Genomic DNA, 72,089 nt, shown 5'->3' on the forward strand with positions numbered 1-72,089 from the left:
TTTTTGCATAACTAAAACACGATATCGGGTTTTAGTGGTCGGGAACGAGTTGTACATCATTGGTTGACAGCTGAATATATATATATATATATATATATATATATTTATATATATATATATATATATATATATCATTGGCAAAAAAATCGGTAACCTATGGAGGTCGGAACAACAAATATATATATATATATATCATTGGCAAAAGAATCGGTAACCTATGGAGGTCGGAACAACAACACCATCACGTGAATCTTGCTTATTATATCGATTTGCATTATTATAAATTTTCAAAATTTTTATATTTGATTTAGACATTTATAACAAATTAGATTATTATTATTTAATTAAATGCTTAAATATAAAAATTATTTATTTTACAATATCTTCATAAATATAATAAATTATATTTTAGTTCTGTATATTTTAATTTTTTTATGAATTAATTATATTAATGTGAATGATAATATTATAATATAGTTAAAAAATAATTTTATTATATATTTATAATTTTTTAATATATATTATTTTTGAATATATAATTTATCAGTTTATATATATATATATATATATATATGTGTGTGTGTGTGTGTGTGTGTATGTTTACATTAAATAATATTTATAATGTTTTCTTACAATGAGTAAAATATTTTTATTATAATAAAAAATTTACATAAACATAAATTTATGTTTATAATTGTAATCAATAAAATAATTTTGAAAAATAAAATATGTATTTATTGGAATTTAACATAAATATTATTTTATTTATTAATTATTAATTTTTTTACTGCATATATGAATCGGATAGCCGATAGGTACATCTATGAGACTGACTCACTAAAGACATACTATTTATTTTATTTAATTAATTAATTAATTAATTAATTAATTAATTATTATTATTATTATTATTATTATTATTATTATTATTATTAGTGATACAACGAACATGGCGAGCCAAATAATTTCTTAAAATGGCATATGTTATAAATTTATTTATTTATCTATTTTTTTTTTTTATAAATTTCATTTGTAATACATATAAAGAAATATATAATAAGCAACGACTGCCGACTGGGTTACAAGTTTTTCAATGTTGATGCAATTGGCTTTTTTTTTTTCATTTTTGTTTCCGCTTTTGGATTTTTTGTATTGAAAAACAGGTGATTTCACGTAACATTAGTCATTAGTTTAATATTTTTGGAAAAATATATAGCTTAAGAAAATGTCTTCAAACCTTGTGAAATATTACCTATAGCAATTGAAAAGACTAATTACTTTTTACATATTATGGGGGAAATTATAATCTTCCAACAACTTCATTCTCTCTCGAAGCTCTGTATTTTCACCCCTATACATCTGCACCTCATCTTGTGCTGCTTCCATGTTCGCTCTCATAGTGGCAGTTGTGGTCCGACTACAACTAGGAGTCCCACGCCGTGTAGTGGCCTCAGGATAAAACCCAGATGCCTGCGTCCCTAATACATATACTTTTACCCCCTTCTTCACACCTTCAACAACATTAAGATACAACTGATTAACCTCCGAATATGTGAGGGGGATGGGCTCCGAGCTACCAGCACCAGATACAGATGACAATATTACACTTAGAGTTTTCCAAATCAGCCTGCATTATATTACACATAAATCAATAAATTTATAATGTTAATGATGATATTTAATTTTAGAAATTTTAATATACACATATATGATTAAAAAATACTTACATTAACAGATCTAGATCGCTCATCAACAAATTTGCCTAATTTATTCGTGTGAGTCTTGTAAAACAGCTCATATGAGTTGGGTTCCGGTCCTACCCAACTCCGACCACTATTGAAAAACCAAAAACATGAATAAGAATATCGTACATCCATTTATATGATAAAAAAACATAACAAAACAAAGCAATACCATTGAATGTGTGTGATCGACAATTGAACGTGAACCTGCGGTATGTTTTGTAATACCCGTCCCCGGACATGCAGGCTGACTATGTCTATTTTTCTTGTATTCTCCTGATTGTTCCTGCCATTCCACAGAAGCCCAAACATCCTTCCATGTTTCCCACAGATTAGCCGCTAAGCACTTTGGTTTTCGATCTGAATTTTGCCATGCATGCATTGTCTTGCGATATTGGGTCGCTATAGTTTCACTCCATGCCTTTTTCACTCTTGATTCAAATGCAGAACTCCACTTGTAGGTAGTCTGCATTTCAAAGTGAAAGCAAACAACAGTAAGTAAAATAGCGTAGATGTTATTTGTGCATTTTTTGTGCAATTAAATGATGCACCTACGACAAACTGATCCCAGTACCACTGACGTTGCGCCGGAGTAACATACTCCCAATAATACCCCTCCTCACAAATGCTCAATTTAATATGTGAAGTAATAAAAGCAGGAATCTTGTGACTGTTCGGCCAACTTGCAACATTATTTTAACAATATTATGTTTAAGTTGATATATAAAATTAATGAATTAAGTTCAACAATTATTATTAATAATAAAATCAAATAAAAAGTTTAATTTACTTCCTATTAACAACATATATCAATGTTCGTGGATCTTGAGGGTCTACGCCGTCTGAAGGGTCCTCGAAGTGCTGATCTTGTGCATTACGAGCCATGTCTCTACATTGGACATAAAAAATTAATTAAATATATATATAAGCAACCGTTTGTATATTAATATATAATTAATTATAAATAATAAATATATAAATAAATTAATATATCTAAATTATACTAATTCTATATATATATATATATATATATATATATATATAACCTTGCGTTAGCAGTAGCAAGCTAGCAGCGTCGGCGATGGCACAAAAGCAGCACGACGCTGGCATAGTCGAAGCACGACGATGTCGACGATGGCGCAACAGAAGCACGACGATGGCAAAACAGAAGCACGACGATGACACAAAGAGAAATGGGTGGCAGAAACAAAACTACAACGTAAACAACAATGACGGCAAATCCGACAGTAAAAAATTTAATTTTCAAACTATTTTTTCAATAAACACATATATAATTTTTTTTTAAAGATATATAAGTTGTATAAAACCAAGATTTTGTATAAAAACACGTGTATATGAGTATATAAATACCTGTGTGAACACACACACACACACACACACACACACACATATAAATATATATATATATATTTATGTTACTTTGCGTTAGCGGTAGCAAGCCAGTAGTGTTTGCGATGGCACAACAGAAGCACGACGGTGGCACAACAAATGCACGACGATGACGCGACGACAAATGGGTGGCAGAAACAAAACTACAATGTAAACAACAATTACGGTAGATCCAACGGCTAAAATACTAAACTTTAATTTTCAAACTATTCTTTCAATAAACACATATATAATTTTTTTAAAGCATATATAAGATGTATAAAACCTAGATTTTGTATAAAAACACAAGTATATGAGAACATAAATATTGCGTACCTCGGACGCTCATTCGGTGCGGCAAAAAAATCTCGAACGGCACCTGGGAGTGGAGTTTTGCGGCTAGGGTTTGCGAAAAATGAGAGCTATGTTGCGTACTTATATTTAATTTAGCAACGGTTTTGAACATCAATAACGACGGTTTGACCACAAATCGTCTGTAATTTTAGCGACGATTTTAAAGCAAACCATCACTAATCAAATCTGTCTTCTTTCTCTCGAATTAATAACAAGATTTTTGTTATGAATTATGTCGCAATTAAATTCATCATGTACATTGTCGCATTTAAGCTTAGAGACCGTTTAAAAAAAGTAATTTGACTAATAATAAAACATAAGAATCTAACAAAATGATTTTTGTTTAACAAAATAATTTGACATATACAAATTGTAAAGTGATATAATGGATTAAACAATCATCAAAGGCTCACAGCAGGCGGCCGGCCATCTTAATTTTAATCAATTAATTTATTTATAAAAAAATAATATTCATTTTGGTATATGAACTATTGATAAAATATCAAATTGTTACATGAACTATTATAATTATTTAATTGATATATGATCAAACTCAAAAGTCAATTTTACTCTTTTTTTAAATTGTTTTAAGTCTAATATTGCTATTAAATTCAACTAGATACATATTTCGCTTTCTAAAATTATTTTATTGTTTAAATTATAACTATAAATTTATGTTTACTATACTCTAAAAATAAAATTATATATCATGCATCCGAAAAAGTATTCAAAATTAAATTTGTATATCACAAATTAAATGAAAAGACATATATGTATATATATAGGACTTTTCAGTTGTCCAACGATATTTTCTCACCTCGTCCCCGACCACTAAAACCCGATACCGAGTTTTAGTTGTTTTTTTCGCATAACTAAAATACGGTATCGGGTTTTAGTGGTCGAAAACGAGTTGGACATCATTGGTTGGGCAGCTTAAAATTGATATATATATATATATATATATATATATATATATCATTGGCAAAAGAATCGGCAACCTATGGAGGTCGAAACAACAACACCATCACGTGAATCTTGCTTATTATATTGATTTGCATTATTATAAATTTACAAAAATTTTATATTTGATTTAGACATTTATAACAAATTAGATTATTATTTTTTAATTAAATATTTAAATATAAAAATTATTTATTTTATAATATCTTCATAAATATAATAAATTATATTTTATTTCTGTATATTTTAATTTTTTTATGAATTAATTATATTAATGTGAATGATAATATTATAACATAGTTAAAAAAATAATTTAATTATATATTTATAATTTTTTTAATATATATTATTTTTGAATATATAATTTATCAGTTGTTATATATATATATGTGTGTGTGTATGTGTATGTATGTGTATATTTACATTAAATAATATTTATAATGTTTTTTTTACAATGACTACGATTTTTTAATTATAATAAAAAATTTACATAAACATAAATTTATGTTTATAATTGTAATCAATAAAATAATTTTGAAAAATAAAATATGTATCTATTGGAATTTAACAGAAATATTATTTTATTCATTAATTATTAATTTTTTTCTAGATATATGAATCGGATAGCCGATAGGTACATCTATGAGACTGTCTCACTAAAGACATACTATTTATTTTATTTTATTTATTTATTTATTAATTAATTATTATTTTTATTATTAATATTAGTGATATAATGAACATGGCGAGCCAAATAATTTCTTAAAATGGCATATGTTACAAACTTATTTATTTATTTATCTATTTTTTGTTTTATAAATTTCATTTGTAATACATAAAAAGAAATATATAATAAGCAACGACTGCCGACTGGGTTATAAGTTTGACTCAAGGACTTCCACAAAAATTCCTTGTTTAATACAAAGAGTCAACAAAATGTGAATTACATTTCTGATCAAATATTAGATTTCTAACTTCTTTGCAGATATCTATCTGAATAATATAATAATAACAAAAAAAAATGATATAGCTGTGAGGAGGGGGAATCGAATTACTCGTGTATATCTTTAATGCCACTTCACATTTCACAATTCAATCATATATATTCAAAGCCTTAAATAATAAAAAAAAACATCAAAGAATAGGCATTTTTTCAAAGTTGATGCAATTGTTTCCGCTTTTGGATTTTGTGTATTGAAAAACAGGTAATTTCATGTAACATTAGTCATCAGTTTAATATTTTTGAAAAAATATATAGCTTGAGAAAATGTCTTCAAGCCTTGCGAAATATTACCTATAGCAAAATTGAAAAGACTAATTACTTTTTGTTGTGAAAAAGTAAAAATTTACGGTAAAAATTAAATACTCCAAAACTCAAAATATATCAAACTCTACACTTCACAAATTTTTCTCTCTCAATTCAATTGTATTTTTCATCACAAATGAAAACCTATTTATAGATCCACATTTGAGATTAGTCCAAAAATAAATACATCATCATCTACATCATCACACACTAATTTTCCATAATTTACAACTCAATATTCAACATTCAACATTCAATATTCAATATTCAACATAATAATAATAATAATATATTTTTCAACACTCCCCCTTGTGATGATGATTGTGATATGATGACTGTCTTTATTACGTGTTTTATACTGCCTCGTTAAAAACCTTACTAGGAAAAACCCAGTGGGATAAAAACCATAGTAAGGGAAAAAGAGTGCAGCCACGTAAACTCCCCTCATGTTAGCATGAGTGATTCTTCACATATTCCGCAGATTGCGCATCCCAATGTTGTATATATGCTTTCTGAATATTGTTGTGGGAAGTGCCTTTGTGAAGAGATCTGATGAGTTCTCACTTGATTGAATATAACAGATATCAATATCTTTATTCTTCTCAAGCTCTTGAGTGTAGGCAAAGAACTTTAGGGGTATATGTTTTGTTCTGTCACTTTTGATGTATCCTTCTTTTATTTGAGCAATACATGCAACATTGTCTTCATACAACGTCACAGGCTTCTTGTCTACTGATAATCCACAAGAAGTTTGGATATGTTGTGTCATTGATTTTAGCCAAACACATTCACGGCTTGCTTCATGTAGCGCAATAATCTCAGCGTGATTTGATGAAGTTGTTACGAGTGTTTGTTTCTGTGAACGCCAAGAAATTGTGGTGCCTCCACGAGTAAATACATATCCGGTTTGGGAACGTGCCTTATGTGGATCAGATAAATATCCAGCATCAGTATAACCAATGATACTTTGATTGGTGTCTTTTGAGTACAAAAGTCCCAAATCTGTCGCTCCTCGTAGATAACGAAATATATGTTTAATTCTGTTCCAGTGCCTCTTTGTTGGATATGAACTGAATCTTGCCAATAAATTCACAGCAAAAGATATATCAGGTCTAGTGCAATTTGCAAGATACATAAGGGCACCAATGGCACTTAGATACGGTATTTCAGGACCAAGAATAACTTCATCACCTTCACATGGACGAAATGGATCTTTTTCTATGTTTAATGATCTTACAACCATTGGAGTACTTAATGGATTTGATTTATCCATATTAAAATGTTTAAGGATCTTTTCTGTATAATTTGTCTGGTGAACAAAAATTTCACATTCTTTTTGTTCTTCCTTCAAGTACATCATAACCTCTTGAATTTTTTTATTCGTTCCAATGATGTTTAAATCATCAATATATACAGCAATAATTACTCATCCAGGTGTTGTTTTCTTGATGAAAACACAAGGGCATATTGGATCATTTACATATCCCTTTTTCATCAAGTGCTCACTTAGCCGATTATACCACATTTGGCCGGATTGCTTCAACCCATATAATGATCTTTGCAATTTTACAGAATAAAATTCTCTAGGTTTTGAACTTTGTTCCTCAGGCATCTTAAATCCTTCAGGGATTTTCATGTATATATCACTATCAAGTGATCCGTATAAGTAAGCTGTAACAACATCCATCAGACATATTTCCAACTTTTTAGACACTGCCAAACTAATTAAATATCGAAACGTAATTGCATCCATAACAGGAGAATACATTTCTTCATAATAAATTCCAGGCCTTTGAAAAAAATCTTGTGCAACAAGTCTAGCTTTATATCTTACTATTTCATTTTTCTCATTTCGCTTTCGAATAAAAACCCATTTGTATCCAACAGGTTTTACACCCTCAGGTGTGAGGACTATAGGTCCAAAAACATTACGTTTATTCAGCGAATCCAATTCAACCTGAATGGCATCTTTCCATTTTGCCAATTTATGATGAGTTTTACATTCACCAAAGGTTTTTGGTTCATGATCCTCATTTTCATTTATGATGTCACATGCCACATTATAGAAAAATATCTCATCAATATCTTCTATATCTTTTCGGTTCTATATTTTTCCAGTATTAATATAATTGATAGAGATTTCACGATTCTCGTTAGTTTGTGGTTCTGACAGAACATTTTCATCATCAGGTGTTTCTTCTGGAACACCATTTTCTATTTTATGATCATCGTGTTTCTCTATGCCTTTTTTTTCCGAAAATTTTTATCCTTGGAACCAACTGGCCTTCCACGCTTCAAGCGTTTTATGACATCATGAGTGTCTTCAATTTGTTTCTTTGGAATTTCAATTCGAGCAGGGGCATTTACAGCATGTAAATATGATTTTGCTACCCCTTTTGTATCTGCAAATGCATCTGGCATTTGATTTGCAATTCTTTGCAAGTGCACAATTTGCTGTACATCTTTCTCACATTATTTGGTCCTTGGATCCAAATGTAACAATGATGGTACATACCATGTGATTTTTTTTTCGATGTGTTTCTTCTCTCCCCCTAACATTGGGAAGATTTCTTCATTAAAATGACAATCAGCAAAACGTGCTGTAAACACATCGTCTGTCTGAGGCTCAAGATATCGAATGATTGATGGGTTATCATAACCGATATAAATAACGATTTTTCTTTGAGGACCCATTTTTTATCGTTGAGATGGTGCAATAGGCACATACACCATACATCCAAAAATTCTCAGATGAGAAATATTTGGTTCTTTACCAAATGCAAGCTGCAATGAGAAGAATTTATGATATGCACTTGGTCTGATGCGAATTAATGCCGCAACATGTAAAATTGCATGTCCCCATATAGAAATAGGGAGTTTTGTTCTCATAATCATTGGTCTAGCAATCAGTTGTAGACGTTTAATCAATGATTCAGCTAATCCATTCTGTGTATGAACATGAGCAACAGAATGTTCAACAGTAATTCCCATTGACATACAATAGTCATTGAAAGTTTGGGAAGTAAATTCTTCAGCATTATCAAGTCTTATTTTCTTGATTGTATAATCGGGAAATTGATTCCGCAATTTTATTATTTGAGCCATTAATCTTGCAAATGCCACATTCCGAGTTGACAATAAGCATACATGTGACCATCTGCTAGAGGCATCGATCAATACCATAAAATATCGAAATGGACCACATGATGGATGAATTGGCCCACAAATATCACCCTGAATACGTTCAAGAAATATGGGCGATTCTTTTTTGATTTTAGCTGGCGATGGTCTTATAATAAGTTTTCCAAGAGAACATGCTTTACATTGAAACTTATTATTCTGAAAGATCTTCTGGTCTTTCAATGGATGACCATGCGTATTTTTAATAATTCTTCGCATCATTATTGAACCAGGATGTCTCAATCGATCATGCCAATTGGTTAATATTGAAGAACTATTAACCACCATATTTGATTCGATTGGCCTTATATGTGTATAATGCAATCCAGTAGGGAGCATTGATAATTTTTCAACCACATATTTCTTTCCTGATTTATATGTGGTAAGACACATATATTTCTGATTTCCATCAGTTATCGTCTCAGTATCATATCCATGAGAATATATGTCATTAAAACTCAACAAATTTCTTTTCGATTCTGGTGAATACAAAGCATCATTTATCAAATATTTTGTACCATTAGGTAACAAAAAATGTGCTTTTCCACAACCCTCAATCAAGTATACAGGACCTGATATTGTATTCATCATTGTTTTGGTTGGTTTTATTTCCAAGAAATATCTTTCATCTCGTAGAATAGTGTGAGTGGTACCACTATCCGGTATGCAAATTTTCATGATATTATTTCCATGTTTGCTCATAGCATTTTCCATATCAAACTTCAAAAATGCAATAAAGAAAATATAAGTACAATACAAATGTAACATGCTTTATAATACAAGAATGCATGAAAAATACAAATTTGTTACAATCTAGTTCCACCAATATTTAATCAATGTCTTCGAAATCATTCAAAAAATCTGCAGCATTGAAACTAGTTGAACCAATTAAATGGTCACTATTTTAAATAAAATTGGTCTCTTTTCCTTTTCCCTTTGTCGATTCTTCATAGAGCTTACATAGGTGCTCAGGGGTTCGACAAATATGTGACCAATGTCCTGGAGTGCCACATCTATAACAAACACTCTCAGTTCTTTTTGAGTGATTTTCATTTTCACTCGTATTTTCATGCTGCCTTTTTGGTGGGTGGTTCGTGACGTTCTTTTGAGATGAGTTATTGAAGTAACTATCTCGATTATTTTCATATCCACAACCGCGACCACGACCGCGATCATTTTTACGTCCACGTCCACGTCCATGCCCACGTCCTCGACCTCGTCCACGGCCAAAATCTAGTCTATGCCTTTGATTTTGATTTTCTTTTTTCATTGAGACATTTGCTTCAGGAAATGCCGTTGATCCAGTGGGTCGGGATTGATGATTTCTTATTAACAATTCGTTGTTCTTTTTCGCCACAAGAAGACATGCAATGAGTTTAGAATATCTCGTAAACCACGCACTCTATACTGTTGCTGTAGAGTTATATTTGATGCGTGAAAAGTGAAAAATGTTTTCTCAAGCATTTCCATCTCTGTGACTTCAAGTCCACAGAATTTTAATTGCGAGACTATTCGATACATCGCAGAATTATAATCACTGACTTTTTTTAAGTCTTGGAATCTCAACGTATTCCATTCATCACGGGCGGTCGAGAGTATCACTTCCCTTATATGCTCAAATATTTCTTTCAACCCTTTCCATAAAATCATTGGGTCTTTTTCTGTGAGATACTCACATTTCAATCCTTAATCAAGATGTCTACGTAAGAAAATCATAGACTTTGCCTTTTCTTGTGAGGATGATATATTATTTTCTTTGATGGTATCACTTAGACCCAATGACTCAAGATGCATTTCTACATCGAGAGTCCATGGCATGTAATTCTTTCCGGTGATATCGAGCGCAACGAATTCAATCTTTGCCAAATTTGACATGGTGGTACTAGAAAAATAACAATGCATTTTATTAGTTAATTTCGATTAATATGACAATACAAAATAATGGAAAAATGAAAATTACAAGTGCGTATACAAATAGATAAAAAGTATGTGGTGGAAAATCGTTGGTGAGTACAAGATTCGTGAGCATGATGATCATAATCGTTATGAAAAATAGCCTTATAAATGACATCATCTCCATCATCGAAAAATCGAGTAAAAATATTTTGAGAGAAAGAGTGAATTTTGGTGTGATTGAAAATAAGTTTGAGTGAACATATTTATAGGCCAAAAAATAGCCGTTTGTGACCGTTGAGGGTAAAGAAAAAATCGAGTATATGTTGAATAAAAATTCGTGATAATGATGCAATGCATATAATGATAATCATAATTAAATAATTATGTATATCATATCACATTATTAAAAGGTCAGTGTCGTAGACAGCCTTTTATATAATATTGTGAAATTATACCAATATAGTTAGTATAAAGTCAGGTATAGTATATCATATCACATTATTATAAGATCGGTGTCATAGACAACCTTTTATATAATAACATAAAATTATACAAATATGATTATATTGTTTAAGAACCTTAGAGTCTTTTATACTTGTCGTATCCCTTACCGGGAGTGTGGGATGTCGTCTTAACATCCTCCCAGGATTTATAACAAGTTTTGAAAAAAACTTATTTTTTTTTCATAACATGATATTATATATTAATATATACACAATAAAAATATATAAACAGTAAAATAAAAATTCTTACTTGTTGAATATTTTTGACTTCTTCTTGTATTTTGGAGCGTTGGAAATTATAGGAACCTTCGAGCGATCGTGCTGATAACGTGTTGTGAAAAAGTAAAAATTTACGGTAAAAAGTAAATACTCCAAAACTCAAAATATATCAAACTCTACACTTCACAAATTTTTCTCTCAATTCAATTGTATTTTTCATTACAAATGAAGACCTATTTATAGATCCACATTTGAGATTAGTCCAAAAATAAATACATCATCATCTACATCATCACACACTAATTTTCCACATTTTACAACTCAATATTCAACATTCAACATTCAATATTCAACATAATAATAATAATAATATATTTTTCAACACTTTTAACATAGTATGGGGAAAATTATAATTTTAATATTGTAAATGAGACTTTCTTTGATTTTAGTCTTGTATTTAATCAAAATTTGGTATGGGTGTAGAATAACTTGGATTTTTTTTGTTTGTTTTGGTCTCTTTTATTTGCAGGAAGGATACTAAAGTCACTGAATATTATTTATTTGATGTCGATGTTCTTTTACGTACGTTCCTCGCGTGACGAGAAAAAAAATCTATGTGTTAATTCATTAAAATCTATGTGTTTAATTCTAAAAGGTCCCAAGTACACGAAAAATATTATTTTTAATAGGGGAAATTGCATATATCACCCTTGTGAAATTCCGTGTTCGCTGATAACCCCTTGTGAAATTTTTTTGAGCTAAAAACCCCCTGTTTTTCCGGATCTGTAGCATGCGCACCCCTCCTGCTGTGTTGTGTGGCTCACGCACTGATAGATGCGAAAATGCAAGGGTTTTTTTTTTTATAAATTTGGTCCAAAATACCCTTAAATCATACCCATTTAATTCGGCCATTGAACTCGTCACCTTCATCTTCTCCGATCACGACTCCGGCCAGCCGTATTTCCGACATTCCTTGCTTAATTAAGACTCCTCTTCACCTCCCCTACAAGCCTCGACATTTTTCTCTTCATTTTCCCCTCAATATGTCGAGCTACAGCTCCAATCTTACGTTGGTACTCAACACGAAGCCGACTAGTTTTTCTTAATTTCCGACCAACTCCGACCACCAATCTTCCAAAAAAAACCCCAATCTGTGACCCTCTCTTCCATACGAACAAAACACACACATCAATTTTCTCGATTCGTACTTCCTTTGGGAAGATAAGATATGGGCAATTTCGTCATTTTTATGGTAAATTCTGAATGGTATGCGTGTGCTACAAATCCGGAAACACAGGGGGTTTTTAGCTCAAAAATATTACACAAGGGGTTATCAGCGAATCCGGGATATCACAGGGGTGATATATGCAATTTTTCCTTTTTAATAAAATATATCTTAATATATATTATTTGAAAACTATAAATAATAGTTCAAATTCTAATTTTGTAATAAAAAAATCCTTCAGACATACATGCTGCATCGACATATATAAAATCGATCCAAACATACATGCTGTAAAAAGCAATGAAACCACACGAAATAACAAGTTCAAACATAGAGTAGTATCTGAAAATCCCAAGATAACAAAAATAAAATATCACTAACCCCCACCCCTTAGTCAAAATATATATATACCTATCAAATAGCGGTAGGAGCTACGGGGCCTGGGTCGTCTTGTCATCGTCCTTCTCAGAAAGCTGAAATTCGGCGTCGTCGGGAGCTTGCCTCCTAGATGAGGAAGGCAATATAGGTTGAGGTGCAATGGATGAAACATGTGGTTTCTCTCGTGGTCCCAATGTTGCAACTAAGGCGTGGACTGTCTCTTCCAACGACTTCATTCTCTCTCGAAGCTCTGTATTTTCACCCCTATACATCTGCACCTCATCTTGTGTTGCTTCCATGTACGCTCTCATAGTGGCAGTTGTGGTCCGACTACAACTAGGGGTCCCACGCTGTGTAGTGGCCTCAGGATAAAACCCAGATGCCTGCGTCCCTAATCCATATACTTATCCCCCCTTCTTCACACCTTCAACAACATTAAGATACAACTGTTTAACCTCTGAATATGTGAGGGGATGGGCTCCGAGCTACCAGCACCAGATACAGATGACAATATTGCACTTCGAGCTTTCCAAATCAGCCTGCATTATATTACACATAAATCAATAAATTGATAATGTTAATGATGCTATTTAATTTTAGAAATTTTAATATACACATATATGATTAAAAAAATACTTACATTAACAGATCTAGATCGCTCATTAACAAATTCGCCTGATTTATTCGTGTGAGTCTTGTAAAACAGCTCATATGAGTTGGGTTCCAGTCCTACCCAACTCCGACCGCTATTGAAAAACCAAAAAAATGAATAAGAATATCGTACATCCATTTATATATATGATAAAAAAAAAAACAAAACAAAATCAATACCACTGAATGTGTGTGATCAAAAATTGAACGTGAACCTGCGGTATGTTTTGTCATACCAGTCCCCGGACATGCCGGCTGACTATGTCTATTTTTCTTGTATTCTCCTCATTGTTCCTGCGATTCCACAGAAGCCCAAACATCCTTCCATGTTGCCCATGGATTAGCCGCTAAGCACTTTGGTTTTCGATCTGAATTTTGCCATGCATGCACTGTCTTGCGATATTGGGTCGCTATAGTTTCACTCCATGCCTTTTTCACTCTTAATTCAAATGCAGAACTCCACTTGTAGGAAGTGAAACCAAACAACAGCAAGTAAAATAGCGTAGATGTTATTTGTGCATTTTTTGTGCAATTAAATGATGCACCTACCACAAACTGATCCCAGTACCACTGACGTTACGCCAGAGTAACATACTTCCAACAATACCCCTCCTCACAAATGCTCAATTTAATATGTGAAGTAATAAAAGCAGAAATATTGTGACTGTTCGGCTGCAACTTGCAACATTATTTTACCAATATTATGTTTAAGTTTGATATATAAAATTAATGAATTAAGTTCAACAATTATTATTAATAATAAAATCAATTAAAAGTTTAATTTACTTCCTATTAACATCATATATCAATGTTCGTGGATCTTGAGGGTCTACGACGTCTGAAGGGTCCTCGAAGTGCTGATCTTGTGCATTACGAGCAATGTCTCTACATTGGACAGAAAAAATTAATTAATTATATATATATATATATATATATATACAATTTTGCTATCCTGCCCACTCACCGTGCCCACCTAATGTGCCCACCATGAGGTGACACTCAACTATTGGATGTGATGAATTGTGCGTCCAATAGTTGAGTGCCACCTCATGGTGGGCACATTAGGTGGGCACGGTGGGTGGGCAGGATAGCAAAACTCTATATATATATATATATATAGTTCTTTTATGGTGCCCAACAACTATGCCCAACTCCGTGCCCACCATAAAAAAACTATATATATATATATATATATATATATATATATATATATAACCTTGCGTTAGCAGTAGCAAGCTAGCAGTGTCGGCGATGGCACAAAAGCAGCACGACGCTGGCACAGTCGAAGCACGATGATGTCGACGATGGCGCAACAGAAGCACAACGATGGCACAACAAAAGCACAACGATGACGCAAAGAGAAATGGGTGGCAGAAACAAAACTACAACGTAAACAACAATGATGGCAAATCCGACAGCTAAAACATTAAAACATTAATTTTTAAACTATTTTTTCAATAAACACATATATAAATTTTTTTAAAAGATATATAAGTTGTATAAAACCAAGATTTTGTATAAAAACACATGTATATGAGTACATAAATACCTGTGTACATACATACATACATACTTAGCATACGCACACACACACACACACACACACACACACACACACACACACACACACACACACACATATATATATATATATATATATTTATGTTACTTTGCGTTAGCGGTAGCAAGCCATCAGTGTCTGCGATGGCACAACAGAAGCACGACGGTGGCACAGCAAAAGCACGACGATGACGCGACGACAAATGGGTGGCAGAAACAAAACTACAATGTAAACAACATTTATGGTAGATCCAACGGCTAAAATACTAAACTTTAATTTTCAAACTATTCTTTCAATAAACACATATATAATTTTTTTAAAACATATATAAGATGTATAAAACCTAGATTTTGTATAAAAACACAAGTATATGAGAACATAAATATGGCGTACCTCGGACGCTCAGTCGGTGCGGCGAAAAAATCTCGAACGACACCTGAGAGTGGAGTTTTGCGGCTAGGGTTTGCGAAAAATGAGAGCTATGTTGCATACTTATATTTAATTTAGCAACGGTTTTGAACATCAATATCGACGGTTTGACCACAAATCGTCTCTAATTTTAGCGACGATTTTAAAGCAAACTATCACTAATAAAATCTGTCTTCTTCCTCTCGAATTAATGACAAGATTTTAATTATGAATTCTGTCTCAATTAAATTCATCATGTACATTGTCGCATTTAAGCTTAGAGACCATTTAAAAAAAAGTAATTTGACTAATGATAAAACATAAGAATCTAACAAAATGATTTTTGTTTAACAAAATAATTTGACATATACAAATTGTAAAGTGATATAATGGATTAAACAATCATCACAGGCACACAGCAGGCGTCGGCCATCTTAATTTTAATCAATTACTTTATTTATAAAAAAATAATATTCATTTTGGTATATGAACTATTGAAAAAATATTAAATTATTACATGAACTATTATAATTATTTAATTGATATATGATCAAACTCAAAAGTCAATTTTCCCTTTATTTAAATTGTTTTTAAGTCTAATATTGCTATTAAATTCAACTAGATACATATTTCGCTTTCTAAAATTATTTTATTGTTTAAATTATAACTATAAATTCTTATTTACTATACTCTAAAAATAAGTATTATATATCATGCATCCGAAAAAATATTCAACATTAAATTTGTATATCACAAATTAAATGAAAATATATATATATATATAGGACTTTTCAGCTTTCCAACAATATTTTTTCACCTCGTCCCCGACCACTAAAACCCGGTACCGAGTTTTAGTTGTTTTTTTTTTCGCATTACTAAAACACGGTACTGGGTTTTAGTGGTCGGGAACGAGTTTGACGTCATTGGTTGGGCAACTGAAAATATATATATATATATATATATATATATATATATATATATATATATATATATATATATACGGTAACCTATGGAGGTCGGAACAACAAGACCATCACGTGAATCTTGCTTATTATATCGATTTGCATTATTATAAATTTTCAAAATTTTTATATTTGATTTAGACATTTATAACAAATTAGATTATTATTTTTTATTTAAATTTTTAAATATAAAAATTATTTATATTACAATATCTTCATAAATATAATAAATTATATTTTAGTTCTGTATATTTTTATTTTTTTAAGAATTAATTATATTAATGTGAAAGATAATATTATAACATAGTTAAAAAAATAATTTTATTAATATATATTATTTTTGAATATATAATTTATCAGTTTATATATATATAATGTTTTCTTACAATGAGTACGATATTTTTATTATAATAAAAAATTTACATAAACATAAATTTATGTTTATAATTGTAATCAATAAAATAATTTTGAAAAATAAAATATGTATTTATTGGAATTTTATAGAAATATTATATTATTCATTAATTGTTTTACTAGATATATGAATCGGATAGCCGATAGGTACATCTATGAGCTGCCTTACTAAAGACATACTATTTATTTTATTTTATTTATTAATTAATTAATTATGTGACCAATGTCCTGGAGTGCCACATCTATAACAAACACTCTCAGTTCTTTTTGATTGATTTTCATTTTCACTCGTATTTTCATGCTGCCTTTTTGGTGGGTGGTTCGTGACGTTCTTTTGAGATGAGTTATTGAAGTAACTATCTCGATTATTTTCATATCCACAACCGCGATCACGACCGCGATCATTTTTACGTCCACGTCCACGTCCATGCCCACGTCCTCGACCTCGTCCACGACCAAAATCTAGTCTATGCCTTTGATTTTGATTTTCTTTTTTCATTGCGATATTTGCTTCAGGAAATGCCGTTGATCCAGTGGGTCGGGATTGATGATTTCTTATTAACAATTCGTTGTTCTTTTTCGCCACAAGAAGACATGCAATGAGTTTAGAATATCTCGTAAACCACGCACTCTATACTGTTGCTGTAGAGTTATATTTGATGCGTGAAAAGTGAAAAATGTTTTCTCAAGCATTTCCATCTCTGTGACTTCAAGTCCACAGAATTTTAATTGCGAGACTATTCGATACATCGCAGAATTATAACCACTGACTTTTTTAAAGTCTTGGAATCTCAACGTATTCCATTCATCACGGGCGGTCGAGAGTATCACTTCCCTTATATGCTCAAATCTTTCTTTCAACCCTTTCCATAAAATCATTGGGTCTTTTTCTGTGAGATACTCACATTTCAATCCTTAATCAAGATGTCTACGTAAGAAAATCATAGACTTTGACTTTTCTTGTGAGGATGATATATTATTTTCTTTGATGGTATCACTTAGACCCAATGACTCAAGATGCATTTCTACATCGAGAGTCCATGGCATGTAATTCTTTCCGGTGATATCGAGCGCAACGAATTCAATCTTTGCCAAATTTGACATGGTGGTACTAGAAAAATAACAATGCATTTTATTAGTTAATTTCGATTAATATGACAATACAAAATAATGGAAAAATGAAAATTACAAGTGCGTATACAAATAGATAAAAAGTATGTGGTGGAAAATCGTTGGTGAGTACAAGATTCGTGAGCATGATGATCATAATCGTTATGAAAAATAGCCTTATAAATGACATCATCTCCATCATCGAAAAATCGAGTAAAAATATTTTGAGAGAAAGAGTGAATTTTGGTGTGATTGAAAATAAGTTTGAGTGAACATATTTATAGGCCAAAAAATAGCCGTTTGTGACCGTTGAGGGTAAAGAAAAAATCGAGTATATGTTGAATAAAAATTCGTGATAATGATGCAATGCATATAATGATAATCATAATTAAATAATTATGTATATCATATCACATTATTAAAAGGTCAGTGTCGTAGACAGCCTTTTATATAATATTGTGAAATTATACCAATATAGTTAGTATAAAGTCAGGTATAGTATATCATATCACATTATTATAAGATCGGTGTCATAGACAACCTTTTATATAATAACATAAAATTATACAAATATGATTATATTGTTTAAGAACCTTAGAGTCTTTTATACTTGTCGTATCCCTTACCGGGAGTGTGGGATGTCGTCTTAACATCCTCCCAGGATTTATAACAAGTTTTGAAAAAAACTTATTTTTTTTTCATAACATGATATTATATATTAATATATACACAATAAAAATATATAAACAGTAAAATAAAAATTCTTACTTGTTGAATATTTTTGACTTCTTCTTGTATTTTGGAGCGTTGGAAATTATAGGGAACCTTCGAGCGATCGTGCTGATAACGTGTTGTGAAAAAGTAAAAATTTACGGTAAAAAGTAAATACTCCAAAACTCAAAATATATCAAACTCTACACTTCACAAATTTTTCTCTCTCAATTCAATTGTATTTTTCATTACAAATGAAGACCTATTTATAGATCCACATTTGAGATTAGTCCAAAAATAAATACATCATCATCTACATCATCACACACTAATTTTCCACATTTTACAACTCAATATTCAACATTCAACATTCAATATTCAACATAATAATAATAATAATATATTTTTCAACACTTTTAACATAGTATGGGGAAAATTATAATTTTAATATTGTAAATGAGACTTTCTTTGATTTTAGTCTTGTATTTAATCAAAATTTGGTATGGGTGTAGAATAACTTGGATTTTTTTTGTTTGTTTTGGTCTCTTTTATTTGCAGGAAGGATACTAAAGTCACTGAATATTATTTATTTGATGTCGATGTTCTTTTACGTACGTTCCTCGCGTGACGAGAAAAAAAATCTATGTGTTAATTCATTAAAATCTATGTGTTTAATTCTAAAAGGTCCCAAGTACACGAAAAATATTATTTTTAATAGGGGAAATTGCATATATCACCCTTGTGAAATTCCGTGTTCGCTGATAACCCCTTGTGAAATTTTTTTGAGCTAAAAACCCCCTGTTTTTCCGGATCTGTAGCATGCGCACCCCTCCTGCTGTGTTGTGTGGCTCACGCACTGATAGATGCAAAAATGCAAGGGTTTTTTTTATAAATTTGGTCCAAAATACCCTTAAATCATACCCATTTAATTCGGCCATTGAACTCGTCACCTTCATCTTCTCCGATCACGACTCCGGCCAGCCGTATTTCCGACATTCCTTTCTTAATTAAGACTCCTCTTCACCTCCCCTACAAGCCTCGACATTTTTCTCTTCATTTTCCCCTCAATATGTCGAGCTACAGCTCCAATCTTACGTTGGTACTCACCACGAAGCCGACTAGTTTTCCTTAATTTCCGACCAACTCCGACCACCAATCTTCCAAAAAAAACCCCGATCTGTGACCCTCTCTTTCATACGAACAAAACACACACATCAATTTTCCCGATTCGTACTTCCTTTGGGAAGATAAGATATGGGCAATTTCGTCATTTTTATGGTAAATTCTGAATGGTATGCGTGTGCTACAAATCCGGAAACACAGGGGGTTTTTAGCTCAAAAATATTACACAAGGGGTTATCAGCGAATCCGGGATATCACAGGGGTGATATATGCAATTTTTTCTTTTTAATAAAATATATCTTATTATATATTATTTGAAAACTATAAATAATAGTTCAAATTCTAATTTTGTAATAAAAAAATCCTTCAGACATACATACTGCATCGACATATATAAAATCGATCCAAACATACATGCTGTAAAAAGCAATGAAACCACACGAAATAACAAGTTCAAACATAGAGTAGTATCTGAAAATCCCAAGATAACAAAAATAAAATATCACTAACCCCCACCCCTTAGTCAAAATATATATATACCTATCAAATAGCGGTAGGAGCTACGGGGCCTGGGTCGTCTTGTCATCGTCCTTCTCAGAAAGCTGAAATTCGGCGTCGTCGGGAGCTTGCCTCCTAGATGAGGAAGGCAATATAGGTTGAGGTGCAATGGATGAAACATGTGGTTTCTCTCGTGGTCCCAATGTTGCAACTAAGGCGTGGACTGTCTCTTCCAACGACTTCATTCTCTCTCGAAGCTCTGTATTTTCACCCCTATACATCTGCACCTCATCTTGTGTTGCTTCCATGTACGCTCTCATAGTGGCAGTTGTGGTCCGACTACAACTAGGGGTCCCACGCTGTGTAGTGGCCTCAGGATAAAACCCAGATGCCTGCGTCCCTAATCCATATACTTATCCCCCCTTCTTCACACCTTCAACAACATTAAGATACAACTGATTAACCTCTGAATATGTGAGGGGATGGGCTCCGAGCTACCAGCACCAGATACAGATGACAATATTGCACTTCGAGCTTTCCAAATCAGCCTGCATTATATTACACATAAATCAATAAATTGATAATGTTAATGATGCTATTTAATTTTAGAAATTTTAATATACACATATATGATTAAAAAAATACTTACATTAACAGATCTAGATCGCTCATCAACAAATTCGCCTGATTTATTCGTGTGAGTCTTGTAAAACAGCTCATATGAGTTGGGTTCCAGTCCTACCCAACTACGACCACTATTGAAAAACCAAAAAAATGAATAAGAATATCGTACATCCATTTATATATAAGATAAAAAAAAACAAAACAAAATCAATACCACTGAATGTGTGTGATCGAAAATTGAACGTGAACCTGCGGTATGTTTTGTCATACCAGTCCCCGGACATGCCGGCTGACTATGTCTATTTTTCTTGTATTCTCCTCATTGTTCCTGCGATTCCACAGAAGCCCAAACATCCTTCCATGTTGCCCATGGATTAGCCGCTAAGCACTTTGGTTTTCGATCTGAATTTTGCCATGCATGCACTGTCTTGCGATATTGGGTCGCTATAGTTTCACTCCATGCCTTTTTCACTCTTAATTCAAATTCAGAACTCCACTTGTAGGAAGTGAAACCAAACAACAGCAAGTAAAATAGCGTAGATGTTATTTGTGCATTTTTTGTACAATTAAATGATGCACCTACCACAAACTGATCCCAGTACCACTGACGTTACGCCAGAGTAACATACTTCCAACAATACCCCTCCTCACAAATGCTCAATTTAATATGTGAAGTAATAAAAGCAGAAATTTTGTGACTGTTCGGCTGCAACTTGCAACATTATTTTACCAATATTATGTTTAAGTTTGATATATAAAATTAATGAATTAAGTTCAACAATTATTATTAATAATAAAATCAATTAAAAGTTTAATTTACTTCCTATTAACATCATATATCAATGTTCGTGGATCTTGAGGGTCTACGACGTCTGAAGGGTCCTCGAAGTGCTGATCTTGTGCATTACGAGCAATGTCTCTACATTGGACAGAAAAAATTAATTAATTATATATATATATATATATATATATATATATATATATATATATATATATATAGTTCTTTTATGGTGCCCAACAACTATGCCCAACTCCGTGCCCACCATAAAAAAACTATATATATATAAGCAAGCATTTGTATATTAATATATAAAAAATATTAATTATAAATAATAAATATATAAATAAATTAATATATGTAAATTATACTAATTCTATATATATATATATATATATATATATATATATATATAACCTTGCGTTAGCAGTAGCAAGCTAGCAGTGTCGGCGATGGCACAAAAGCAGCACGACGCTGGCACAGTCGAAGCACGATGATGTCGACGATGGCGCAACAGAAGCACAACGATGGCACAACAAAAGCACAACGATGACGCAAAGAAATGGGTGGCAGAAACAAAACTACAACGTAAACAACAATGATGGCAAATCCGACAGCTAAAACATTAAAACATTAATTTTTAAACTATTTTTTCAATAAACACATATATAAATTTTTTTAAAAGATATATAAGTTGTATAAAACCAAGATTTTGTATAAAAACACATGTATATGAGTACATAAATACCTGTGTACATACATACATACATACATACATACTTAGCATACGCACACACACACACACACACACACACACACACACACACACACACACATATATATATATATATATTTATGTTACTTTGCGTTAGCGGTAGCAAGCCATCAGTGTCTGCGATGGCACAACAGAAGCACGACGGTGGCACAGCAAAAGCACGACGATGACGCGACGACAAATGGGTGGCAGAAACAAAACTACAATGTAAACAACATTTATGGTAGATCCAACGGCTAAAATACTAAACTTTAATTTTCAAACTATTCTTTCAATAAACACATATATAATTTTTTTAAAACATATATAAGATGTATAAAACCTAGATTTTGTATAAAAACACAAGTATATGAGAACATAAATATGGCGTACCTCGGACGCTCAGTCGGTGCGGCGAAAAAATCTCGAACGACACCTGAGAGTGGAGTTTTGCGGCTAGGGTTTGCGAAAAATGAGATCTATGTTGCATACTTATATTTAATTTAGCAACGGTTTTGAACATCAATAACGACGGTTTGACCACAAATCGTCTCTAATTTTAGCGACGATTTTAAAGCAAACTATCACTAATAAAATCTGTCTTCTTCCTCTCGAATCAATGACAAGATTTTTATTATGAATTCTGTCTCAATTAAATTCATCATGTACATTGTCGCATTTAAGCTTAGAGACCGTTTAAAAAAAAGTAATTTGACTAATGATAAAACATAAGAATCTAACAAAATGATTTTTGTTTAACAAAATAATTTGACATATACAAATTGTAAAGTGATATAATGGATTAAACAATCATCACAGGCACACAGCAGGCGTCGGCCATCTTAATTTTAATCAATTACTTTATTTATAAAAAAATAATATTCATTTTGGTATATGAACTATTGAAAAAATATTAAATTGTTACATGAACTATTATAATTATTTAATTGATATATGATCAAACTCAAAAGTCAATTTTCCCTTTATTTAAATTGTTTTTAAGTCTAATATTGCTATTAAATTCAACTAGATACATATTTCGCTTTCTAAAATTATTTTATTGTTTAAATTATAACTATAAATTCTTATTTACTATACTCTAAAAATAAAATTATATATCATGCATCCGAAAAAATATTCAACATTAAATTTGTATATCACAAATTAAATGAAAATATATATATATAGGACTTTTCAGCTTTCCAACAATATTTTTTCACCTCGTCCCCGACCACTAAAACCCGGTACCGAGTTTTAGTTGTTTTTTTTTTCGCATTACTAAAACACGGTACTGGGTTTTAGTGGTCGGGAACGAGTTTGACGTCATTGGTTGGGCAACTGAAAATATATATATATATATATACGGTAACCTATGGAGGTCGGAACAACAAGACCATCACGTGAATCTTGCTTATTATATCGATTTGCATTATTATAAATTTTCAAAATTTTTATATTTGATTTAGACATTTATAACAAATTAGATTATTATTTTTTATTCAAATTTTTAAATATAAAAATTATTTATATTACAATATCTTCATAAATATAATAAATTATATTTTAGTTCTGTATATTTTTATTTTTTTAAGAATTAATTATATTAATGTGAATGATAATATTATAACATAGTTAAAAAAATAATTTTATTAATATATATTATTTTTGAATATATAATTTATCAGTTTATATATATATAATGTTTTCTTACAATGAGTACGATCTTTATATTATAATAAAAAATTTACATAAACATAAATTTATGTTTATAATTGTAATCAATAAAATAATTTTGAAAAATAAAATATGTATTTATTGGAATTTTATAGAAATATTATATTATTCATTAATTGTTTTACTAGATATATGAATCGGATAGCCGATAGGTACATCTATGAGCTGCCTTACTAAAGACATACTATTTATTTTATTTTATTTATTAATTAATTAATTATTATTATTATTATTATTAATATTAGTGATACAATGAACATGACGAGCCAAATAATTTCTTAAAATGGCATATGTCATAAATTTATTTATTTATTTATCTATTTTTTTTTTATAAATTTCATTTGTAATACATAAAAAGAAATATATAATAAGCAACGACTACCGACTGGGTTATAAGTTTGACTCAAGGACTTCCACAAAAATTCCTTGTGTAATACAAAGAGTCAACAAAATGTGAATTGTTGTGAAAAAGTAAAAATTTACGGTAAAAAGTAAAAACTCAAAAACTCAAAATTTATCAAATTCTACACTTTATAAAATTTTTCTCTCTTCACAATTGTGTTTTTCTACACAAATGGAGAGACCTATTTATAGATCTCAATTGGAGATTAGTCAAAAATTAATACATCATTAATTACATCATCACACACTAATTTTCAATATTTTACAACTCAATTTTCAACTTTCAACCTTCAACATTCAACAATAAATAATAATATATATTTATATATATTTTCAACACTCCCCCTTGTGATGATAATCATGATAGAATGACTATCTCCATTACGTGTTGTATACTGCCTCGTTAAAAACCTTACTAGGAAAAACCCATTGGGACAAAAACCATAGTAAGGAAAAAAGAGTGCAGCCACGTAAACTCCCCCTGATGTCAACATGAATGATTCTTCACATATTTCGTAGATTGCGCATCCCAATATTATAAATGTGTTTTCTGAATATCGCCGTGGGAAGTGCCTTTGTGAAGAGATCGGATGAGTTCTCATTTGATTGAATGTAACAGATATCAATATCTTTATTCTTCTCCAGCTCTTGAGTGTATGCAAAGAATTTAGGAGGAATATGTTTAGTTCTGTCACTTTTGATGTATCCTTGTTTCATTTGGGCAACACATGCGGCATTATCTTCATACAGTGTGATTGGATTCTTGTCCACTGATAATCCGCAAGAAGTTTGGATATGCCGAGTCATTGATTTAAGCCAGACACATTCACGGCTTGCTTCATGTAGTGCAATAATCTCGGCATGATTTGATGAAGTTGTAACAAGTGTTTGTTTCTGTGATCGCCAAGAGATTGCAGTGCCTCCACGAGTAAATACATATCCGGTTTGGGAACGTGCCTTATGTGGATCAGATAAGTATCCAGCATCAGCATAACCAATTATTCTCTGATTTGTATCTTTTGGATACAAAAGTCCCAAATCCGTCGTTCCTCGTAAATAACGGAATATATGTTTAATTCCGTTCCAGTGCCTCTTCGTTGGACATGAACTGAATCTTGCCAATAAATTTACTGCAAAAGATATGTCTGGTCTAGTGCAATTTGCAAGATACATAAGGGCACCAATGGCACTTAGATATGGTACTTCAGGACCAAGAACAACTTCATCATCTTCACATGGACGAAATGGATCCTTTTCTATATTCAATGATCTGACAACCATTGGAGTACTTAAAGGATTTGATTGATCCATATTGAGACGTTTAAGGACCTTCTCTGTATAATTAGACTGGTGAACAAAAATTCCACATTCTTTTTGTTCAATTTGTAAACCAAGACAATACTTGGTTTTTCCAAGGTCTTTCATTTCAAATTCTTCCTTCAAGTACATCATAACTTCTTGAATTTCTTTATTCGTTCCAATGATGTTTAAATCATCAACATATACAGCAATAATTACACATCCGGATGTTGTTTTCTTGATGAAAACACAAGGGCATATTGGATCATTTACATATCCCTTTTTCATCAAGTGCTCACTTAGCCGATTATACCACATTCGGCCAGATTGCTTTAACCCATATAATGATCTTTGCAATTTTACAGAATAAAATTCTCTGGGTTTTGAACTTTGTGCTTCAGGCATCTTAAATCCTTCAGGGATTTTCATGTATATATCACTATCAAGTGATCCGTATAAGTAAGCTGTAACAACATCCATAAGACACATTTCCAAATTTTCAGACACTGCCAAACTAATCAAATATCGAAACGTAATTGCATCCATAACAGGAGAATACGTTTCTTCATAATCAATTCCAGGTCTTTGAGAAAAACCTTGTGCAACAAGTCGAGCTTTATATCTCACTATTTCATTTTTCTCATTTCTCTTTCGAATAAAAACCCATTTGTACATAACAGGTTTAACACCTTTAGGTGTAAGGACTATAGGTCCAAAAACACTACGTTTATTTAGCGAATTTAATTCAACCTGGATGGCATCTTTCCATTTTGACCAATCCTTTCGAGTTTTGCATTCACCAAAAGATTTTGGTTCATTATCTTCATTTACGATGTCACATGCCACATTGTACGAAAATATCTCATCAATATCTTGTACATTCTTTTGGTTCCATATTTTTCCAGTATTAATATAATTGATAGAGATTTCATGATTCTCGTCAGTTTGTGGTTCTGACAAAATATTTTCATCATCGTGTGTTTCTTCTGGAACACCATTTTCTATTTTCTGATCATCATTTTTCTCTATGTATTTTCTTTTCCGAGGATTTTTATCCTTTGAACCGATTGGCCTTCCACGCTTCAGGCGTTTTATGACATCATGAATGTCTTCATTTTGTTTCTTTGGAATTTCAACTCGAGCAGGGGCATTTACAGCAGGTATATATGATTTTGTTACCCCTTTTGTGTCTGCAAATGCATCTGGCATTTGATTTGCTATTCTTTGCAAATGCACAATTTGCTGTACATCTTTATCACATTGTTTAGTTCTAGGATCCAAATGTAATAATGATGGTACATACCATGTGATTTCTTTTTCGATGTGTTTCTTTTCTCCCCCTAACATTGGGAAGTTATTTTCATCAAAATGACAATCAGCAAACCGTGCTGTAAACACATCGCCTGTCTGAGCCTCAAGATATCTAATGATTGATGGACTATCATAGCCGATATAAATACCATTCTTTCTTTGAGGTCCCATTTTTGTTCTTTGAGGTGGTGCAATAGGCACATACACCATACATCCAAAAATTCTCAAATGAGAAATATCTGGTTCTTTGCCAAATACAAGCTGCAATGGGAAGTGTTTATGATATGCACTTGGCCTGATGCGAATCAATGCAGCAGCATGTAAAATTGCATGTCCCCATATAGAAATAGGGAGTTTCGTTCTCATAATCATTGGTCTAGCAATCAACTGCAGACGTTTAATCAATGATTCAGCTAATCCATTTTGTGTATGAACATGAGCTACAGGATGTTCAACAGTAATTCCCATCGACATACAATAGTCGTTAAAAGTCTGGGAAGTAAATTCTCCAGCATTATCAAGTCTTATTTTCTTGATCGTATATTCGGGAAATTGATTCCGCAATTTTATTATTTGAGCCATCAATTTTGCAAATGCCACATTCCGAGTGGACAATAAACATACATGTGACCATCTGCTAGAGGCATCGATCAATACCATAAAGTATCGAAATGGTCCACATGGTGGATGAATTGGCCCACAAATATCACCTTGAATACGTTCAAGAAATATGGGTGATTCCTTTTGGATTTTAGCTGGTGATGGTCTTATAATAAGTTTCCCCAGAGAACATGCCTTACACTGAAACTTATTATTCTGAAAGATCTTCTGGTCTTTCAGTGGATGACCACTTGTATTTTCTATAATCCTTCGCATCATTATTGAACCAGGATGTCCCAATCGATCATGCCAATTTGTTAGTATTGAAGAATTTCCAATAACCATATTTGATTCGATTGGACTTATATGTGTATAATGCAATCCAGTAGGGAGCATTGATAATTTCTCAACTACATATTTCTTTCCTGATTTATATGTAGTAAGACACATATATTTCTCATTTCCTTCGGTTATTGTTTCCGTATCATAACCATGAGAATATATATCATTAAAACTCAACAAATTTCTTTGTGATCGTGGTGAATATAAAGCACTATTTATCAAAAATTTTGTACCATTAGGTAACAAAAATTGTGCTTTGCCACATCCTTCAATCAAGTCTACAGGACCTGATATTGTATTCACCATTGTTTTTGTTGGTTTTAATTCCAAGAAATATTTTTTATTTCTGAGGATAGTGTGCGTTGTACCACTATCTGGTATGCAAACTTACAGTGCATTATTTCCATCTTTGATCATAGCATTTTCCATAATGATCTTCAAAAACAATATGCAATAAAATGAATTAAGAAAGATACATGCAAATTATAATATGTTACAATTTAATTTCAGAATAAAACAATACATGCAAAATATAATATGTTTTACAATATAAAAATTACATTGTTACATTCTTTTCCCACCAGTACATTTAATCAATATCTTCGAAATCATTCAAAAAGTAGGCAGCATCTAAATTCATTGAACCACTTGCATGGTCAATGTTTTCAGTAAAATTGGTCTCTTTTTCTTTCCCCTTTATTGAATCTTTATAGAGCTTACACAGATGCTCAGGGGCTCGACAAGTTCTTGACCAATGTCCTGGAGTGCCACATCTATAACAAACACTCTCAGTTCTTTTTGGATGATTTTCATTTTCACCCGTATTATCATGCTGCCTCTTTTGTGGGTGGTTCGTGACGTTCCTTTGAGATGAGTTATTGAAATAACTATCTCTTTTATTTTCAAATCCACGGCCTCGACCACGACCGCGATCATTTCTACGCCCACGTCCACGCCCACGTCCTCGTCCACGACCTCGACCAAAATCTTGTCTATATCTTTGATTTTGGTTTTCATTTTTACTTACGACATTTGCTTCAGGAAATGCCGTTGAACCAGTAGGTCTGGACTGATGATTTCTCATGAGCAATTCATTATTCTTTTCCGCCACGAGTAAACATGCGATGAGTTCTGAGTATCTTGAAAATCCACGCACTCTATATTGCTGTTGTAGAGTTATATTTGATGCGTGGAATGTGGAAAATGTCTTTTCAAGCATTTCCATCTCAGTAATATTATGCCCACAAAATTTCAGCTGTGAGACAATTCGATACATCGCAGAATTATAATCACTCACTTTTTTAAAATCTTGGAATCTTAAAGTATTCCATTCATCTCGTGCGGTCGGAAGTATAACTTCCCGTATATGCTCAAAACGTTCTTTTAACCCTTTCCACAAAATCATTGGGTCTTTTTCGGTCAAATATTCACATTTCAACCCCTCATCAAGATGTCTGCGTAAAAATATCATCGCTTTTGCTTTATCTTGTGAGGATGATATGTTATTTTCTTTGATAGTTTCGTTAAGACCCAATGACTCGAGATGCATTTCTACATCGAGGGTCCATGACATATAATTCTTTCCGGTTATATCAAGTGCAATGAATTCGAGTTTCGCCAAGTTCGACATGGTGGTACTAGAAAATAACAATGCATTTTATTAGTTAATTTCCATAAATATGACAATACAAAATAATGGAAGAACGTAAATTACAAGTGCGTATACAAATAGAGAAAAAATATGTGTTGGAAAATCGCTGGTGAGTAAAAGACTCGTGAGCATGATGATCATAGTCGTTATGAAAAATATCCTTATAAATGTCATCATCTTCATCTTCGAAAAAAACCGAGGATAAAATATTTTGAGAGAAAGAATGAATTTGGTGTGATTGAAAATAAGTTTGAGTGAACATATTTATAGGGCAAAAACTAGCCGTTTTGTTACCGTTTGTGACCGTTGGGGGTAAAGAAAAAATTGAGTATGTGTTGAATAAAAATTCGTGATAATCATGTAATGCATATAATGATAATCATAATTAAATAATTATATATATCATATCACATTATTATAAGGTCAGTGTCGTAGACAGCTTTTTATATAATGTTGTGAAATTATACCAATATAGTTAGTATAAAGTCAGGTATAGTATATCATATCACATTATTATAAGATCGGTGTCGTAGACAACCTTTTATATAATAACATGAGATTATACAAATATGGTTAGTATATAAATACACAATAATATATATCATATCACGTTATTATAAGATCAGTGTCATAGACAACCTTTTATATAATAACATGAAATTATATATTAATATAGTTAATATATATACATAATAAATATATATCACGTTATTGTTTAAAAACCTTAGAGGCTTTTATACTTGTCGTATCCCTTACCGGGAGTGTGGGATGTCGTCTTAACATCCTCCCAGGATTTATAACAAGTTTTGAAAAAAACTTATTTTTTTCATAACATGATATTATATATTAATATATACACAATAAAAATATATAAACAGTAAAATAAAAATTCTTACTTGTTGAATATTTTTGACTTCTTCTTGTATTTTGGAGCGTCAGAAAATATAGAGAACCTTCGAGCGATCGTGCTGATAACGTGTTGTGAAAAAGTAAAAATTTACGGTAAAAAGTAAAAACTCAAAAACTCAAAATTTATCAAATTCTACACTTTATAAAATTTTTCTCTCTTCACAATTGTGTTTTTCTACACAAATGGAGAGACCTATTTATAGATCTCAATTGGAGATTGGTCAAAAATTAATACATCATTAATTACATCATCACACACTAATTTTCAATATTTTACAACTCAATTTTCAACTTTCAACCTTCAACATTCAACAATAAATAATAATATATATTTATATATATTTTCAACATGAATTACATTTCTGATCAAATATTAGATTTCTAACTTTTTTGCAGATATCTATCTGAATAATATAATAATAATTACTCGTGTTTATCTTTAATGCCACTTCACTTTTCACAATTCAATCATATATATATATATTCAAAGCCTTAAATAATAAAAGAAAACATCAAAGAATAGGCATTTTTTCAAAGTTGATGCAATTGTTTTTTTTTTTTTTTTTATCTTTGTTTCCGCTTTTGGATTTTGTGTATTGAAAAACAGGTGATTTCATGTAACATTAGTCATTAGTTTAATATTTTTGGAAAAATATATAGCTTAAGAAAATGTCTTCAAGCCTTGCGAAATATTACCTATAGCAAAATTGAAAAGACTAATTACTTTTAACATATTATGGGGAAAATTATAATTTTAATATTGTAAATGAGACTTTCTTTGATTTTAGTCTTGTATTTAATCAAAATTTGGTATGCGTATAGAGTAACTTGGATTTGTTTGTTTGTTTTGGTCTATTTTATTTGCAGGAAAGATACTAAAATCACTAGATATTATTTATTTGATGTCGATGTTCTTTTACGTTGCTCGCGTGACGAGAAAAAAAAACTATGTGTTAATTCATTAAATTTTATGTGCTTAATTCTAAAAGGTCGCAAGTACACAAAAAATACTATTTTTAATAAAATGTATTTTAATATATATTATTTTTAAACTATAAATAATAGTTCAAATGCTAATTTTGTGATAAAAAAATTCTTCAAACATACATGCTGTAAAAAGCAATGAATTAAACCACACGAAATAACATGTTCAATCATAGAGTAGTATCTGAAAATCCCAAGATAACAAAAATAAAATATCAAATGTAGGAGCTATGGGGCCTGTGTCGTCTTGTCACCGTCCTTCTCATAGAGCTGAAATTCGTCGTCGTCGGGAGCGCTTCGCTTCCTAGATGAGGAAGGCAATGTAGGTGGCGGTGCAATGGATGAAACATGTGGTTTTTCTCGTGGTCCCAATGTCGCAACTAAGGCTTGGACTGTATCTTCCAACGACTTCATTTCCTTACGAATCTCTGTATTTTCATCTCTATACATCTGCTCCTCATCTTGTGCCGCTTCCAAGTTCGCTCTCATGGTGACAGTTGTGGTCCGACTACCACTAGGGGTCCCACGTTGTGTAGTGGCCTCAGGATAAAACCCGGTTGATTGCGTCCCTAATCCATATACTTCTCCCCCCTTCTTCACACCCCAGCAACATTGAGATACAACTGATTAACCTCCGAGTATGTGAGAGGGATGGGCTCTGAGCTACCAGCACCAGATACAGATGACAATATTGCACGCCGAGCTTCGAAATCAGTCTGCATTATATTACACATAATTCAATAAAATGATAATGTTAATGATGCTAATTAAATTTAGAAATTTTAATATACACATATATGATTAAAAAAAATACTTACATTAATAGATCTAGATCGCTCATCAATAAATTCGCCTGATTTATTCGTGTCATTCTTCTAAAACAGCTCATATGAGTTGGGTTCCCTAGCCTACTCCGAACACTATTGAAAACCCCCAAAAAATGAATAAGAGTATCGTACATCCATTTATTTGTTAAAAAAAACTAAGCAATACCATTGAATGTGTGTGATCGACAATTGAACGTGAACCTGCAGTATGTTTTGTCATGCTCGTCCCCGAACCTGCAGACTCACTATGTCTATTTTTCTTGTATTTTCCTGATTGTTACTACCATTCCACAGAAGCCCAAACCTCCTTCCATGCTGCCCACACATTAGCCGCTAAGCACTTTGGTTTTTGATCTGAATTTCGCCACGCGTGCACTGTCTTGCGATATTGGGTGGCTATAGTTTCACTCCATGTCTTCTTCACTCTTGAGTCAAATGCAGGACTCCACTTGTAGGTAGTCTGCATTTCAAAGTGAAAGTAAATTAAACAACAATATGTAAAATACCGTAGATGTTTTTTGTGCATTTTTTGTGCAATTAAATGATACACCTACCACAAACTGATCCCAGTACCACTGACGCTGCGCCGGAGTAACATACTTCCAACAATAACCCTCCTCACAAATGCTCAATTTAAATCTCTGAAGTAATAAAAGCAGAAATCTTGTGACTGTTCGACTGCAACCTGCAACATTATTTCACCAATATTATGTTTATAAAGTTGATTTATAAAATTAATGATTTAAGTTCAACAATTATTATTAATAATATAATAAATTAAAAAGTTTAACTTACTTCCTATTAACGACATATATCAATTTTCGTGGATCTTGAGGGTCTACGCTGTCTGAAGGGTCCTCGAAGTGCTGATCTTGTGCATTATGAGCCATGTCTCTACATTGGATAGAAAAAATTATTAAACATATATAAGCAACCATTTGTATATAATATATACAAAGTGTTAATTATAAATAAAAAATATATAAATAAATTAATATATGTAAATTATACTAATTCTATATATATATATATATATAATTATGTTTTTTTCTATGTGTGTTGTGTTTTATTATTATTATTATTATTATTATTTAAAAAAAACGAATTTTTACATGCATCTATGTGTGTTGTGTGTGTGCGTGTTTGCATGTGTGTGTATATATATATATATATATATATATATATATAACCTTGCGTTAGTGGTGGTTATAAGCTTGCAGTATCGACAATGGCACAACAGAAGCACGACCATGGTACAACAGAAGCACAATGATGTCGGCGATGGCACAAGCCGCACAACAGAAGCACGACGATGACATGACGACAAGTGAGCGGCAAAACAAATTTACAATGTAAACAACAATGACGGCAGATTCGACTGCTAAAACACTAAAACATTAATTTTCAAATTATTCTTTCAACAAACACATATATAGATTCTTTTAAGGATATATAAGATGAATAAAACCTAAATTTTGCATAAAAACACATATATATGAGTACATAAATAATTGCGTACCTCGGACACTCGGCCGGGTGCGGCGAAAAAATATCGAACGACAGCTGGGAGTGGAGTTTTGCGGCTAGGGTTTGCGAGAAATGAGAGCTATTTTGCGTACTTATATTTAATTTAGCAACGGTTTTGAACACAAATAATGAAACCGTCGCTAAATTTAGCGACTATTTTAGACCAAACAATCACTAATCAAATCCTTCTTCTTCCTCTCGAATTAATGACAAGATTTTTGTTATGTTCATTGTCGCAATTAAATTCATCATGTTCACTGTCGCATTTAAGCGTAATTAAGACCGTTTCAAAAAAAAAAAAAAGAAGAAAAGAAAATAATTAAAAGAAAAAAAGTAATTTTTTTTACGGAATAAAAAAGTAATTTGACAAATGATAACATAAGAATCTAACAAAATGATTTTTGTTTTAAAGCATACCGTGTGAAATATACAAATTGTAAAGTGATATAATGGATTAAAATTTAAACCATGCATCATCGCATCAGGCGGCCGACCATATTTTAATCAACCACATTATTTATAAAAGGATTAATATTTTATTTATAAAAAGAGTAACATTTATTTTGGTATATGATGTATTGATAAAATATTAAATTGATATATAAGTATTGAAAATAATTTAATTGATATATGATCAAATTCAAAAGTCAATTTTGCCCTTTATTTAAATTATTTTTAAGTTCAATATTTTTATTAAATTCAACTAGATACATATTCTGCTTTCTAAAATTATTTTATTGATTAAATTATAACTATAAAATCATATTTGCTATACTCTAAAAAAAATTATATATCATGCATCCGAAGAAATATTCAACGTGAAATTTGAATATCACAAATTAAATGAAATATATATATATATATATATATATATATATATATATATATATATATATATATCATTGGAAAAAGAATCGGTAGCCTATGAAAGTCGAAACAACAACATCATCAGGTGAATCTTGCTTATTGTCTCGATTTGTATGATTAGAAATGTTAAAAATTTATATACTTGATTTGGACATTTCTGACAAATTTTTGGACATTTTTGACAGATTAGATTATTATTTTTTAATTAAATATTTAAATATAAAAATTATTTATTTTACAATATCTTCATAAATATAATAAATTATATTTTAGTTCTTTATATTTTGATTTATTTATGAATTAATTTTATTACTATAAATGATAATATTATAACATGGTTAAAATAATAATTGTATTATATTTTTATAATTTTTTTAATATATATCATTTTTTAATATTTAATTTATCAATTGTTATATACAATATATATATATATATATATATATATATATATAAATTTTCAGCTGCCCAACAAGTGATGCCCACTTCATGCCCGACCACTAAAACCCGATGCCGTATTTTAGTGGTGCGAAAAATCAAAAACAAAAACAACTAAAACCCGACATCGGTTTTTAGTGGTCGGAAACAAAGTGAGCAGAAATTTATTGGGCAGTTTAAAACTTTTCTATATATATGTGTGTATGTGTATGTTTACATTAAATAATATTTATAATGTTTTCTTACAATGAGTACAATCTTTTTATTATAATATAAAATTTACATAAACATAAATTTATGTTTATAATTGTAATCAATAAAATAATTTTGAAAAATATAATAAAGTATCTATTTGAATTTAATAGAAATATTGAACTTCAAAATAATTAAGTAAAGTGTAAAATTGACTTTATAACTTGATCATGAAGCACTTAAACCATTTTTAATAGTTCATGTAAAAGTTTTTACATTTTATGAGTAGTTCATGTACTAAAATGAATTTTAATCTTGTACCACATGAATAATCGGTGTTAGATGAGTGTTTTGTGTAATTAATGTAGCTTTTATGATTTTATCTATATTTTGAATTTTATATTAAATGTTCATATCACTTCAAACATAAAAATTATTATAAAATATTCACTTTTTAAAAAAAAAAATTATTTTATTATAATTTCTATATTTTTTAAACGGGTTGACATAGTCCATATTAAATATAAAAATATAATATTTTTTGTATAAGAGTTAAATATTTTAATTGTTCGAGTCAAATACGAAATCCGCCTTATAAAATTTATACATAAGATATTTTATAAGAGCTGTGGTGATAAAGTTATATTAATAAGATAACAATTTATTATAACCAATATAATTACTAAGTTTTTTGCCTCATTGGCTTAAATAAAACACAAAAACTTTTGTATAACGGTCTCATGAATAAATTTTAGATAAATTTTGTATTTGGGTGACCAGAAAAAATTTTAATTTTTATGTTAAAATTATTATTTTTTTAATTATAAATATGAGTTTAGTTGATTCATGGATAAAAAATCTGTGTTATAAAAAGCAATTGGAAGGACAATTTCAACAAGTGAAAGCAGCATTTAGGGATATATATATATATTTTTTCATAATTTACCTTATAATTAATGTACGTAGAAATTTTCAAAAAAGAAAGGGGAGATAGATTTGGCGTCGAGGCACAACAAATACTGTCCAATTTTGGTTGATTTTCTAAAAATTCATCAATCATCTCTTCACCTCCATTCCGAGATCGACCGAACCCAATAATCTGTGGATCTGCCTGCAGAGGATTTGTGGGTTTCATGATCCCAAAACATCAAATCAAGAAAGTCAACCATCACAGCAAAAGCGATGCTCCCTCCATTGACACTCTGCATCTTCCTTCACTTGGCTTCTTCAGCTTCTTCACTCGACTTCATCTACAACTCCTTCACGGCCAATTCAACCCCTGCTAACGTCACCCTCACCGATGATGCCCGAATCCAGCCGCCGGTGATTCGCCTCACCAGTGACACCAACCCGTTATCTTTGGGCCGCGTCTTTTACCCTTCCGCCATCCCTTTCAAGTCGTCCAACCCCTCCAATGTCACGACTTCGTTTTCTACCCAGTTCGTGTTCTCGATTCTGCCGGACATTGCCAGCAGTCCAGGTTTTGGCATTGCTTTTGTTCTATGTAACTCCACTGCCCCACCCAATGCGCTGGTTGGGCAGTACTTTGGTCTGTTCACCAGCGGAGCGACGCAATCTGTGTATCCGCTTCTGGCTGTTGAATTTGATACGGGTCGGAACCCGGAACTGAATGACCCGGATGGAAATCACGTGGGCGTCGACCTTGACAGCGTCGTGTCTGTGACTAATGAAACGGCTGGATACTATAATGCGACTGGTGGTCCTAATAATTTTACTTTCGTTAATGTTCCTATGAGAAATGGGCAGAATATTCACGTCTGGCTTGAGTTTAATGGGCCGCGGAATGAAATCAATGTGACCATTGCACCGGCTGGAGTGCCTCGACCGGCCAGAACTTTGCTGTCGTATAGGGATCCTGCGATTGCCAATTATTTTGGGCCGGAAATGTTTGTTGGATTTTCGGCTTCCATAACTCAGTGGATTGAGGCACAGCGTCTCCTGGCATGGAGTTTTAGTGATGTTGGAGTTGCGAGGGATATAAATACCACCGGTTTACCGGTTTTCTTGCCGGTCAATGCGGGATCATCTTCCTTGTCTCATGGTGCGGTTGCGGGGATTGTAGTTGGCTGCGTGGTGGCAGCTGTGATTGCTGCATTTTTGGTGTACTGGTTTTGGCGGAAGCGAATGAAGGAAATGGCAGAGGATGATGAGATTGAGGATTGGGAGATGGAGTATTGGCCTCATAGATATTCTTATGAAGAGCTCAGTGAGGCTACAAAGGGATTTTCTGCTGAAGAATTGCTTGGTTCTGGTGGATTTGGTAAAGTTTATAAAGGGACTTTGACTAATAACATGGAGGTGGCTGTAAAGTGTGTGAACCATGATTCTAAACAGGGGTTGAGGGAATTTATGGCTGAGATTTCAAGTATGGGGAGACTGCAGCACAAGAACTTAGTGCAAATGCGGGGGTGGTGTAGGAAAAAGAACGAGTTACTTCTGGTTTATGATTACATGCCCAATGGTAGCCTTAACAAATGGATTTTTGACAAGCCCGAGAAGCTAATGAATTGGGAAGGACGAAAGAGAGTCTTGGCTGACGTTGCGGAGGGTTTGAACTATTTACATCATGGTTGGGATCAAGTGGTTGTCCACAGGGACATCAAGTCGAGCAATGTGCTACTAGATAGTGAGATGAGGGGGAGGTTAGGTGATTTTGGCCTTGCGAAGTTGTATTCACATGGTGAGGTGCCTAATACAACCCGGGTTGTTGGTACATTAGGATACTTGGCCCCTGAGGTAGCTACGTTGGCAACGCCGACTATAGCTAGCGATGTATATAGTTTTGGAGTTGTTGTATTGGAAGTGGCGTGTGGGCGGAGACCGATAGAAACTAATGTGGAAGCCGAGGATGAGGAAGTGTTGATAGATTGGGTGAGGCAGAAGTATTCGGATGGCAGGCTATCTGAGTCAGCTGACAAGAGGATTAAGGGGGAGTATGAAGTGGAAGAGATTGAGGCTGTGTTGAAACTGGGGTTGTCTTGTTGTCACCCAGATCCTCTTCGTCGGCCTACCATGAAGGAGGTTATCACAATATTGATTGGTGAGAATTTGGTAATGGCACCAAAAGATTTACTATCGGAATTCGTGCCTGTGGTGGGTAAAATGGATGGAGTTGAAGGTGGTGAGAGTGAAAATTCGTTGGTGTCTCATCCACTAGATCAGGTGTGAGCATGCAATTATCGTAAATATTTTGCTGTTTTGATTGTGTATAGTTGTCTAGTTTCCAATCTTGGAGACATTTTGTATGCAATTCTTTTAATGCGTATACTAGAATGTAAGCTGAGTAATTTGTTGGTCGATCCTGCTGTTATACTGAAGTTGATGTCCTTTATGTTGGAATATAATTTTTAACATTTTCTTTATTATACTGAATCAAGAGCAACTTAGTTTTTGCTTTGCCAGTAAAAATGAGTAGAAAAATTCCAAAATGATGGCATAGCAGAACTTTAGAAGACGGATATTATACGGCGACTGTGACAGAAAGTGCAACTGTATTTTGGATATGAAAAATCTCCTTCAACAGAAGATTCATTTTACTAGACTAGCAGTGAGCCGCACACATTCTGTGCATATAGCCGTGTACGGTTAAAGTGTAAAATTTAGGGAGTGAAAGCTGAAATATGCGTTCTTTTCCTTAACGTTCCTTCGCAAAATCTGAGAACTCAGTTTGCAAATTGAAGCCACAGACTCACTCATTCCTTCAGGTCCACAGACTACCACACCTTTATCAGATCCTCCTGATTCACTTGCGAAATCGGAGAATAGATCTGTCATTTTTGTAGAACGTTAGACCATAAATGAATTTTAATGTTAAAATCACATTCTACAGTAAAAAGAGATTTTTATTACCAAGACAGGTGGAAAACTACCTTGAAAATTTGGTCTTCCTCCAAAATGGATTTCGTGGTCATCAAGATCTCTGTTGGCTTCTAGTAACCTTTGCCTCATAACTTTGCTTTGTTTATCGGAAAATAATGGAAACTCTTTCTTTAATCTTTTCCATCTTATCATTATAGCAATTACAGCAGTAAATGTTATTGCTATGGCAAAAGAGCACATAACAAGAAGATCAATCAATGAAGAGGGACTCTTTTGTTCAGAGGGTTTCTTGGCTGATGGGATAATGAAATGGTTGAAGCCACCAAGGAGGAGGAGAAATACAGCCGAAGAAGTCATGGTAATGACAGCCATCCACAGTAACCTTTCAGATCCATATATTGCATAGCCAGTGGTTCTAAAATTTAATATTTGCACGTCGGGGATGTCGTTGAGTATTTCTCTCAAAGTTTTACCAATTTGGTTTTCCTGAGTAACAAATACTTTGAGTATTATGCGAAACTTTTGGAAATCTAGAATCTGAGGTAGAATTGGATTCAGCAAACAAATGTCTTGGGACTTCTTTACAGAGAATATGAGCTGTATTTTAGCTGGATATTCATTTCTTCCATTGCTCAAGTTTGAGGCTCTTTCTTGCAAAATGCTGAGAAACGGAGTTATCCCAATTCCTCCAGCAACCATGAGCAAATTGTCATACCTGCATTGGTACGAGGTATTCAGAATAATCGAACTGCTGGTGTTGTAAAATAATGGCAAAGAAAATTTCATGGTTGGGAACCAACAATTGCCCCTTTTTCATGCATGGTTATTTATGTGGTACGACGATCGAAATTTTTTACTTGGCTACCATACAATTTCAAAATGCTATTGCACTATCAACTTAAGCTGTAGTTTTCGATATGATGGTATGTACTCAATACTATAATTAGTATCAAAATCAAATTCACATAATTAATTCCTGTGAGTTGCAAATAATCGGAAATAGGGGTTATTGTGGAGCAACAATTGTCTGTGTTCGTGTGGTTGTTTATCTATCAATAAGTGAATCGTGGTGCTTCACTATTGTGTGGTTTAAAAAGGATTTAAGTTGCTCGGTTCTATATCCACCTTGTTCTGTCAGTGTAATTGATACCTTAGGAAATCCAGTGTGGCAGGTCCATATGGGCCTTCTATTGCGGCTGGAATACACTCCCTCTGATCTGTTTCTGAATCTGCTTCCACGAAAATTTTGTTAAACAGAGAATTTGTCCATTCCCCGTCGCTTTTTATAATGATCGAAATCGTGTGCTCATCGATGCTAGAGCTGGAGGTTACACTGAATGGATGCCATTGAATCTTGGAAATGCTTGGTATTTTCAAAAAGAGCAAACTTGTTGGTGTATATTTCAAACCTGAAAAGCAATAGCTCTCAGTTTATGTAGATGTTTAAAGTATAATTTACATAGCGAGAAAGATGCATGGGTTTTACTTGGATCCTTTGGAAATGTCAGTTCCACGGCTTTGCATGGGAAGACTTGAGCTGAAAGAATGCATGTTTCTTGTCTGGACTGTAGGATTCGAAGAAGTTTATCCAGCGCAAAGAGGAAAACTCCCGAAAAAACCATATAAAAATGGCGGTCTCCACCATGGAACAAGAAGAATACTATGAAAACTATATAGAGGTGGTGTGTGTAGTAGAACAACTCGAACCTTGTCCTTCGAATCTGTGGTAGTGCTGTAATCCAAATGATCAGGCCTGCCACAAGACCGATCTCTCCAGCAAGGTAAATGCGCCCTTTATTCTGCCACTTCCACATCTGGTTTTTGGCATTAGTTACATGATGTCAAGTTGGCATAACCTCTGCGAGTAAACAATAACATCAAGAAATTTATATTATTACCTCATCGTGAATTCTATGTTTCATTCCCCATATAAAGAACGTGCCTGCACCATGTAACGTGGCAAAAAGTAGCATCGCATTTCCAAGCCAAATATGGTATCTCACCGAAGCTTCAAACTGGATGCCAAGTAACCGGACTATGGACATTCCCCTTAATATGGGTAGAAGAAGCAGAGCCAGGCAAGCTTCTGCTAGCAAACCACACCGTGTGGCCACCTTGAACAGTTTGTATTGCCATCTGAGATTGGGTAAAAATTAATTTTTAGTTTGAATATTTCTCCTTTTCTTGCTGAAATTGTCATCTTCAGGGAACAAACTTACAGACTCAATTTGAATGATTTGACAGGTGTCATTTTCTTGAAGTCATTTGAAATACGGTTGTAAAATGTCCAAACCAAAAAGATGATGAACAGAGACGAAGCAAGAATCTGGATTCCAGACAAAATACCGACATAGCGATTCACGATGAGTGGACCGGAGAAAGAAGTAATTACTCTCCTTCCTTGTCTGCATCAGAATGCAACATGTGAGATGCAAAAATAATCCAAGGCTTATCTAATGCAGGCAGAATAAATTTTTATACCTGGTTGTAGATTCTCTTTGTTTTAGTTCCAGGTATACAAAACCAATTATTGCCAAAACAATTACAGGAAACGTGTAGGCGACGAAATCAAGACCTGTGCAGATTTAAAAACCACCATATTAATATTGTTAGAAGTTGGCTATAATGCTTTCTCGAAAAGATTCATAATGTTACCATTATAGCCAAAGGCAGAAGCTGCGGCCTTTTGTTCAGCTTGCTTCCATTTGTTTGTCCAAAATTCAGTTTGCTTAAGAACCCAGAGCGACAACCAGCAAGTAAATATCAAGATCATCAGCACCTTGAGTATTATTAAGGGCTTTTGCGCCATATTTGTCCGAAATATTTTTCCTGAGAGACAGACTTAAACGAGCAGGTTCCAACTCTATGTCTGTGTTGAAATCTAGAGAATATGCATGCCAATATATAGGACTCAGGCAAGAAATTCCATTTGTTAAACCAGCACTTAATTGTGTTACCCCACCACTTTACAGAGGTGATACTGTGATATACTTGCATTTTTGGGAATATGAAACACACCAAGTATGTGATGGGATTTTAGTGACTTCAATTATCATTCTTAAGTTCCATTTCGAACATTATGTGAGCTTGGACCTTGATTTGTGACATAGAAAACACAATGTCTAGTTGCATGGGGTGACGTAAGCTTGACGATTTATCTGTTTTTGATGAATTTTTTATTTCTCTCTTTACAAACATTATTGATGTTGTATTGTTTGTAGCTTTAAATATCAGTTTCAATCCATGATTCCCTGAGACAAATGGTCCAACAATATGGTAGTGGATTTATGGTCCACCATACCACTTCCCTATAAATCGAACAATTATAAACCCATAACTATTGGATTTATGGATTTTGAGATTTTGAGGTGAAGTGGTTGAACCATGAAGAGGAGAAGAAACAAGTTGTTCAAAAACACTTTTTTTATTTAATTTGATGTTTTTCCACTATCAAAAGTATTTTTCTTATAGGAAATAAAAACCTCAATCAAGTAATAGGTGAAGTACTTCTAATGACTTTATCATTTGAGCAGGCTATGGTGAAATTCTGAACAAGGGGCAATCTGCTCAGTTGAAATAGCTGAAAGAAAGATAGAAAGGTACGAGTAGACACTTGGTTATGTTCCAGTGTTTCAACTTATGGGCCACACCACAATCTTGTTAAAGGCTGACAAAAATGTCAGTGCCTTTTTCTTTTATGCAAATTGCTTGTTGTGGAAAAGGGAGTGTCAGCAAGTGCTTGAAGATCATTGTCAAGTAGCCATCGAACGAAATCATATAAAAAACTGAACTTTTTTTGAGGTTTTACTGGTGTCTATGGTAAAGAAATGGCCTTTTGCTTTCTTGGGAGTCATGCTTGAAGGTAACATCAGGTGCCATGGTAACTAACTAATTGGGACATTATTTTGGTTGGTCAACAACTGTAATTGTAAGCAATAAGATTACTGCTTATCATTAACCGTAGGATTAGTTCTCAAGTGAAGACAACTTCTGGTGTAGTTAGTTTGAGCATCCCTTATACGCTGGTTGCGATCCTAGATATTTAACGTGCAGTACAGAATTTGAAATCTTGATGTAAGTGGGGATGATGAATTGCTATAATATATAATATCCTAGTAAAACTTAAGTTGGTGTGATGGATTTTGCAGTTGAGGTTTGTTATAATTTAAAATGTAGAGTTATAGAAGTTTGCTTTTTAGCAATATGTGGTTTTCAATTATGAAAGTATATTTAGATTGCGTTATTTGAAATCTTCATTATGGTTGTTTTGCCATGGAAAATCAGGAGGATTTCAAATTCTCCTTTGTTCTTTGACCGTAATTATAGAAAATTTCAAATACACTTAATATTGATGTCATTTCAAATTAATTCAGCAGCATATATATTCTTCAAATAAGTTCCTACTTTCATATCAAATCCTGCCTCTAAATGAAAACTTTAATAAAAGTTGTCACGTCTCGTTCGCTAGAAGCAAAGTCAAACCCATATGGGTAAAGGAAAAGTCGTTTGTCTTTGGACTAAAGGAATGAAAATTACTTGTGGTTTATCAAAATACTGTGCTACGACACATGTCCAAAAATCCTGAAAATACTGAAAGAAAATATCCCAACTTTTAATATCTTTTGATTTTTTAATAGCTTTGAAACTGAAGAACCCTTTTTATCCACTATCAAATTTGTAGCTTCCTTCTTGTGTACATGTATTACTGTGTAAGTTGGGAAGTCAAAAGCAAGAAAAGACCGAAAACCATGTTGCGTTTATTAATCATGTTGAAATTTACAGTCAATAGCTTAAATAATACTGAGTATATCTGTTTACTGATAGTGATCTATACTACTTTTCTGTTCTTACTGTCTCTATTTGCACCTGTTTTTGAACTATGCTCGATGATTGGAAGATTTAGATAATTTAGATGTGCTTTATGTTCAATAAGCACGTATGAATTGAAGGATACAGTTCAGTTTACAAAACCAACAAAGGGAAAAATTGTAGCATCTGTCCTTGCTATTTAGTCTAGAAACAAATCACCTGATGATCAGAATCAACTAACCACACTATCATGTAAGGCATTATTAGCATTGCATTACCATAATTTCTTCCATGAATTGAGTGGTCGTTATTGTTCGCTGCTTGAAAAGTGTGAAAAGATATCACTATCCCATCACCTTCTTACATTATTACACCACTAAAACGATTGTGAGTTTGCGGTTGTGCCCTTGTTTTGTACTTTAATTTGCGTGTTTTTACAGTGTGGATAGTTGGTGGAATAACGTTGGTAAAATTGAGGTGTGGTTTTGGATTATGATATGTGTATTGGAAGGCCAGGGTGGGTCAACAATTTTGTGTAATTTTGTACTCTGTTGATCATGTGATTAATGTCTGAATTCTGTCCAAGTTTTCATATGTTACCTTCCTGCGGTTCCCTTTAGTTACTATGTTATGCTATATATTAATCAAACATATTGTTTTTGTTTTTGTATTGTTGCTAGTATGCTACGCTATTGCCAAATTATATTCCCTAAAAGTGACTTCAACAAGCTCAACAAATAAATTTAATTCTAAAAATCAATTGACAATTGTTGTGTGTACACTATGACACGGCTAGGTGCGGATGATAAAATATTGACTGATTAATCATTTTTGTTTTGTCTCGTGTTTGACTCAAGTTGTATAAAGAATTAGTGTCACACCATTTTTTTTTATCCAAGTATGTTGATTTATCATCATTATATTATGCATCATTCAATCTACTAGCCAAGCGATTCCTAAAGAAAAAATTCACCAAAATAGAGGATCTACAAATAAGGAAAAAAAAATGTAAAACAACAATTATGACAAACATGACAAGACAACAATTTTGTGCTATAAAGATGACCGTTCCAATGAAATTCTACTTTTCAGTCACCGTTTAATAGAAATAGGGAGGAAAAAAGGTGTTATTTGAGTTAAAAGCAACTCTGAATCACATGTATTTAGAGAAGTAACATTTGTCTTGCAGTTCTGTTCCAAATTTTTATATATATATATATATATATATTATATAATTAATTAAATAAATAATAATTAAATTTTTTGATCCAATTTAGCCCCTTTTAATTTTCAAAATTTATAAATCTTTTTAATTTTATTTGAAAAAATGAGCTCTTATTATATTTGTGAGATCAATGCATATTTTTCATTAATGGAAAAAAAATAAACTTTATACAAAAATTCACATAATATGAATTACGTGCATTTGCAAAAATTTTGAAACAAATTTATTCGATGCATATTTAACAAATAAAAAACAGTTACTATAAATAAGAATTTAGATTTTTTAATTTGATTTCTTGCATAATCATCAAATTTTGAATGTATCAAACTACTAAAATTATAATTATTATGAATTAATAATTTAGCATGTCATGGATATATTAAGTAGATTTATTTAACTATTTCGATTTTTATTATAAATATAGAGCACGACTTTTTAGCTTTTATTGTAATTAAATATGATTTTATCAAATGAAATAAAAAATTTATGTTTATAACATCTATTCGTTAATGTTATACTTATACATATTTTGTTCAAAATTTCATAATAAATTTAATCACTAATTAGTTTGATTTGTATAAAAATCGAGCATAATAAATTATATAAATATAATATACATGTAAATAAAAAATTATATAGAATTTAATTTTTAATCTAAATTCTAAATATTTTTTTTTGTAGTGATTAATTTTTAATTTTAGTATTTTAAACGTTGAAATTTTTTTAAATATTTATTTCTAACTTTTACTTAATTTAACATGTTTGATTTTTCTTTTAAATTTCGCTATAAGAAATTCAGTTTTTTTTTCAAAATTATAATAAAATTTTCACGAGGATATGAGTTAAAAATTATTTATTTATATTGTTATGTATTATATATATATATATATTAAAATTTTTAAATAATTAATCATTTCATAATACTAAATTCGTTCCCCACTCATAAATATCCCAGCTCCGTCCCTGCAAACAGTACCGAGAAAGCTCTGTGCTATAGGCTCGTCCGAGAAGATATTGGTAGAGGAAATTGAACTCCTGTTCATTGGTCAAACACTTACATACACCACCAACTCAAATGTAATTAGGTAGATGACATTAAATGTGGTTGGTGGTGGAAGCAATTTCGTCAATTCTTGCAGGCTGACATGGGTTGCCATATTTGACATTGAATGGAGGACACATGCAACTTCAATGTTCGCTTTTCCAATGCAACTTCAGTGTTCACATTGTCAGGGAGCTCTATAAATAGAGTTCTTCCTTTCCATTTTTAGATATCTCATCGAAAGCTTCTCAAAGCCTTTCAAACTAAAAGAAAACAAAAGAATTTTCTTGAGTGTTATTTTGTGTGAGTTAGAAAAATCATTTCTCAGTTATAATCGGGGGTTGAGATTGTGTGAGATAAAGTGTTCTGTATACACTTGTAATACTTCTCCTTGAAATAAATATTTGCAGTAGCTCGTGGGCGTAACCTATATTGGATGAACCACGTAAATTTTTGGTGTTCTTGTTGATTATTTTATTCCATAATTATTATCGTCATGATCGCTTTGGTATAATACATAACAACTGGTATCAAAGCTGTTACGGTGTCCGGGAGCCTTGGTGAAAAATTTCATAAAATTCTTAGTATGCTTTATGGTTGCATCTTTGACTAATCTTCCACATCAGAAAAAAGTTTTTGAAATTTTATTAAGGAAGGAGAAACGATGGCCGTAAATAACGGATAGGGACCTGGAATCAATAAGTTTGGCGGTACATATTTCACGTTCTGGCGGTTACAAATTAAAGATTATCTGTATATCAAGAAGTTGCGTCAACCTCTATCAAGAAAGAAGCCGGTAAATATGAAGGCTGATGAGTGGGAGCTCCTTGATCGACAGGTGTTAGGTGTAATACGATTGACCCTAACAAAGAACGTGACACATAATGTAGAGAAGGCAAATACCACGGAGGAGATGATGTCCATTCTGTCAGACATGTACGAAAAGCCATCAACAAATAACAAAGTATTTCTCATGAAAAAGTTATTCAAATTGAAGATGGAAAAAGGTGCTTCGGTGGCAGCACACATCAATGAGTTCAACACGATTGTTTCCCAAATATCATTGGTTGAAATCAAATTCTAGGATGAGATCCGTGCACTTATTCTTTTGGCGTCTTTACCAAATGTTTGGGAGCCAATGCGGGCAGCGATTATCAATTCTGCTGGCAAAGGAAAATTACAATTCAATGATGTCAGATATCGAATTCTTGGTGAAGAAGTTTGCAAGATGGATTCGAGTAAAGGAACATCATCGAGATCTGCCCTCAATCTCGAGAACAGAAGTAGGGGCAGAAGTGGCGAAAATTATTCTAACCGATGGCGTGGCATATCCAAATCAAGGAATGGAAAAGACAAAAATACCTTCGAAAAAAAATTGAAGTGCTGGAGCTGTGGCGAAACTGGTCACTTGAAAAAGAACTGCAAATCACCCAAGAACAATGCTAATATTGTTAATGACGATGTACATGGTGCTTTACTACTATCCATGGAAAACCCGGTTGATTCTTGGGTTATGGACTCGGGAGCTTCATTTCATACCACTGGTGATCGTGAGGTATTCAGTAATTACATTGCTGGAAATTACGAAAAAGTTTTTGTGGCAGATGGAAAACCTTTGGAAATAGTTGGTATGGGCGACGTCCATTTGAAAATGTCAAATGGATCTATCTGGAAAATCAACAAAGTAAGGCGTGTACCAAGATTGACATGAAATCTGATCTCAGTGGGACAGCTCAATGACGAAGGCCATAAAGTGATCTTTGGTGATGGCTGCTTGAAAGTTAGCAAAGGAGCCATAATTACTGCACGTGGAAAGAAAACTGGAACCCTTTATATGAATTCCAGTTGCAGAGACGTGTTAGCAGCTGTGGATGCTGGAGCCAATTTAATTTTATGGCATTGTAGACTTGGACGTATGAGTGAGAAAGGAATGAAGATGTTGATATCAAAAGGAAGCTACTGAAATTAAAAACTGTCGAACACAAATTATGTGACAGTTGTGTTCTTGGAAAACAGAAAAAGATGAGTTTTTCAAAAGGCGGTAGAGAACTGAAAGCAACAAAGTTGGAGTTGGTTCATACTAATGTATGAGAACCATCTCCCTTGGCATCCCTTGGAGGCTCAAGATACTACGTCACATTTATTGATGATTCATGCAGAAAAGTTTGGATTTATTTTTTGAAAAATAAATCTGATGTATATGAGGCCTTTAAAAGGTGGAAATCCATGGTTGAAAATGATACGAACTTGAAAGTGAAGTGCTTACGGTCTGGTAATGGTGGAGAATATGAAGATAGTGAGTTCAAGAAGTATTGTGTACAGAATGAGATCAAGTTGGAAAAAACCATTCTTGGTACACCTCAACAGAATGGTGTGGATGAAAGAATGAACAGAACCTTGAATGAACGTGCCAGGAGCATTATATTGCACGCTGGACTAGGGGTGTAAACGAGCCGAGCTACTCGTGAGCAACTCGCGAGTAGCTCGGTCAAAGCTCGACTCGAGCTCGATTTGACCGAGCTCGAGCATACAATCGAGCTCGAGTCGAGCTTTGAAACTATGTGATCGAGTAGCTCGCGAGCTACTCGATAAGCCACACATATATATATATATATATTAAAAAATAATATAAATATATATAAATATAAATATAAATATAATATATATAATATAATATTATATTTATATATTAATTTATTTATAATATTTATATATTTATTTATAATATTTAATTTATTTTATTTTATTTATTATATTTATATATATATTTATTTTATAATATATATAATATAATATTTTATTTTATTTATTTATTTATATATTTTTAATTTATATATATATATAATATAAAAGCTCGAGTACTCGAACTACAACCGAGCTCGAGCTCGAGCTCATATTTTACTATTCGATCGAGCTCGAGTAGTAAAATATGAGCTCGAGTAGTGTGCTACTCGAGCTCGGTTCGGCTCAATAACACCCCTACGCTGGACTGCCAAAATCATTCCGGGCTGATGCAGTTAACACTGCAGCATATCTGAGCAACAGAGGACTTTCAGTACCGCTTGATTGCAGAATACCAGAGGAAGTTTGGAGCAACAAAGGAGTAAACCTTTCTTTCTTGAAAGTGTTTGTTTATCTCTTATATGTTCATATTAATTCGGCTAGCAGAACAAAACTTGATCCGAAATTAAAGAAGTGTTTCTTTATTGGTTATGGAGATAATGAGTTTGGTTATCGGTTCTAGGATGACCAAAATCAAAGATCATTCGGAGCAGAGATGTCATTTTCAATGAGAAAGTATTGTACAAGGACAGGTCAGACATTGCAGCTAGAGATAAATTTCCTGAAGTCAAGAAGACAAATGAAGTGCCATTGATAGATATTTCTATGAATGAGTCGGAGGATAATAACCAAGAAGAAAATAATATACCACACAAGAATTTGACCCAAAAACTCCGATGATTGAACTCAGAAGATCTTCGAGAACAATTAGACCACCTGAGAGATACTCCCCTGCACTTCATTATATTTTGCTGACAGATAAAGGTGAACTGGAGACCTATGAAGAAGCAATGAAAAATGATGATTCAACCAAGTGGGAGTTATACATGGAAGATGAGATGGATTCACTATCATTCAATCAGACGTAGGAGTTGAAGGAACTTTCGAAAGGCAAAATGACATTACACAACAAGTGGGTGTACCGGTTAAAAGAAGAACATGATGGTAGCAAGAGGTACAAAGCGAGACTTGTTGTAAAAGGTTTTCAACAACGGCAAGACGTTGATTACACAAAGATTTTCTCTCCAGTTGTGAAATTAACCACTATCAAGACTGTACTTGGACTAGTGGTGAAGAAAGACTAACATATGGATCAGTTAGCTGTAAAGATGGCATTTTTTCATGGTGACCTAGATGAAGAAATTTATATGAAACAACCACATGGATTTGAAGTACGAGGGAAATAGAAAATAATATGCAAACTTCAAAAAAGCTTGTACGGTCTCAAACAAGCTCCAAGACAGTGGTACAAGAAGTTTGATGGATTCATGAGCAACAATGGTTTCCTAAGGTGCCAGACCGATCATTGATGTTATGTGAAAAAGTTTGACGGTTCTTATATCATACTACTGCTATACGTGGATGATATCTTGATAACAGGATCTTTTCTGGAGGAGATTGATAAACTCAAGAAAGAGTTATCAAAAGAATTTGCTATGAATGATTTGGGTGCTGCAAAGAAAATCCTTGGAATGAGTATCTTAAGAGATCGGGTGAATGGAATCTTCATGAAGTTATCTCAAGAACAGTACGTGAAAAAGGTGGTTAGCAGATTTAATATGGATGAAGTTAAAGCTGTGAGTACTCATTTGGTTAGTCATTTTAAACTAACCAAAGCCCAATCACCATTGACGAAGAAGGAGCAAGCTTATATGAACAAGGTTCCTTATGCTTCTGCTATCGGAAGCCTCATGTATGCAATGGTGTACACAAGACCAGATATAGCCCATGCAGTGGGAGTTGTGAGCATGTTTATATGCAATCTGGAAAAACAAAATTGGGAAGCAGTTAAATGGATTCTCATGTACTTGAAAGGTACTGTTGGTTTATCTCTATGCTTCGGGAGGACTAATCAGGACTTACAAGGATATGTCGATTCACATATGGGTGGTGATCTAGACGGCAGGAAAAGTAATACTGGGTATGTGTTCACATTAGGTGGTACGACAGTAAGCTGGGTGTCTAAACTGCAAAAGATAGTCGCACTTTCGACTACTGAAGCCGAGTACGTTGCAGTAACGGAAGCAAACAAAGAGATGATTAGGTTGCGATCATTTCTTGAGGAATTGGGTCAGAAGCTTGAGGATAGCACGTTACACTGTGGCAGTCAGAGTGCTATTCATTTAACAAAGAATCTTGTTTATCATGCTGGGACAAAGCATATACAGGTTCGATATCATTTCATCAGACCAGTTTTGGAAGATGGAATCTTGGTGCTTGAGAAGATTACTGGAAGAAAAATCCAGCCAACATGTTCACAAAGACGGTGACCATTGACAAACTGAAGTTGTGTTCAACTTCAGTCGGACTGTAAGTGTAAGAGAAGAAATATGAGCTGCTTCATTGATGATGTGAAAGTATGATTGGAATCAAGTCTTCAAGTGGGAGAAATGTTAGGTAGATGACATTAAATGTGGTTGGTGGTGGAAGCCAATTTCGTCAATTCTTATAGGCTGACACCAGTTGCCATATTTGACATTCAGTGTTCACATTGTCAGGGAGCTCTATAAATAGAGCTCTCCATCCCCATTTGTAGATATCCCATCGAAAGCTTCTCAAAGACTTTCAAGCTAAAAGAAAACAAAATAATTTTCTTGAGTGTTCTTTTATGTGAGTTAGAGAAATAATTTCTCGGTTATACTCGGAGGTTGGGATTGTGTGAGATAAAGTGTTCTGCATACACTTGTAATACTTCTCCTTGAAATAAATATTTGCAGTAGCTCCGTGGACGTAGCCTATATTGGATGAACCACATAAATCCTTGGTATTCTTGTTGATTATTTTATTCCGTAATTTTTATTATCGTCATGATCGCTTCGGTATAATACATAACATTAGACACCCCCTTGAAGGCGTCGATCTTGTATTATTACCGTTACTATCAACATCATTTTCTACATCATTCCATCAACATTATCTTCTGCATCATCCCATGTTTTATTTATCCAAAATTCACTGATGATATTTTCTCTAGAGCAATGGAGATTTTCAAATATTTCTAAAATAATTGAAAGTATAAAGTGTTTCAAATAAGAAATAGAATGGAATGAGAAATTTTTATTTATCTATATTCATTAACTTGTAACAACTATTTTATAACGATTATTTTACAATATTATTTAAATTTAATAAATTAACAATACATAAATTAATAAATTTAAAAAATTATAATGACTATTTTTCAACATGAAGGTACTTATTTTATTTAACTAGGAAAGAGTACTTGCGATGTACATAAAAAATTTATAATTAAAGTATGTTTATTAATGTCATATATATAATAGAGAAGATATATTTGATTGATAATATTAATTAAGACACAATATGATTAATTAATGGTAGGGTAAGAAAGTAGATAATGAAAGGTGCAAATGAAAATTTACAATTCAAAGTCTTATCTGTGTGAAGACCCGGACCCCATAAAAAGATATTACACATACGTTTCGATTTTGAACCCTAAACGAAGAAATATTTCAAAAATGTCGTTTAAATTGGCCTTTGTGGGTAGTTAATAGTAATAAAGCCAATAATGAAACCTAATTTCAGTTTCAAGAAAAACCAAGAGTAAAAAACCACCATTATTTTATCATTATATCAAGACATAATGGTCTTAATGCTAGGATTGAATGACCCTTCAAGCTCCATACTCCACCTATAAATATACATCAGCTGATGGGAGAAATCACATCAAAAAATGTAGTAATACCTCTCTCAAAATTCAAACATCAACTCCTAAATTTTGAGCATTTCAACAGCAAGTAGAAGGTCATCTTTCAGAACCTATTTTCTCCAATATAGAGGTCATAATCCGATCTCCACCGTTCAAAATGTATCTTCATATTTATTCATATTGTTTCAAAATTTCAACCCAATCCAACAGTTATATTTGTGCAAAACCCCATCTCAAGATTACTACACAGATTTTGCGTGAGAAGAGAGCAGTTTTTGTTTGTCGTCCATAAACAAATCCAAATGAAACCGAAGGTAAATCTTCACCGTTCAGAATATTTTAGTCCCTTATGAACGTTATGTCCAAATTTATTTTCGATCCAACTGTTCAACATGTCACAAACATTTCTGCAAAGTGACCGATTATCAAGCATATGCAAATAAAAAAATTTATTTTGCTCTCTTATTTTCAGGCGAGAAGCGCAACAGCTTTTGTAGTAGCCCGATTCTATTTTACAAGATTAAGTGCTTTTAAATATGTTATAAAATGACATATAATTTTAAAAGTGTCAAAACATGTTTGAGTCATTATTTGGTGAAAATAAGTGGAAAATCAGATCCAGAACGTCCAAAAATGGTAGGTAGGTCCCGGGGGGTCCAAAATGAGTTCGGAAGGACCAAAATAGTTCAGAGCGTGCGGACGAGTTTGGGCCATCCGAACCAGTTCGGACCGTCCGAACTCAGCAGAGCCTAGGTGTCAAAGTGGCTCGGACAAGTGGCAGTTCGGACCGTCCGAACTCCGCCTATAAATAGGCCCTCCGAATTTCAGAATTTTCACACCATTTGCATATTTTTCTCTTGGTTCTAGGCTGTTCTAGGTAGTTTCCAGCCTTCCTAGGCTTGGTCCGAAGGTTAGCCAGGCGCTTCGGGGTTGCGGCAGAGCGGTGCCCAAGTTCTGGGGCAGTCGTCATCAGCGGGCTGACGACGGATGTAAGTATAGCTCTAACTCCTTATAGTAAATAGGGAGTATGCTATAGAGTAGTTAAGGCTTTTAGAATAAGGTTATAATGCATGAGTACTTTGCATTGTAGTGTGGACTGTATGCCTGGACATAGAGCTGGTCTAGCTTGCCTAGTGTTTGAGATACGGAAGTATTATTCGAGATATCCAGATTGAGTATGTATGTATTATGTGTTTGCATGGATTATGTGATTGCATGTTTTATATGTCTTTATATACAACATGTCATGAATGTATGTTGCATACATGAACATATTAAGCCTTTATCCTAATTGAGATATCGGGTATTATGATATCCTGTCAGTAGATGGTTGGACACAAAGACACGTGTTAGGTCGCCAAAATCAGTTGGACACAGATCTCATGTTAGGTCACTGATATTTGGTTGGACACGTGTACTTGTGTTAGGTCACCATCAGGGCTTCTGAGTATGTTGGTCACCTCCTGTAGTGACGGCTCAGCGTGGCACATACCAGGACCCAAGTTTGTTCTTGATCAGATATTCTTGACCTCGTGTCTTGGTACCCAGTTCACTTGCATACATGCACATATAATACCGTATACTCATACTCTCGTACTGAGCTTTTCATGCTCACGTTCCATACTTTGTTGTATCTGGACACCCTATTCCATGGGGCAGGTCTGCGACTGGACGATGCGGGTGATTTTGGGAGGGCTTAGGCGTTAGATGACCAACAAGGCTTTGTCTAGGCTTTTGTATCTGTTGTATTTGGGTTAATACACTGGATTTATTCGATATGGTTGTAAACAATATTTTATTGTTGTTTAAGTTTTCCGCTGTTTAATTTCTGATATATTTATTTAAGTTAAATGCATGTATAAGCTTCTGATTAGTAGGTGATCACGGTGCGGATCACTACATTTATGGTATCAGAGCATGCATAGTAATCTTGGGATCTAGATTGTTGAAATTTGGATTAACCTCTAATCATCGTGTAGATGGCGGGTCATGGTGACGAGAGTAGCCATGACATCATAGGTGGACGCTGGGATGATCAAGACGATCGAGAGCATCGTCGGGGCCGTCATCACCATCGCCATGATGATCACAGGCATTTCAGCATGCATAGGTTTATGCAAATGGTTCCGAGACCTTTAGTCAGAGGAGAGTCACCGAAGGATGCGGGGAACTTGCTACGACATATGGACGTTTGTTTTCGGGAGTTCCGTTGTGCTGAGGAGCAGCGGATGGAGACTCTTGGTTTCCTGGTAGAAGTGCGAGCTCGGAAGTGGTGGGATTCTACTTCTGCACCTTTTATTGCAGCCCGAGGAACTGCTACCTGGGATGAGTTCTGCACGGCTTTTCATAAGCTGTATTTTCCTCCTGCTCTCCGACAAGAGAAGACAAGTGAGTTGTTGGGTTTGCGGCAGGGATCGATGTCGATCGAGGAGTACCAGTTGAAGTTCTTTGAGTTACTGCCATATTGCCCCCAGATTTTTGATAGCACGGAGGCGAAGTATAATCTGTTCCTCTAGGGTCTTAATCCGGAAATCCATGACCGAGTAGTTGTGGGTAATGACATGACTTATGAGGGATTATTTAGTCGATGTCATCAGGCGGAGGATAGCATTCGACGCAACAGGTCTTTCCTCTTGTCTAGACCCACGAGTTCTTTGGGTCCATGCACTCATTCATTTAAGAAATCCGGATCTTTTTCATCTACAGGATCTGGTGAGACTCGTCAGTTGGGCAAGAAAAAGTTGCAGTTTAATCACTGAGAATTGTAGAGCCGCTGCTGGAGCTTGTTTCATCTGTGGAAGTGTTGATCACTTCAAGAGAGATTGTCCCAAGCGTAGTGGACAGAGTGGACAAGCATCTAGGATGGGATCTCATGTGAGTAGACAGTCTGAGGCATCAGTGCAGCAGAGGACCCAGAGTACTCATCATGGAGATGATTAGCAGTCTCGGATGCAGGGTCAGATTTATGCTTTGCAGGGAGCTCAGACGCATTCAAAAAAGAATGATGACAGTCAGAATGATTTTGAAGGATGATGTATTTGAGTTTTTCGTTTGATAATTCTGTTTTGTGATAACAGAATGTTAATAAGTTGTATTCTGACAATCATGTGGATTTATGATTTGAAAATTTTCTAAATTTAATTCCAAGTATTTTTTGATCGATATTCAACTGTGTTGAATTAGTTGATATTTGCATAACCAAGGATTAGAGTTGTGCTAGTTTTCAGATGATCAGTTCTAGGATTTTTCCTATAATGATTCAAAAATTCAGATATTTGACATAGTACCAGAGTTGACTTGTTTCCTCAGAGACTCAGTGTTTGGATCATTGGTTATTTATGATGGATTTTCATCATACATTCAGTGATGAATTATACCAGGTGCTGAGGACTGTGCTGAGTTGTTCAAGACGGGATAGGAAGCGCAACCTACGCCGGTGTTTTTTGGGAGGTTTATTCCAGATAGGCTATTGGGGGAGGCTATCTGAGTCTTAATATTTTGCACAATTATAACAATGGGTATAATTACCAAAATTAATGTTCTTCTAAATTTTATATTGATATTGGATTAGTACCAAGAGATTTGAACGTTATCGTCTGACTTTATTAGAGATACAGATTTTAGTTTCCTTTGACAGAATAGTCTTGGAAATGATTCTTTGACAAGTGTACATTCTGGATGGATAGTTTTCGCAGGTGGTACTGGGGGAGAACCAGGAGATTCAATCAGTATTGTCTGGCCTTATCAGAGTTGCAGATAGAGATCAGGGACATGATCAGCATGATGATTTTGGTTTCTTATTAAGTGATTGTAAGACTTATTTGGGTGGTTTCCCTATGATATTAGAGATATGATTTTGAATTGTCAAGTGATGACAATTTTCATTAGGACACAATGATGATTGATAATGAGAGCCGTGGACTGTAATCAGGATTGGAAGTGGTGGTGTGTGTTCCCATTATTGCTCTGGAAGTCTTTTGTACTTCAGAAAGGTTATTGGAAAGTTACCCTAGTTTGGAGACCATGATGTTATTAGTAATTATTTGGATTCAGTGAGGTCTTGTAAAATGATATGAGAGAACAAAGAACTTGTTGTTCTTATTCAAGTCCATATCGGTACTTAAGATGTATTTCGAGGACGAAATTATCTTAAGTGGGGGAGAATGTAGTAGCCCGGTTCCATTTTACAAGATTAAGTGATTTTAAACATGTTATAAAATGAAATATAGTTTTAAAAGTGTCAAAACATGTTTAAGGAGTCATTATTTGGTGAAAATAAGTGGAAAATCAGATTCGAAACGTCAAAAAATGGTAGGGTAGGTCCCAGGGGGTCCAAAATGAGTTCGGAAGGACCAAAACAGTTCGGAGCGTGCGGAAGAGTTTGGGCCATCCGAACCAGCTCGGGCCATCCGACCCCATTTCGGACCGTCTGAACTCCGCAGAGCCAGGTGCAAATTGGCTCGGACAAGTGGCATTTCGGACCATCTGAACCCAGTTCGGACCGTCTGAACTTCGCCTATAAATAGGCCCTCCGAATTTCAGAATTTTCACACCATTTGCATATTTCTCTCTCTGTTCTAGGTTGTTCTAGGTAGTTTCTAGCCTTCCTAGGCTTGGTCCGGAGGTTGGCCAGGCGCTCCGGGGTTGCGGCGAAGCGGTGCCCAAGTTCTGGGGCAGTCGTCATCAGCGGGCTGACGACGGATGCTGGTATAGCTCTGACTTCTTATAGTAAATAGGGAGTATGCTATAGAGTAGTTAAGACTTTTAGAATAAGGTTATAATCACTACAACAAATATGCTAATTAACAACACTAAAAAGACAATGGTTTTATACACAAACTGTTGTCTTTTGGCCTTTAACAATGGTTTTTACAAAAACCGTTGTCGTTGACCGTATTTTTAATAAAAACGACAACGGTTTTTAAAAATCCGTTGTCTTATATTGTTCAAAGACAACGGTTTTTAAAAACCGTTGTCAATGAGCGGGTTTTTTATGATCTACCACAACGGTTTTAATTAACCGTTGTCTATGAGAGTTTTTTTGAAGGTCTAAGACAATAGATTTTGTAATCTGTTGTCGTTGTTATTTATTTATTTATTTTTAATATTTTAAAAAATATAATACTATTTTAAAAAATATAATACATATAATAACCCATAGTACTACACGCCTGCCTTAAGAAGAAACGAGAGAAACCCAATCCCTAGCCAAACCCTTCGCCCCCTTCAACCCAGCTCACCTCCGGCGCCGATCGATCGCCGAAAAATGGTTGTCCGACCTCTTTGCATCTAGCCCAAGCCTTGGCAACGCCAATCGTGACTTCAATCGTGAGTTTAAAGCTTGGATCGGAGCTTCAGTGTCGCGACTTTCACTGTGTAAGTTTCGTTGCTTTCTTCTCTTGCTTCGGGCTCATGCTTCGTGGTATTTTTAGTAGATGCTGAGGGTCTAGATTTATTTTTGTTTGGGTTTTCGGTGAATGTCGAGAAAAGGGTGAAAAACGATACTCTGTTTTGTGTTTTATTTTTCGGGTTCTTTCATTAGCTCATCTATTTGGGCTTCTTTTTTTTTTGGGTTCCTTCTTGTTTGGGCACCTCCGAATGTCGAAATGTTCATAGCATAGATGAAGCACATAATATTTGTTCTTTACTCTCATTGAAAATAATCCAAAAAACTCAGATAAAGAAGCGACACTGAGAAGGAGATGTAGTTGTCGTTTATGATTCTCTAGGGTTTCCGAATATTTCCCCAAGGCAGTCACGATTTCAATCTACCGTGAGCATTTTCTGAATTTTGTGTGATGAAATGAAATAATTTTAATACGGATTTCTTGCATAACTGTTTTTGATTTGTTTTGTTAGCAGGAATTTACAGCGAATCGAGCTACCTCGTTGAGTATATCTACGATAAAGCTGAATCTTTATGTAAGTATGAATAATCAGCTTTGGCATTCTGTGAAAGAGTGGGTGCCCGGTGAGCCAACTTGTGGCTATGGGCTTTTATGACTCTATGTATAAACAATCTTTTGTTTAATATAATTTACACTTTTATAATGACATTTACTTTATCTTTTATCATATTATTATGTTGTGACATACTATAAGATGTTTAGATGAAGACCTTGAATATACTATAGTGTATGTAAGATTTGGTAGCACATGGGGATGGCTATGATGAAACACATCTTATAGTCACTGTATATTCTAAACAGTTCCTAGTCGATTGAGCCGTCCGTTAATAAGGATAAGGATCGCTCGAGATTGAGACTAGCATTTGCGATGTTGAGTACCACGTTTCATTGGTATGGAACATAGAGATGTTCAAAGCATGCAAATGGATATTCATATGATGAATGATCGAACTACCCTATCCGGACTTTCCAAGTGGTTATCACTTATCGAGTGGATATAGTCCGCGGTTTTGGTTGTACACCATTAGTCCTTATTACTTGAAACATCATTGAGACTCTATATGATAATACTGTGCTTTGACTCGTTTACCGAATCTATTAGGGTCATCAGGTGTCGGGATTGGGTGCAGTTACGACGCATATAGGAGTCGATGTTTTGTTGTCAAGGATTCACCACACACTTGCGAGTGTGGATATCCTATGCAATCTGAGGAGATATTAGTGTGACTAATCTCTGGCCAGAGTACATGATGTGTTTTAAGAAATGGTTTCTTAGTAGCACATGCGATGTCACTATTTGATCTTCAAGATGCATTGCATAGTTATCGAATCTCGAACGACTCTCGATTTACCAATGGCTGTTGATTCGATCGGGATATATGGATAAAGGGACCGTACTGTACGCTAACCAAAATCTATTTGTTCTTGCAGTCACTATCAGTGATACCTAGGGAATCATGGGGCGATGTTGCTAGGCGCTCTTACCATGATTCGATAGGCAAGACGAAAATTGTTGTTTCGAGTCACAAGGAGTTGTGAGCCCACGGCTAGCTGTATCCCTGAATCATTGAGGGTCACACAAGTAATGGATTTTTAATCCCCGTTGAGATAATTAAATTTAAAGAGTTAAATTTAGAAGTGGGACTTCTTATTTAAGAGTAGAGGGAGTAAGATTTCCTAAAATGACATAGTGATGGGCATTTTTGGAAATCACTGAATTCGGATTCAGAAAATTTATCTTGACTTTAAAATATGCAGAAATGGTTTCTGTGCACATTGGTGAAATTGGTTTATCAATCTGAGTCACGATGAATTTTATATTAATTTCTGAACATGCGGGCTTTGCTTGTCAGGCTTGAACTTATGACCACTGTTTTCGGAACCGGACTGGACCGGCCGATTCGACCGGTTCGACCGGGAACCGGTCGTCGGATCGGTCCGGTCCGACACAAAAAACCGGAAAACCGGTCCAACCAGTCAGAACCGGTCAAAACCAGTCAAGAACCGGTTGGACCGGCCTAGAAACGGAAAACCGACCGGTTGAACCGGTTTTTCGAAATTTTTTTATTTTTTTATTTTGAAAATTTAATTTTTTTTATTTTTAAACCTTATATTTAATATTTTTATATATAAATACATTATTATTTGAAATTTTTACTTCACTTAAATAATTATTGATTTTATAATAATTAAATAATTTATTATTTAAATAATTTATAACTATAATTCATATTTTAAATATATGTATATATTTATTTAGCTTTCAAACTATGTTAAATATATATTTTATGTCTAATTATATAATTTTTGAGTTTTTAATATTCCAAAATATATTATTTATTATATTAAATTATATAAACGGTTTTCCGGTTCGACCGTCCGGTTAAAACGGTCCGACCGGTTGGACCGTTTTTTTAAGTAAACCGGTTCGATCACCGGTCCGGTTATAAAAACACTGCTTATGACTAATGGGCCCTAAGCTGTTAGCAGCCCACATTATAAATAAGTTATTGCAGTGCAGAAATTACACAACTGGTCACAAAATTTTCGAAAACCCTAGTTTTTCTCTCTAGGTGTGGCCGCCCCCTCTCCTTTCTCTGTTCGAAAAATCCATCCTGTGAATTTCGAATTTGCAGTCTGGTTTAACGGATCAAATCTGTTAATTTTCTCTTCGTAGAAACTTCTGATAGACTTTATAGTGCAGTCTATCAGAGGGATTAAATTTCCATTCGTGGACCTGATTGAAGAAACGTTCGTTCATCAGTTCCTGGGATATACAACAAGAGCAGATTAATCTGTTGGTGTCCATAATCTCGCTTCGAGATTTTAAGGTAAAATTTATATTGTTTAAATTTTATGTTATTAATTTTAATCGTAGGAATTTGATACCCATATGGAATCGTTCCATATAAAATTTTAAAATTTCCGCTGCACCGGGTATCACTTTCTTTTTCGATCCGGAGAACGACCGTATTCCAACAGTGGTATCAGAGCCAGGTTGTTCTCGGATTTTACGATTAAAATTTTATCGATTGTACAAAGCCTCGATTTTTCATAAAAATAAAACGAAAAAAAAAGAAAAAACAATTATTATTTTTGGGGCTGCCCGCTGCCCGGAGGCAGCGAGCAGCGCCGCGCGCAGCCCTGCGCGTAGCCAGATGGGCTGCACGCAGCAGCCCTGCGCGAGCTAGGGCAAGCGTTGCCCTAGCCCGCGCAGCTGGGCCGCATGGAGCGGCCCAGCGGCTGGGCTGGACGAGTGCATCCCGGGCTGCCCAAAATTTTTTTTTTATTAAAAATAAATTTTTCCTTGAATTATGAATTCTAGCCCAAAATGGTTTTGGGCTCAGTTTTTGGCCCGATTGAAAATTGTTTCAGTTGGTCCACGAGGCAATGGGTCAAAATTGTTTGAGCCCAAAATTTTTAAGAAAATTAATTTTTGGATAAATTTTGAATTTTGGAAATTTATAAATTTAATCCAATAAATTAAATCTATAAAATTAATAACTTTGGTACAATTGATAATAAAATATGATTTTATGTATAAAATTGGATTTTATATGTAAAATATGATTTTATGGATAAACTAGATAAAATATGATTTTATGTATAAAATAAGATTTTATATATGAAATATGATTTTATCTATTTATATTTATTGCCATTGCATGATATCCAATAAATTAATTTTTAAATTAAATATTATTGGATAAGGATGATCGATTGCCATGACCAATATTATAGGTGTATGTTAGGTTGTTTACATTTGGTTTTAATTATTGTTGTTGGATTTATTAATGGGCTTGGTTTATGGCCCAATATGAATTGTCATATGTAATAAAAGTGGGCCTGGTTTATGGCCCGTTCCCACCCCTAAAATATGTATCCCCTACTTGTCATCGAAATTTATTGTAAATTTATAAGAATCAGTGGGAGATAAAGATTTGAAGACAAAGGTGGGCCCAGCAGACAATAAAGACCGAAGAAATGTAAATTGGAAGCTCAATGTAATAGGATTGCATTGCATACTTGCATATCACCTAGGATTGGACTTAGACTCGTGATTGGCAACCACGGGTCGATTAGTATTGGAGTCGATCATCCTAAATATAATATATGATATTATTGTTATATGCATGTTTAGAACTAAATTGCATGAATCCCGCAAGCATACAAATGTTGATTGATGAGACAAATTTTTCAAAATTAAAAATCCCTCATTTTAAATATAATTTAAAATTGATATCAAGATAAAAAAAAGGGAATTTAAATATTGTTTAAATGTTCCTACCTTCCATCAACGATCAATGTATGAGATGCTACCCGCGGGCACGGTCCGGCTCATATTATTGGGGGGGCCCGTTCGTCGGAAAGCTGTACATTGGATCGACACATGTTGTAAGTTGGGTGGAACTCCCATGGGATTGGCTCATATTATTGGGGGATCCACATGGCGACCGTCCATCACAACTTAATATTGATGGGTTATCTTGACATGTCACAATAAACGGCGTCATATTATTGGGCCCTTATTGGACATGAGGTAAAAACATGGGGGTTACTTTGGAAGTAATTGGGCTCTACCTTTTGAAAATTATGGTTGGCTGATATTATTCGGGACTATGATTTGTCAATTGGACTCCATGTTCCCACTAAGGAAAGGAGTTTCCCGTTTTCACTAGAGGGTAGTGAAATCGTTAAAATAGTGGGAGTGTAATTCATAAAATTAAAATTCGCCATATTTTATGTCTTAGTAAATTAATTAAACTATCATCGGTTATTGTCTGTTTCATCTCAGTATATCATTATGATGAATCTTCGTAATCCACATGTTTCAATTCTCGAACAAAGCAAACTTTCTGGCGCAACTATACGGAATGGTTCAATAAGTTAAGATTGTCCAGAGTTCGGAAAAAGATTTTTTAAGTGTTAGAAAAGGCTTCTCCGAAAACAGCCCCGGCTGATGTAACTGCCGAAAGGTTGGCCGAACTAGAGAAATGGTTGGACCATGATCTCAAGGCCAAATGTTACATGCAAAATTGGACAAGTCTAAACAAGTTTGCCATCACTGTAAGAAACCCGGTTACTAGAAGCGCAACTGCAAAGAATGTATATCGAGTAGTTACGAACTACAAAGGATATATTTTATAAATGTTTCACTTAATACTATTTCTTGGGTATTGGATACCAGATGTAGATCTCACATTTGCAATGAGTTGCAGATGATGACTAGAAGTCGTAAGCTTAGGATGGGTGAGACCCAGCTGAGGCTCGGAAATGGTTCCAGAGTTGAAGCCAAAGCAGTGGGAAACGTTTATTTAGTTTTGCAGAACAATTTTAAGTTATTATTGAGAGATGTTTTATTTGTGCCAGATTTAGTTAAAAACATTATTTCTGTTTCTATGCTTGATAGAGATGGTTTTTTCTTGTAATTTTGTAAATGGGATTTGCAATATTTACAAGAATGAATGTTTAATTGGATGTGGACAACTTGAAAACGATCTATATAACTTAAAATTAAAAGACGTTCCAATTAATTATGTTGATAAACCAGTAACAACGAACAAAAGGAAAATCGATAGTCAAAACCCGGCAAACCTTTGGCATGCTAGGCTAGGTCATATTTCTTCAAGGAGGATGAACAAGCTAGTGGGAGAGGGCATGTTTGATATGTCTGATATTAACTCTCTACCTACTTGTGAGTCCTGCCTCAAAGGAAAAATGACTAAATCTCCTTTCAAAGGGAAGCCAGAGCGTAGTCAAATTCTATTGGATTTGATCCATACAGATGTTTGCGGACCATTTAGTATTGGTACAAAATTTGGTCACACCTACTTCATTACCTTTACTGATGATTATTCTAGGTATGGGTACTTATATTTGATGAAATATAAGTCTAAATCATTTGAAAAGTTCAAAGAATTCAAGGCTGAAGTAGAAAACAAACTAGGTAAGAGTATTAAAACACTTCGATCAGATCGAGGTGGAGAATACTTAAGTACCGAGTTCTTGGATTATCTAAAAGAGAATGGGATTCTCTCTCAGTGGACTCCTCCTATGACACCTCAGCTGAATGGTGTTTCGGAGCGTCGCAATCGAACCTTGTTGGACATGGTTCGATCTATGATGAGCTTCACTGAGCTCCCACCTTCGTTTTGGGGCTATGCTCTTGAAACGGCGGTATTGTTGTTGAACAACGTCCACACTAAAGCAGTGGACAAAACACCATACGAGTTATGGAATGGCAAAGCTCCTAAGTATTCGTACTTGAGGATTTGGGGATGTCCTGCTTACGTGAAGTAGACAGTGGGAGATAAGTTGGATAGTCGATCCACCTTATGTTATTTTGTAGGGTATTCGAAGAATTCAATCGGATATTATTTCTATCATCCTACTGAAACAAAAGTGTTTGTTTCAAGGAATGCCACCTTTTTGGAGAAGGAGTTCTTATTGGATAAGAAAGGCAAGATGATGGAACTCAAAGAAATTCGAGAAGAACCCGAGATACAAAATAACGATCCTATACCTCAAGAATCATCACAAGACACGCCTATTACTAGAAGATCCGAGAGGACTTCTAGGCCTCCTATTAGATATGGTCTTCTTCTTGAAGGGGATCAAAGTGAACCCGACATTGGATGTGATCCAAGAAACTTCAAGGAAGCAATTTCTGATGCGGATTCGAATTTATGGCTTGAAGCTATGCAGTCGGAAATAGATTCGATGCATACAAACCAAGTTTGGTCTTTAGTAGATCCTCCCGATGGAATTGTTCCAATAGGGTGTAAATGGATCTACAAGAGAAAACTTGGGCCTGATGGAAAGGTACTGACCTACAAGGCACGATTGGTGGCAAAAGGTTATACTCAAAGACAAGGAGTTGACTATGATGAAACTTTTTCACCAGTCGCAATGTTCAAGTCCATAAGAATCCTTATTGCCATTGCTGCATGGTATGACTATGAGATATGGCAAATGGATGTGAAGACTGCATTCCTTAATGGAAACATTAAGAAAGAGATCTATATGATGCAGCCTGAGGGATTCACATCCATGGGAAGCGAGCATAAGGTATGTAAGCTTCAGAGATCAATTTATGGTCTCAAACAAGCATCAAGAAGTTGGAACCAGAAATTTGATGAAACAATAAAGAATTTTGGTTTCATCAAGAACCCGAAGGAACTGTGCGTGTACAAGAAAGTAGTTAAGGATGCTGTGACATTCTTAGTACTTTATGTTGATGACATCTTACTCATTGGGAATGATGTAGGGATGTTGCAGTCAACAAAGATATGGTTGTCAGGTAGATTCTCGATGAAGGATTTGGGTGAGGCATCCTATATTCTTGGGATACAGATCTATAGAGATAGATCTAAGAGAATGATAGGACTCACTCAAGCAACCTACATCGACACCATATTGAAAAGGTTTTCTATGGATGAGTCCAAGAGAGGACATCTACCTATGTGTCATGGAGTCTCTCTATCTAAGTCTATGTGTCCCAAGACTGACGAAGAGATAGAGAAAATGACACACATACCATATGCGTCAGCCATAGAGAGTATCATGTATGGGATGATATCTACCAGACCGGATGTGGCATTTGATCTGAGTGTCACGAGCAGATATCAAGCCAATCCAGGTCAAATGCATTGGAAAGCCGTGAAGGATATTCTTAAGTACTTGAGAAGAACAAAGAATGTATTCATGGTTTATGGAGGAAGAGATCTGAAATTGGAAGGCTATACCGACTCTAGCTTCCAAAGTGACGTGGATGACTCAAAGTCAACCTCTGGATTTGTGTTCATGCTCAATGGCGGTGCTGTCTCTTGGAAGCGTTCCAAGCAGGACACCACAGCGGATTCCACCACTGAGGCAGAATACATTGCGGCATCAGCTGCTGCTAAAGAGGCCGTTTGGATGAGGAATTTCGTCCAAGAGTTGGGCGTTATTCCTGAAGCTGTTGGTCCAGTCCCGGTGTACTGTGACAACACGGGTGCCGTTGCTCAGGCAAAGGAACCAAGGTCTCATCAAAGATCCAAACACGTACTGAGGAAATACCACATCATCCGGGAGATCGTGGAAAGAGGAGACATCACTGTCGAGAGAGTGGCCTCTGCAGACAATATCGCTGATCCACTTACTAAGCCCTTGCCATGACCATTATTTGACAAAAATCGCGAAGCAATGGGACTACGTAGTATGACTAGTTGGCTTTAGGGCAAGTGGAAGATTGAAAGAGTGGGTGCCCGGGGAGCCAACTTGTGGCTAAGGGCTTTTATGACTCTATGTATAAATAATCTTTTGTTTAATATAATTTACACTTTTATAATGGCATTTACTTTATCTTTTATCATATTATTATGTTGTGACATACTATAAGATGTTTAGATGAAGACCTTGAATATACTATAGTGTATGTAAGATGTGGTAGCACATGGGGATGGCTATCATGAAACACATCTTATAGTCACTGTATATTCTAAACAGTTCCTAGTCGATTGAGCCGTCCGTTAATAAGGATAAGGATCGCTCGAGATTGAGACTAGCATTTGCGATGCCGAGTACCACGTTTCATTGGTATGGAACATAGTGTTGGAAAACTGGCGTTCAGATCAATCACGATTGATACCCGGTGCAGCGGAAGTTTAAAATTTTTAGTATGGAACAATTCCATAGTGTGGGTATCAACCATACGATTAAATTATTTGTGTGTGTAAAATTAAATAACTATTATTAAATTTTACCTTCAATCTCGAAGCGAGATTATTGGACACCACACAGATTTCTCTGCGCTTCTTGTATCTCCCTGGAACTGATGAACAAGCTTTCCTTCAATCAGGTCCACGAATGGAGGTTTAATCCCTCTGATAGATTGCACTAGAAAATCTATCAGAAGTTTTCTGCGAAGAGAATAACGAATTTGATTCGCTAATCCTGTCTGCAATTCAAAATCACAGACCAGAAAATCTCTGACAGAGAGAGGGAGGGGCGGCCGAATTTCTAGAGAGAGCTAGGGTTTTTTTTTTCGAAAATTGTCTCTCAAAATTATGACCAACTGTGTGTAATTTCTGTACTGCAATAACTTATTTATAATGCAGGCCACTAACACCTTAGGGCCCATTAGTCATAAGTTGAGGCCCGACAATCAAAGCCCGCATGTTCAGAAATTAATATAAAATTCATCGTGACTCCGATTGATAAACCGATTTTACCAATGTGCACAGAAACCATTTCTGCACATTTTAAAGTCAAGATAAATTTTCCTGAATCCGAATTCAGTGGTTTCCAAAAATGTACATCCCTATGTCATTTTAGGAAATCCTACTCCCTTACTCTTATTTAAGAAGTCCAACTTCTTTATTCATTAAATTTAACTCTTTAAATTTAACTATCTCAACGGGGATTAAAACTCCATTACACTGTGTGACCCTCAATGGTTCAGGGATACAGCTAGCCGTGGGCTCACAACTCCTTGTGACTCGGAACAACGATTTCCGACTTGCCCAACGAATCATGGTAAAGCGCCTAGCAACATCACCCCATGATTCCCTAGGTATCACTGATAGTGCCTACAAGAACCAGTAGATTTTGGTTCGCGTACAGTACGGTCCCTTCATCCATATATCCCGATCGAATCAACAACCATTGGTATATCGAGAGTCGCTCAAGATTCGATAACTATGCAATACATCTTGAAGATCAAATTAGTGACATCGCATGTGCTACTAAGAAACCATTTCTTAAATCACATCAAGTACTCTGGCCAGAGATTCGTCACACTAATATCTCCTCAGATCGCATAGGATATCCACACTCGCAAGTATGTGGTGAATCCTTGACAACAATGCATCGACTCCTATATGTGTTGTAACTGTACCCAATCCCGACACCTGATGACCCCCATAGAGTCGGTAAACGAGTCAAAGCACAGTACTAGCATATAGAGTCTCCATGATGTTTCAAGTAGTAAGGACTAATGGTGTACAACCAAAACCGCGAACTTTATCCACTCGATAAGTGATAACCACTTGGAAAGTCCGGATAGGGTAGTTCGATTATTCATCCTATGAATATCCATTTGCATGCTTCGAACATCTCCATGTTCCCTACCAATGAAACGTGGTACTCCGCATCGCAAATGCTAGTCTCAAACTCGAGCGATCCTTATCCTTATTATCGGACGGCTCAAGCGACTAGGAACAGTTTAGAATATACAGTGACTATAAGATGTATTTCATGATAGACATCCCCATGTTCTACCACATCTTACATACACTATAGTATATTCAAGGTCTTTATCAAAACAACAATAGTATATCATAATATAAAAATATGAAGAAAGATAAAGTCATTGCCATTAAAAAATGTAAATTATATTAAACAAAAGATTGTTTATACAAAGAGTCATCAAAGCCCATAGCCACAAGTTGGCTCACTGGGCACCCACTCTTTCAATCTCCCACTTGCCCTATAGCCAACTAGTCATACTACGTAGACCCATTGCTTCGCGATGTTTGTCAAACAATGGTCCTGGCAAGGGCTTAGTAAGCGGATCAGCGATATTGTCTGCAGAGGCCACTCGTTCGACAGTGATGTCTCCTCTTTCCACAATCTCCCGGATGATGTGGTATTTCCTCAGTACGTGTTTGGATCTTTGATGAGACCTTGGTTCCTTTGCTTGAGCAACGGCACCCGTGTTGTCACAGTACACCGGGACTGGACCAACAAATTCAGGAATGACGCCCAACTCTTGGACGAAATTCCTCATCCAAACAGCCTCTTTAGCAGCTGCTGATGCTGCAATGTATTCAGCCTCAGTGGTGGAATCCGCTGTGGTGTCCTGCTTGGAACTCTTCCAAGAGACAGCACCGCCATTGAGCATGAACACAAATCCAGAGGTTGACTTCGAGTCATCCATGTCACTTTGGAAGCTAGAGTCGGTATAGCCTTCCAATTTCAGTTCTCGTCCTCCATATACCATGAACATATTCTTAGTCCTTCGTAAGTACTTAAGAATGTCCTTCACGACTTTCCAATGCATTTGACCAGGATTAGCCTGATATCTGCTCGTGACACTCAGAGCAAATGCTACATCCGGTCTGGTAGATATCATCCCATACTTGATACTACCTATGGCTGACGCATATGGTACATGTGTCATTTTTTCTATCTCTTCATCTGTCTTGGGACACATAGACTTGGATAGAGAAACTCCATGACACATGGGTAGATGTCCTCTCTTGGACCCATCCATTTAAAACCGTTTCAATATGGTGTCGATGTAGGTTGATTGAGTGAGTCCTATCATTCTCTTAGATCTATCTCTATAGATCTGTATCCCAAGAATATAGGATGCCTCACCCAAATCCTTCATCGAAAATCTACCTGATAACCATATATTTGTTGACTGCAACATCCCTACATCATTCCCAATGAGTAGGATGTCATCAACATAAAGTACTAAGAATGTCACAGCATCCTTAACTACTTTCTTGTACACGCACAGTTCCTCCGGGTTCTTGATGAAACCAAAATCTTTTATTGTTTCATCAAATTTCTGGTTCCAACTTCTTGATGCTTGTTTTAGACCATAAATTGATCTCTGAAGCTTGCATACCTTATGCTCGCTTCCCATGGATGTGAACCCCTTCGGCTGCTTCATATAGATTTCTTCCTTAATGTCTCCATTAAGAAAAGCAGTCTTCACATCCATTTGCCATATCTCATAGTCATACCATGCAGCTATGGCAATAAGGATTCTTATGGACTTGAACATTGCAACTGGTGAAAAGGTTTCATCATAGTCAACTCCTTGTCTTTGAGTGTAACCTTTCGCCACCAATCGCGCCTTGTAGGTCAATACCTTACCATCAGGCCCAAGCTTTCTCTTGTAGATCCATTTACACCCTATTGGAACAATTCCATCAGGAGGATCTACTAAAGACCAAACTTGGTTTGTATGCATTGAATCCAATTCAGACTGCATAGCTTCAAGCCATAAATTTGAATCCGCATCAGAAATTGCTTCCTTGAAGTTTCTTGGATCACATCCAATGTCGGGTTCATCTTGATCCCCTTCAAGAAGAAGACCATATCGAACAGGAGGTCTAGAAGTCCTCTCGGATCTTCTAGGTTCAGGCGTGTCCAGTAATGGTTCCTGAGGTGTAGGATCGTTATTTTGTATTTCGGGTTCTTCTCGAATTTCTTCGAGTTCCATCATCTCGCCTTTCTTATCCAATAAGAACTCCTTCTCCAAGAAGGTGGCATTCCTCGAAACAAACACCTTTGTTTCAGCAGGATAATAGAAATAATATCCGATTGAATTCTTCGGATACCCTACAAAATAACATAAGCTGGATCGACTATCCAACTTATCTCCCACTGTCCGCTTCACGTAAGCAGGACATCCCCAAATCCTCAAGTACGAATACTTAGGAGCTTTGCCATTCCATAACTCGTATGGTGTTTTGTTCACTGCTTTAGTGTGGACGTTGTTCAACAACAATACCGCCGTTTCAAGCGCATAGCCCCAAAACGAAGGTGGAAGCTCAGTGAAGCTCATCATGGATCGAACCATGTCCAACAAAGTTCGATTACGACGCTCCGATACACCATTCAGCTGTGGTGTCATAGGAGGAGTCCACTGAGAGAGAATCCCATTCTCTTTCAGATAGTTCAAAAACTCGGTACTTAAGTATTCTTCACCTCGATCCGATCTAAGTGCTTTAATACTTTTACCTAGCTTGTTTTCTACTTCAGCCTTGAATTCTTTGAACTTTTCAAATGCTTCAGACTTATATTTCATTAAATATAAATACCCATACCTTGAATAATCATCAGTAAAGGTAATGAAGTAGGTGTGGCCATATTGAGTCCCAACTCTAAATGGACCACAAACATCTGTATGGATCAAATCCAACAGATTTTGACTACGCTCAGGTTTCCCCTTAAAAGGAGATTTAGTCATTTTTCTTTTTAGGCAGGATTCACAAGTAGGTAGAGAGTTAATATCAGACATATCAAACATGCCCTCTCCCACTAGCTTGTTCATCCTCCTTGAGGAAATATGACCTAGCCTAGCGTGCCAAAGGTTTGCCGGGTTTTTGCTATCGATTTTCCTTTTGTTTGTTGTTGCCGGTTTATCAGCATAATTTATTGGAACGTCTTTTAGTTTTAAGTTGTATAGATCGTTTTCAAGTTTTCCATTTCCAATCAAACATTTATTCTTGTAAATATTGCAAATCCCATTCACAAAATTGCAAGAATAACTATCTCTATCAAGCATAGAAACAGAAATAATGTTTTTAATCAAATCTGGAACAAATAAAACATCTCTTAAAAATAACTTAAAACCGTTTTGCAAAATTAAACAAACATCTCCAATGGCTGTAGCTTCAACTCTGGAACCATTCCCGAGCCTCAGCTGGGTCTCACCCATTCTAAGCCTGCGACTTCTTGTCATCACCTGCAAATCATTGCAAATGTG

General features: G+C 34.3%; 2 protein-coding genes across 3 annotated transcripts; one reads left to right on the forward strand and one right to left on the reverse strand.

Annotated features, from left to right (window-relative positions):
* The first annotated feature begins 36,808 nt into the window (after positions 1–36,808).
* Positions 36,809–42,063, forward strand: LOC140879900 (L-type lectin-domain containing receptor kinase S.1). Of its 2 annotated transcripts, none has more exons than XM_073283864.1 (2): positions 36,809–39,011; positions 41,913–42,063. In XM_073283864.1, exons 1-2 carry the CDS (start codon positions 37,011–37,013, stop codon positions 41,925–41,927), a joined length of 2,016 nt encoding a protein of 671 aa, XP_073139965.1. In that variant the 5' UTR covers positions 36,809–37,010; the 3' UTR covers positions 41,928–42,063. The 2 variants fall into 2 exon arrangements, with proteins under 2 accessions (XP_073139965.1, XP_073139964.1); XM_073283863.1 differs by lacking the exon at positions 41,913–42,063 and adding an exon at positions 39,866–40,011.
* On the reverse strand, positions 39,021–42,524 carry LOC140879899 (ferric reduction oxidase 8, mitochondrial). Its single transcript, XM_073283862.1, has 8 exons — positions 42,324–42,524; positions 42,150–42,243; positions 41,888–42,073; positions 41,567–41,804; positions 41,155–41,482; positions 40,819–41,077; positions 39,719–40,383; positions 39,021–39,616 (listed from the first exon to the last, which is right to left on the reverse strand). The coding sequence occupies exons 1-8, from the start codon at positions 42,475–42,477 to the stop codon at positions 39,435–39,437; spliced, it is 2,106 nt and encodes a 701-aa protein (XP_073139963.1). The 5' UTR covers positions 42,478–42,524; the 3' UTR covers positions 39,021–39,434.
* Between the last annotated feature and the right edge of the window lie 29,565 nt (positions 42,525–72,089).

This window comes from Henckelia pumila, chromosome 2 (genome assembly GCF_033568475.1).
Source record: "Henckelia pumila isolate YLH828 chromosome 2, ASM3356847v2, whole genome shotgun sequence".
Lineage (NCBI taxonomy): Eukaryota > Viridiplantae > Streptophyta > Magnoliopsida > Lamiales > Gesneriaceae > Henckelia > Henckelia pumila.

Coding starts and splice junctions, on each gene's coding strand:
- LOC140879900 (XM_073283864.1), top strand. CDS start 37,011: ATGCTCCCTCCATTGACACTCTGCATCTTCCTTCACTTGGCTTCTTCA.
- LOC140879899 (XM_073283862.1), bottom strand. CDS start 42,477: ATGGCGCAAAAGCCCTTAATAATACTCAAGGTGCTGATGATCTTGATA. Junction 42,244..42,323: donor TTCTGCCTTTGGCTATAATG/GTAACATTATGA, acceptor AAATCTGCACAG/GTCTTGATTTCGTCGCCTAC. Junction 42,074..42,149: donor CAAAGAGAATCTACAACCAG/GTATAAAAATTT, acceptor ATTCTGATGCAG/ACAAGGAAGGAGAGTAATTA.